A 69,996-nucleotide genomic window follows, 5' to 3' on the forward strand; every position below is an offset into this window, starting at 1 on the left:
CCCTGGGCCACTTCCCCATGGCCTCTTTGCCCTTGCCTCAGGGCCTCAGCCTGCAAATCCCTGCAGTCCGCCAGGAGCTGCCTTTAGCTTCCCCGGTCTCTGCCTGCAGCACAGGTGCTTTCTACCTTCAGCCTGCAAGGCAACCAGTCCTCTTCAGGCTCCAGGGAGTGACTAAAGCTGCCTTGTCTTCTGCAGCCCTTCTTATATGGGCCAGCCCGGCCCTGATTGGCTCTCCTCTAGGGTTACCATATTTAACAAATAAAAAAAGAGGACCCTCCACGGGGCCCTGGCCCCGCCCATTTCCCACCCCCAGCCCCACCCCAACTCCGCCCCTTCCCCGCCCTAACTCCGCCCCCTCCTCCCTCCCACTCCAAGCCACGCAAAAAGGGCTGCCCGAGCGCTACCGGCTTCACGGTTTGCCGGGCAGCCCCCAGACCCTGCGCCCCCGGCCAGCGCTTCCCCAGCGCAGCTGGAGCCCGGGAGGGGAAGCGCCCAGCCGGGGGCGCAGGGTCTGGAGGCTGCCCGGCAAACCGTGAAGCCGGTAGCGCTTGGGCTTCGGGCAGCCCCCATGCCTCCGGACCCTGCGCCCCCGGCCGGGCACTTCCCCTCCCGGGCTCCGGCGGCGCAGGGTCCGGAGGCATGGGGGCTGCCCGAAGCCCGTAGCGCTCGGCTCTTAAACAGAGCCGAAGAGTCAGGGGAGGAGCAGAGCCGCCGCGGCCGGAGGCTCTGCTCCTCCCCTGACTCTTCGGCTCTGTTTAAGAGCCGAGCTGCCCGAGTGCTACCGGCTTCGGGCAGCCCCCATGCCTCCAGACCCTGCGCCGCCGGAGCCCGGGAGGGGAAGTGCCCGGCCGGCGGCTGGGGTCCGGAGGCAAGGGGGCTGCCTGAAGCCCATAGCGCTCGGGCGGCTCGGCTCTTAAACAGAGCAGAAGAGTCAGGGGAGGAGCAGAGCAGCCGCGGGAGGGGAAGTGCCCGGCCGGCATTTTCTCGGACATGTTCGGCTTTTTGGCAATTCCCCCCGGAAGGGGGTTTGATTGCCGAAAAGCCGGACATGTCCGGGAAAAACCGGACGTATGGTAACCCTACTCTCCTCGCAACCCTTCTCTGATTGGCCACCTCCTGCGAAGCCTCCCAAGGGCTCTATTAACCCCTTAGAGCCCAGTGTGGGCCAAGTGCCCCATCACAGAGACTCTCAGCTTCTCCTTTCAAAGAAAAGTAAGTTTCTAGCCCTCCCAGTTGTGTTGAAAGGCCCCAAAAGGCGACCCCTAAACCCGAAAGCACCTAAAACGTATCAGGCTGGATCTAAAAATCCTGTGATTTTTTTTTTAAGCCAAGCTCGCAATTTTTCTGGGGATGTGGCTCGTAGTTTTGAAGGCTTAGGGCTAACACCGTACTAATAACGGGAGCCAGGGGCTGCCTTCTCTTCTGGTGTGCACACACGGCTTGCGGCTGTGGCCTGCTCCCTGCTCGCCTCTCGCTGCACTAGCCTTGCTAGCTGCAGTATTATTCCACTACCGAACTCTCCGGTTCCCCTGAGAGGTGGAGCAGGCAGCATCTGATGGATGGATGGGGAAGCCTGTGGCAGAGAGGTTAGGTGACTCGCTCAAGGCCCAACAGGAAGTCGGTACCAATGCTGAGGTTAGGCTGTGGCCGTTCCTGTGCTCACCCCACTAACGTAACTCCCAGGCTCTATTCATTTCTAACATCTCATCAAGATGAAGGAAAGCACAAGCTGCCCAGTTTGCAGGGAAACGGTCCCCATCTGGCCTGACTTCCTGCAGTGCACTCTTAAGGGCTGTGATGCAGCCGGTGCAGCAGCCTCCTTTTCAAAGGCAGCAAGGAAGTGGGAGGGAGCAGAGTCTGTGGGGTTTCCTCCTGCTCTCTATTGGGGTGGCAGCCACAGCCAGCTCTAGGTACATTAGCAGCTGGAAGCCCTGGCAAATAGCCACTTGCAATTCCCTCCCAAGCCCTGCTACCCCAGACATCCTCCTGCTCACCTGCTTCCCCACCCTCTCTGCAGCGGGGCTCACTCCCGGTCCTGGCATTCAAGGCCCCAAGCAGCCCCACTCCTGCCTTTCTCCAGCTCCCCACTTCTCTCCACCCATCTGGCATGATTGCCCCAGGCTTGTCCCAGCTCCGCCCTCGACACTTTCCATGCAACCCCGGCACCAGCACCTCCTCCATGACCTGCTCTCAGATGCCTTCTGCCTCTCAAAGGCCCTTTTCCTGTAAGCCTTTCTCTTCTGCTGCCCCCTGCCAACAGACAGGAAATGATCCATCATCTGACTGTCTCCAAGGTAACCTTCCTTTTCCATCCTTTGGTATTTTTTCACAGCCCATCCCCCGTCTTTTCTCCATGCATTGCCTATTAAAAGTGTAAGTTCCTCGTACCAGGGTCCTTGTCTCCAGCCTGTCTGTTGAGTGCCTGGGACTCCACAGATGCTCTCTAAACAATAACCGTCCCCGAGGCCTTTGTTTATTACAGACCATCCAGCTGCTACCTAGCACAACCCTGCGCAAGGGAGCGGCTCTCATGGTTGGCCCACTCCCTTGTCCCCCCCCGCTGATTGCTGGTGGATCAGGTCTCTTCATCAGACAGGTCGGGATTAAAACCCACATTCTCACAGGTATTTATGTGCCCAACTCCTATTGCTTTTGATATAGAATTATTCTACTTAAGGGCCAGGGGGCAAATTTGTCACGTACACACGGGGTCAGCTATAGGTTGTCTTAACTCAGGAAGTTCCTTCGAGAGGAAATGTAGCCAAACTCCAAACCTATAGACAATGGAACTCCCTGTGCCTGTATCCTATAGATAACTAACTACTTAGTTTGCAAAATAACAAGGGTGGGGGGCAAGTAAATGAACAATAAGGGGTCATAAGAGGGGCAGATACATGTAGCTTGCTAATTATGTATGGTAATGATGGCAAATTTTGGCCAATCATAGAGCGATAGATTATCATAAGCAACTGCATATAATGCTTTGGTGTAAGTGTTTTCTTTGTTCTTGCTGACTTATGAGCTCGAACCCAATTGCAATTGAAATAAACGGATCGCCCCTCCCGGGGCTCCTTGCTTGGCTAGCTGTGTCCGTCTCTCCTTATTCCTCAGCTGGAACGGACAGAAATTTCTATGACAGTTTTGGCGACCCAGATGGGACTTCTCCAGCTCGGAACTGCTCTGGGGCCCCTCCCTCGAGAAGGACCAGCGCGCGCCGAGGTGAGTTTACCTTGGGTTGTATTGTCTTGGGAGTTGGCCCCCGGTGGGGACGATAAGGAGGACTCTGAGAGACGGACCACAAGCAACGAGACAGATCGCGTTGGAAGAGGCCTCATCAGGAGACGGGTAAATTGTCTCTGTTTTGTGTTATGTGTACATGGGGGTCTTAGACCCGACGGTTTCCTTGGGACAGCCTCGGTGAAATTACTGGGACATCCGTCTGGCAGTTAAACACTTTTAGAGTGCCAGCCCAGTATAAAAACAAGTTTCGGATGACAGGAGATTACCCAGGCAGGAACAGAGGCTGACTGGATAGGCTGGGTGGTCTCCCCGGGACATAAAGGAAACCGTCACTGACTTCAGGGCTTTGTTCTCGGTAACACTGCGGATGGTGGAGAACTGAAGCAGGGAATTTAGGAGTCAGTTAGACCTGACATGGGAAATTGTCAGGGGAAATTCGATGCCGGCACACTTCTGGGATGTGTTCTCAGGAATTGGGGAAGACTTCGCCTCAAAACCTTGAGAACCATCCTGGAAGATTTAAGACCAGAACGAATGAATTATTTGTATTTGTTTTATAGCCCTGCTCCAATTTGCAAAGATAAAGAGTGCACTCTCATGTTACAACAAACTAAACCTCCTCCTTACCAGCAGTGTAGAGTAGAGGAAGATGATTATAGGCCTATTCCCCCACCAGCTGCGTCCCCTCAACCCCTTCCCGTTCAGGTAAATTGGGTGGTCCCAGGGACCGCCTCTGCACCGGTGTAGAATCTGCCTCTAACCCTATCCCGACCCCGAGCCACATTGTATCCTGATCTGCCAGTGGCCTATAATACCTGAAGCCACGTTCGCAGGCGAAGTCTGCCCGACTCCTCGACCGGCTCATGGAGTTAGTCTCCCGAGTGTGTTCCTGGAGACGTCAATTTCAAGTTAATTAAACAAGAAGGACAGGACCCTCCGGTACTCCAATTGCCCTTAAGACAGTACCCTGTTCCTACCGGAGAGGGTCAGGTTGTTGACCGCTATGTCCACACTCCTTTCTCTATCAGTGACCTATTGAATTGAAAGATTACCACCCCAAGGGTCAGGGACAAACCAAAATCTGTACATAGGACATTGAAAGGAAGGAAACAAGTGCTCAGTCGTCTATAGGTGATTTACCCCCACCGCCACCAGGACGGAATGCCCTGACAGCAGGAAATGTAACTGGGGGTGATCCTAACTGAGATTACAACAATGCTGGAGAACAATATAAGTTAACCTCTTTAAAGACTGTAATTTTAAACGGAATTAAGAAGGCTGGGCAGAGGACTACTAATTGGAGTAAAGTAACTTCTGTCCATCAAGGCCCAGATGAACACCACTCAGACTATTATGAAAGACTGATAAAAGCTGCTAGGTTGTTTGGGGGTCTAGATCCTAAAGCAGAGGCAAATATGTCAGTGATAAGAGGATTGTTTAGAGACCAGGCTGCAGAAGATATCAGGTGGAGATTAAATGATGTGGAAAATTTGCAGGGATGCCTCTCTCTCTCTCAGATAGTGGCTATTGCCACCAGAGTGTTTAATGGGTGAGAAGCCCGATGAAAGGCTGAGAGGGTGAAGGAAGAAAAAAGGGATATATAAGAATGTTGGTGGCTGTATTGAAGGGAGCAGAGCCTGGTGTCGGCAGAGGCTGAGGAAGAGGACAAGGGTTCTTTGGTAGAGTGGGACCCAGTAAAGGGGGGTCCAGAGGACTTTTAATTTGTTATTACTGTCATCAAGAAGGGCACATGAAGAGAGATTGTAAACTGAGAGCCCAGGGACAACTTAAACCTCCTCAAGGTGTTAATAAGGGCCAAGGTCCAGCTTGGACACCGCCTAATCAACCCTTCCAGGGGGTAATGCAGAATGGGGGACTTTATGACTGATGGGATGAAGGGGGTTCCATGTTGTTATGTTGCCCAGTGTTTTCCTTATCCCGCAATGATCCCCTAGTTCCTTTGATGATTGGAGGAAAACAGAATGATTGCTTATTAGACACAGGAGCCACCCTTTCCACCCTTCCTGATTTGGATCTTCCTAAGAGTGGCAAAATTGAACGTGTTCTGGGAATTGAAGGAAATCCTTTTCGTTGTCAGATTTCCAAACCTTTATCCATACACATAGGGCCCCTGTCTGAGGAACACGCCTTCCTACTTACCCAAGGACCAACCAGTTTATTGGGACACGATTTGCTGTGCAAACTCCGGGCTATTATTCACTGCTCTGACCAAGGCATTCTTTTGAGCCTGCCAAATGACTCTGTCATTCCCTTGATGGCTCTAATGAATCCCGAAACTCCTTCAAATTTAGCAATGCTCCCCAGGGAGTTGGAAAATGCTGTCCCACCTTGGGTATGGGGAACAAAAAACACTGACGTGGGATTATTAAAGTCAGCTGAGCCAGTTCGGATATGTGTTAGGACAGACATAGACCCCCCTCGCATTCCCCAATACCCTCTCCCACGAGAGGCAATAGAGGGACTGACTCCTTTAATTGAGTCATTTTTAGGGGGTCATCCCAGATATCATGGGAGCATCTCCCTCAGGGGTATGTGGAATCCTCCGCTATATTTTCAGCTGTGTTGCATAAAGATTTACAAGATGTAATTCTCCCAGGACAGTCCATGTTGCTTTTGTATGTGGATGATCTTTTATTATGCTCAGAAACACAAGAGACTAATGAGCAGGACTCGATAGAGTCTTTATGTGCCTTAGCAATGAAAGGACACAAGGTGTCACCCTCAAAGATTCAGTCTTGCTCACAGGAGGTGAAATATTTAGGGCACATACTACAACGAGGAAAAAGACGCCTTGCTCAGGAAAGAATAAGTGCCATTTTAAATGTACCCCAGCCCAAGACAAAGAGACAGTTAAGAGGGTTCCTCGGCATGGCAGGATTCTGTAAGTCCTGGATTCCTGAGCATGGGGAAATGTCAAAACCACTAGTGCAGATGACCACTAAGGATGAAATTGATCCAGTGAAATGGACTAAAGATGCTACCAAATCCTTTGAGAGCATTAAGACAGCCCTTGCATCGGCACCTGCCTTGGGATTCCCGGATTATAGGAAACCTTTTACCTTATTTGTTCATGAAAGGGCGGGAGTGGCCTCTGGTGTTCTTATGCAAGCTTTAGGATCACAGCAACGGCCTGTGGCCTATTTTTTCAGCACTACTGAATCCTGTTGTAAGAGGAGCAGTAGAATGTTAAAGCCCTAGCTGCTGCAGCTTTGTTAGTTGAGAAAGCTCAAGAGTTGGTACAGAGACATCACCTAGTGGTAAAAGTTCCACATGCTGTTACTCTCCTTCTAAATTAACGAAATACCCAACCTTTCACTAATGAAAGATTGATTAGAGAATCAGTGGATGGTGTAGACCTTGCCTGGACTGAAACTTAAATTCACTCGAAAGGGAACCCCTAGATAAGGTCCCCAGCGCGGGAGCGACACTTGTTGGCCGACCGGCAAGGCCAACCCGAAGTAGATGACTACAGGACAGCCAAGGCCCTAAACGACTGATATCAGTTTTCGATGGATATAGAAGATTGAACTGTATTATTTGGATTAATGTTTATTGCTCTTTTTTCTTTTATTTGTTGGTATTTTAACCTATTGTGAAAATGTTTCCTCTGTTGATTTTGTTGTTTTTCCCTTCCCTTTCTTATGGCCATAATAATTTCATTAAATTTAGCCATGTGGTGAGGAATAGAATCCCAGAATGGAGGAATGACTCATGCTGGGTGTGCACCTTGGTGCCTCCCGATGTGGAATGAGGACTTTCTTTCCTTCCTATCTCTTTGATGGCTGCAGATATTACTCATTCATAGGTGTATGTTACTCCCCATCAGGCTACGACTCATACCTAGCAACAAGAAGGTATAAGCCCTAACTCCGGGTATTTGTTAACCTTTAAGGCGCAGGGTGAGTGGTGTCTCCTGGGAAATGGGCTAGGCCTGTTTTTAGGGAATAGTACTTGCAAATACTATGTGGGCCCAAATGGTGATGGAGAGTGGGTCACTCCCCTTGTTTATTGTTTTGACACCACTGACGACATTAACCACAAGGGTGTCTGCGCCAATAGTGTCTGCTATGAAAGCTGCACTATGGTATGGGAAAACTCCAATGGACAATGTCTGTATGCAGGCAGAAATGTAGAGACGGAGACATCTCCTCGAAGCACGGGCCTATTGGGTTTATGGGACGTTATACATCCCTGTTACAAAAAGCGTTGGGAGTGACATGGGATACTCCTCCCGGCCCTGTTCCATCAGGGTTCGGTTCTTACTGGGTATGTGGGAATAAAGCCTATCATACCCTTCCAGTACACTTCTCAGGTTCTTGTTATCTTGCCTGGTTGTTACCCCCACTCGTATTGTGAAGCAATTACATAAAGGCAAGATTAGAAATGTAAGGGACACTAGCAAACCTCAAGCTGAAGAGGATGCAGCCCTTGAACCGATGACATGAACAACATTCCCTAATAATCGCAGACTTAGGAGAGGGGTTATAAGACTCCAGGGTATTTTATAAATGATGGCTAATGAAACTGCTACAATAGTTACAAGTCAAGCCACTGAGCTTAAGCAACTTAGACAGTTAGCTTTACAAAATCATATGGCTTTAGATATTTTTTTTTTTGGCAGCTCAAGGAGGAACTTGTGCCCTCATAGACCAAGAGTGTTGTGTATTTGTGAATGACACCTATAAAGACACCTTTGACAGAGCAGCCCACTTAAGAGACATTGCCCGAGACAGGTCTGCTGAAGGTAGCTGGACAAATGATTGGTTTGATGGTTTATTTTCCTGGTTCCCTTCCTTAACAGGCTGGCTAAAGGGACTCCTGAAAGGAGGTGTTATGATTTTACTGATGATTGTGTTTATTTTTTTATGTGTGTTTAAACTGTCCATGTGCAAAATGTCTAAATGTGCTAGGGCAACTAGCAAATTGAAGGGAATATTTCTCTCTTTACAAGAAAGACAGGTTTTGGCAAAGGCGGAAACCACGCCAGATGCTGATATTCTGACCCCTACATATTTGCTGTAATACTCCTACTGCTGTGAAAAGTGTGATCATGAGCCCATTACATGGGTCATGATCAAAGGGGGGAAATTGATATAGAATTATTCTACTTAAGGGCCAGGGGGCAAATTTGTCACCTACACACGGGGTCAGCTATAGGTTGTCTTAACTCAGGAAGTTCCTTCGAGAGGAAATGTAGCCAAACTCCAAACCTATAGACAATGGAACTCCCTGTGCCTGTATCCTATAGATAACTAACTACTTAGTTTGCAAAATAACAAGGGTGGGGGGCAAGTAAATGAACAATAAGGGGTCATAAGAGGGGCAGATACATGTAGCTTGCTAATTATGTATGGTAATGATGGCAAATTTTGGCCAATCATAGAACGATAGATTATCATAAGCAACTGCATATAATGCTTTGGTGTAAGTGTTTTCTTTGTTCTTGCTGACTTATGAGCTCGAACCCAATTGCAATTGAAATAAACGGATCGCCCCTCCCGGGGCTCCTTGCTTGGCTAGCTGTGTCCGTCTCTCCTTATTCCTCAGCTGGAACGGACAGAAATTTCTATGACACTTTCAAGGGGATTTAGGTGCCTAAATACCTTTGAGAATGTGAGCCTAACGCACCGGCATTGGTCTCCACTGCGACGGGAGAGGTGGACACAAATCTTGCTTCGGGTTACTTTCTTTTATCTCTGGTGTCCCCTCCCCACGCAGCCTCACCAGCTCGGGAATCAGTTCCTCACAGCCAGTTTGCTGGGCATGTGCCCAGCGCTGTGCGAGCAGCACAGCAGATCCGTGAAAACAGACGCAGCCATCTAAAAATGGGGAAAAAACCCAACACTAATGCAACATTCTGGCTGCCCAGTGAGCATCGCAGTAAGCTAAGAAGGTTATTTCAGCCATTCCACGCACCCAGGAAAATTTATTGTTTTAGGGGACATAGAGGATTTGACAGCATGTTAACTGTGTAAGGAAAACATCTTAGTACAATGTTGGTGAAAAAAAATTTTATGTTTGAAAATTTTCAGAGTTAAAGTCCCCCAAACAACCTTAACTCTGCCCCTGCCCAGCACCAATGACCCTGTGGCTAAATTCTCCAGACCCCATTATACCCTCATCCCATATCTGTTTTTCCTGCATTTCCAACATGAGCTATGTGGCCCCACCCTGGCATCCCATGCACTACATAGAAACACGAGGCACATGTGGGTATTTAGCAATTCTTCCGTCCACTAAGTACAAAAAAAAGGGTTGGATTCATCTGCAGCTGTATCTACAACTACAGTGCTGCCTAAGGGTGTTCAGACCAGTGCATTGTAGGAAAATTCGTACAGCTATTCCCATAATGCCTCAGCAGGGAACAGGGGCCCAGATCCACAAAGGGACGTAGGCATTGCAACTGGGGTTTAGGTGCCTAAATCCTGTGGTAGCTCTGCGCCAGAGTGCCTGGAAGATATGCATTCAGAGCAGCATCGGCAGCACCTGGGACAATGCACGCTGAGATATGGTCTCTGTGCTGCACAGCGTAGGCATAGACTTCCCTCAGTTCATCCCCCACTTTATGAGCCTGCTATTTTCCGTACATAGACCAAAGCCCTGATCCTTCCCAACCCCATGTGCTTATTGCAATCAAGATTAATAGATGCCACAGAGGGAACCGTTCTGATCAGCTAGGATACGCCTATGCCACGATAAAACACCTGTGTCGCAGCCATGGCTGGCTTGGGCTCGCGCGGGTTGGGCTCCGGAGCTAAAAATTCCAGTGTAAACATACGGGCTCGGGCTGGAGCCCAGGCCCTGAAACCCCTCGAGAGGGGGAGGGTCTCAGACCCTGGGCTCCTGCCTGAGCATTAACGTCTACGCTTTTAGACTATTTTTAGTCCCACAACCTGAGCCTGGTGAGCCCAAGTCAATTAACAGGGGTTCTGTGCTGCAGGTTTTTGGTTGCAGTGTAGTCATACTGATCTGACCTCCGGTCTACCACAGGCCAGGGAACTTCCCCAGAATCGTTCATAGAGCAGAGCTTTTAGAAAATACATCCAACCTTGATTTAAAAATGGTCAGTGATGGAGAATCCACCGTGGCCCTTGTTCCAATGGTTAAGGCTCTCACTGTTAAAAATTTACGCCTTATTTCCACTCTGAACTTGTCTAGCTTCATCTTCCAGCCATTGGGTGGGGTTAGACCTTCCTCTGCTAGACGGACGAGCCCCTGGTTAAATATTTGGGCCCCAAGAAACCCCAGAGCTGATGGAAGAGATGGCCAGGGTCTTGCTCAAGTTCCCAGCACTCCTCTGCGTCTCAGAACTCCTCCCTGGACCCGTCACAGTCCTTTGTGAAGAACACGTCCAGGCTGTCAAACAAAACCACCCCCACCCCAGACAGGTGGAAGTGTCACTCAGCCAGCCAGGAAGTCAAGGTGTCTACCCACACTAGGGAACAAAGGCTCTCTACTGTGTGTGGTAGCAGCATGTCGGACAAGATTCATGGTGACGTGTGCTGTGGATATGGGGCGCTTGTCTAATGGGGCTCCTTTCCCTGCTGGTTTTGGCCAGGGGGTGGTATTCTGTTGCCTGCGGCCTCTGCACTGGAGGAAGTCCCCACAGGCTCTGGCGACACCCTGTAACGTTTATTTGATCCGATAAACAGCTCGGTACGCCTGGCGCTAGCCATGTCACCTATCCACTCCCCAGGTGCTGAGTACTGTTATTAGGCAGAGGGCCCAGCGGACACAGGATTCTCTTCGAGAGCCAGGTCCTAAAACCAGGCCTCCCTAAGAGTGTTTGTGTAACCAGGCGGGCCAGTCCTGGCTGTCCTTGGTGTGGTAGGCTATCCCAGAGTGCATTGCCCTGCGTGCTGCTGGTGCTGCTCTGAGTGCAGGGCTGCCAGGCGCTCTGTCCCCTGCTGAGGCACTATGGGATAGCTGCCTGCATTTCCCCACAGTGCATCAATCTGAACACAGCCAGGCAGCGTTTTAGGTGCAGGGGCACAGATTTAACCGACGCAGGGTTGAGCTGTGGGAAAGTGTCGGGCTCCCGTCGCTAGGCCGGCTGAGAGAGCTGTGGCCTGGTTACAGAAGCATAGCGCGACGGAATGCTTGTCTACACGGGGAAGCGGACTGGCCTAGCCATAGTGGGTGAATTATTCTGGGCGGGTCAATTTCCCTGTGTCATCAAGCCCTTGTAGTGCACAAGTGCCGTATGCACAAAGACTCAATTGTGGAGCTAATGACCCAGCAATGCTCGTTAGCTATTGTGCTCATTAAAGTGCCTTAAAGCACAGAAACATCAGCTCACCCGTAAGCTGCATCGACCCGTCTGCAGTGGGAGTAACCCCTGGTGTGGGTTCTTGCCTTAGAGTTTTCACTCCATCCACAAAAACTGTTGTTATAGGGGAGTTAAGGACGCTTAGCAGCACTTTGTTCCCTTCCAGAACAGGCAAGTTGGCAGCCAAAGTCGCTCTGAGGATCAGAAGAAATACTTGGCTGCACAAGATAATGCACCAAGCCAGGCCATTATACGCTCACTGCCTGGCCTCAGCGCTATGTGCTGTGTCTCCTGCCCTGCTCTCACTGCTGTGTGTCTGCAATAAGCACCAAGCCTGAATTTTAAAAACAGGACATTTCCGGGCAGCTGTATCTCAGGACCCCCTTGATCAAATGACCCCGGGACGGCCCCACCGAGCTGAACTAGCCTCGGATCTGGCATGCCAGCTTTCACTCTGCCTGTGAATTTCAGAGCACTTTGAAATGCTGCCTTTACAAAGAAACGCTGCTCCAGCCTGCGTCGCTAAGCCTGCTCCTGCTGGCATGCTGTAGCTATCGCAATCACGTACACCACTCGGACAACCAGCCCGAAAGGCTCCTAACTGCTGACCGATCGGGTTTTGAAGCTGCCTCTTGGTGGCCAATGCTAGCTGAGCTGAGGGGCAGCCCAGTGATAGAAGCTGCATGTGAGTACTCCCGCTAGTTTTCCCCTAGGTCTGGGCAAAAAAGCGTAGTCAGAACCAGCACATTTGAAAATGAGGTCATGGTGTGGGGACGGTATCTCAAGAACCCCTTTACCAAGTGCCCCAAATTTCCAATGCTAACTCTCATCTAGGCTCTCCACCGGCCTAGCAGTTTTCTGCCCAATGTGACTATGCGTGTGGATTTTAGTGTACTTAAAAAAATCGTCTCTCAACAGAAGGCTCCGTGCAACCTTAATGATGGTGCTGCAAGAGCACCCCATAATAACATGACTGGTTCCCCCCTTTTACCAGAGTATGTTGAACTTTAAGTACCCCGTGACCCGGCTTTGCTTCACCATAGTCTCAATCAGTAAAGCCCAAGCTAAGGTGGCTTCTTTTGGGTCTGGATTCCAGAATTAGTCCGGAAATTACTTAGACCATTCAGTGTCCAAGGTGAGAAAAAATTATTTTTATTTTAAATTCCCAAGTTAATGACTAAGGCAACAATAAACTTCCATTGTGCTAAGGCACTAGGGTGACCAGACAGCAAGTGTGAAAAATCGGGACGGGGGTGGGGGGTAATAGGGGCTTATATAAGAAAAAGCCCCAAAATATTGGGACTGTCCCTATAAAATCGGGATATCTGATGACCCTATAAGTCACCTAGATCAAGGTTACCACTGCACTGAGTGACGGCTGTCCCTTTTTCCCCTAGTATTCCACAGTGAGACTTTGGGCACCCTGCTAGACTACCAGACAAATCACTTGTGATTTATGCATGATTTACCCGTTGGAAGGGACTGAGGCACCTTACTCTTGGGTGCTGATGGAAGTTGTTTTCTTTGTTTTTAACTATTTTGGAAGCTTTAACAATGTGATATACAAATCCTTGCCGTGTAAATATCAGAAACAAAACAATCCTGACAGCAGTTAGTGTTTGGAAAGAGACATTATGTACGAATACAGTCAGCAGAGCTTTCGAGAGAAGATGTGAAAATTGTTCAAAGGTCCAAACTAAGCACTGCGCCGTTAGGAAAAGGGGATGAGAAAGACGGACAGGTGACCAGCAGGGTGTGCGCTGCAGGTTTGCATATGTGATTTTATTGCTCGGCCACCTATAATGCAATACAGTATCAGCCGTGTGTCTTGTGACTGTGGGGCTGCATGGCGTTGTGCTGTTATTGGAGACATCGCATTGGTTATGTGAGTTTATACTACAGCAGGGGTGATGAGTTCCTGCGGTCGCTCAGGTTTCACATACCCTGCCTTTTCGGTGTATTGTGAGCCTGATTTCAAAGCCTGCTGAAGTTTTTCCATTGACCTTAATGGGCTTTGGGTCAGGCCCTAAATTCCCTAGATTGCTTTTTTTGTACCTACATAAAAGGAAAAGTCCCCGGGCGAAACCCTGTCGAGTGGCTTTCACTAGGTGCTGCTGCTACCTGTGGGGAATCCGTTCTCACTGAAAGACACCAGTGGGACTAAAGATGCCGGCTGCCATCGGGAGCCATCACCAGGCCAGAAATGGGAGCGTCTAAGCTGTGAATCTGCTCCACAGGCAAACCCAAATACCCAGAGGAACTGGTCCTTATGCACCCTGAAGCTCCTGCCTTCTCTTTGGGGCCTGAGACGTACTGTCTGGGTCCTGGAGGGTGTCTACAAGGTAATCAGAGGGGTGACAGCAGCAGAGGGGTGACGGCAGACACAATCAGAGGGGTGACAGCAGCAGAGGGGTGACGGCAGACACAATCAGAGGGGTGACGGCAGCAGAGGGGTGACGGCAGACACAATCAGAGGGGTGACGGCAGCAGAGGGGTGATGGCAGACACAATCAGAGGGGTTACGGCTGCAGAGGGGTGATGGCAGACACAATCAGAGGGGTTACGGCAGCAGAGGGGTGATGGCAGACACAATCAGAGGGGTTACGGCAGCAGAGGGGTGATGGCAGACACAATCAGAGGGGTGACAGCAGCAGAGGGTGATGGCAGACACAATCAGAGTGGTGACGGCAGCAGAGGGGTGATGGCAGACACAATCAGAGGGGTGACGGCAGACACAATCAGAGGGGTTACGGCTGCAGAGGGGTGATGGCAGACACAATCAGAGGGGTTACGCAGCAGAGGGGTGATGGCAGACACAATCAGAGGGGTTACGGCTGCAGAGGGGTGATGGCAGACACAATCAGAGGGGTGACAGCTGCAGAGGGGTGATGGCAGACACAATCAGAGGGGTTACGGCTGCAGAGGGGTGATGGCAGACACAATCAGAGGGGTGACGGCAGCAGAGGGTGATGGCAGACACAGTCAGAGGGGTGACGGCAGCAGAGGGGTGATGGCAGACACAATCAGAGGGGTGACAGCAGCAGAGAGTGATGGCAGACACAATCAGAGGGGTGACGGCAGCAGAGGGGTGATGGCAGACACAATCAGAGGGGTGACGGCAGCAGAGGGGTGATGGCAGACACAATCAGAGGGGTGACGGCAGCAGAGGGGTGACGGCAGACACAATCAGAGGGGTGACGGCTGCAGAGGGTGATGGCAGACACAAACAGAGGGGTGACAGCAGACAGACCCAAGCTAGCTTTGCACTAGCTAGCTCAAATAACAATAGCAGTGAAGTCGCAGCAGCATGTGCTGTTTCAATAACCATCCTGCCTGGGACCCTGGATGTGGACTCGACTGATTAGCTGTTGGTACTCCTGCCAGCGAGAGCAAAGCTAGGTCGGGTCTGTCTGCACACTGGAAGAACTCTTGCTTGACTCCGAAAGAAGGATTGGAAGTTTTGATGGAAGGAATGGGAGCGCTGGGACTGGGAGAGCTTTCCTTGCGTGTGTGTGTATTAAATAATAATACTCACTAACTCTTTCCTTCCGCAGATCCCAAAGCATTCCAGAAAGGAAGAGCAGTATCATTATCCCCATTTTACAGATGGGTAAACTGAGGCACAGAGCAGCAATGTGATTTGCCCAGGGTCACCCAGCCCGGAGAACTCCTACTCCTAAAGCAGGCGGGATCCACAGCGGGGATAGGCTGCTCCCTCTCAGCTCCACTCCCACATGAGCCCTGGACCCTTTGTCTCACAGGCCCTGCCCTACGTGGCATTGCTGATCGTGATGCTGTTCTTCATCTACGTACGCTGTGATCGGGCTGCAGGTAAGGAGGTGGGGACAGCGCTGGGGCCCCGGCTGGCAGGGCGTGGGAGAGCCAGGATCCAGGGAGCAGGGGTCAACCCTCGGGCACTCCTGCCGCACGACAGATACAACCCCACTGTCTTTCCACCAGGGGGGTCTCAGAGTGCTCTGCAGTCACTAGTGAATCAAGCCCCAGCAGCCTCCCTGCCAGGGGGAGGCCACTGTTATTATCCCCATTCCGCTGATGGGGAAACTGAGGCACAGAGCTGTCAAACTCCCCCGGCTTCACACAGCAAGTCAGTCGCAGAGCTGGGAACACACCTTGGGCCCCTGACTCCCAGCGCTGTGCCCAGTCCACAAGGTCATCCTGCCAGGCCAGCCCTTTCCCTGTGGTGCCAGGCTATTGGCTGGAAAGGAGCAAGCGGGAGCAGTGGTGAGGCCAGGAGCGGGAGCACGTGGGGTGGAGGGTAGCGATGAATGCCATGGCAGGGCGTTCCTCTGCAGGGCAGCTGGGACCTGAGCATGTCATTCACAGATGTTTGGGAAAAATCGCCCTGGTGGATGGAACCCAAATCAACCGGAACAACAACTTCCAGACCTTCCCACAAGCCATCCTGCTGCTCTTCAGGTCTGTGTAGGCTCCACCCCTTCCTCATCCCACCTCATCCCTTCCCATTCCATCCCCTGGGGGTGCCCGGTACAGCCAGCCTGGGGGCATTTGTAATGCAGAGCCACTGCTGGGGGAAGCCAGCCTGACTTCTTCGAGGAGCGAAGACCCCAGGCTAGTCCCTCACTCCCACGGGTCATTAAAGGGCCCCTCATATGTGCCATGAGGTTGCACTGGATCACAATGCACCAGTCCATGGTGGTACAACACAAGGGCCTGGGTCTCCCTACACGGAAGCAACAATGAGGTGTAACCATCCTGGCACTGTCATCCTGGCCATCCCCCAGGAGCTGGACCCAGCACCTCCAGAGCTGAACATGGAGCTTGTGGTGCGGGGCTACGATCCAGAGCCTCAAAGATATTTCGGCATCACACGCGGCCCCTGAAATTGGTGGCATTGAAATACCTTTGAGGATCTGGGCGTAAGTCCCGCAGCTGGCACGGGCTCGTCCTAGCCGCTGGGGACCTGGCACAGAGGGGGAAGTATGGCTCGCTGACCAGCTGGTTACGGTTGCAACAGGTTCCAGGGAAAATACACTGTGGGTTCAGGTTGTGGCCTGAGTGTGCCTTGTGGCCCACACTGGGCTCCCCAGAACTCGCCCAAAGAAGACACATGAGCCCTGTTGGGGATGCCCACAGAGCCCCAGCCCATCAGTGGTGCCTGACTCACAAGTCAGAGGTCAGCTGGGCTTGGTGCTGAACGCAAGGCCAAGCTGGAGCAGAGCGGGTCGGAAAGTTTTAGTTTTTCACCACCCAAAGACGCTGTTGGGCTGAAATTGCAAAGTTTCTTGGGAACGTGTTGATTTCAACACCAGTTCTGATGGCAACGTTTCCAAATGATTTGAATCAAAACTTTAAAAATGTTTAATTCCTCGTCATCTTAGGTTAGGTTTGTTTCCACGTTGTGGAAATGAAGTGGTGTGTTCTCCATGCAGTAGTTCTACTAGACAGGCTGTGAAACGCTCTCCGGCTTGGATTGGCTGCCCATCGTGGATCGATGTAAGGACCAAATTGTCCCTAACATTCGATGTTTCAGAAATGAAATACTTTTGACTGGAGCCCTGACTTCCACTCCTCTGTTCTAACCGCTAGACGTCACTCTTCTCCCAGATCCAGGGATTGAACCCAGGAGTCCTGACTCAGTCTCCTGTTTTACCTGCTGCATCGTACTCCCCTCCGCGAGCGGGGGCTAGGACCCAGGAGTCCGGACGCCTAGTCCCCTGCCCATCCACAGCTGGGACTAGCACCCAATAATATTGATTCTCGGCCCCTGCTGTAACCACTAGCTCCTGCTCTCTTCCAGCTAATCTCATCCCATACTTCCTGGGCAGGGCAGCCCTTCCCTGCAGAGCCTAGCTGGCATTCTCCCTTTCTCCCTAGGTGTGCGACAGGCGAGGCCTGGCAGGAGATCCTGCTGGCCTGCAGCTACGGGAAAAAGTGTGACCCCGAGTCTGACTGGACCCCAGGGGAGGAGTACACCTGTGGCACAGGCTTCGCCTACTTCTACTTCATCAGCTTCTACATGCTCTGCGCCTTCCTGGTACGGCTCCTGATTCCGGATCCCCTGGTGTTTAGCTCCCGGTCCCTTCATTGTCCTTAACAGGAGAAGGGTGAAAGTGGAGGCCATAGGATTGTGCCAGCCGGGGACCAACCAGAGAGCGAATGCCAAGGCTTTCTCCCATGAGCTCTCCCGTGTCACCCCAGGTCCGGGGCAGTCCAGCAGGGTCCAAAGGGTTCAGGGTGTTCTGCAATGCGCAGCTGCCGCCCCCCTTCCTGCGAGGCTGAGGGTATAGCACGCTTCATTCACCAGTGGCAGAAGGAAGGCTGGGAAGAAAAACACCAGTGCTGCTCCAGAACTCAGTCACCAGGAGGCGCTGTCCTCCACCCTCCAGAGCCCACCCCCTGGCAAGCCACTGAGCTACCCACAGTCACGCTGGAGGGGTTGACATGAATGGGCTGCCATGCGGATTGAGGACAAATGTCAGCATCCGTCTTGCGGGGGCGAGGGGAGGATTCGCCTGTGGTTGTCACAGGTTTTACTGGCTGGGTATGAAATATTTCCAGGGAGCTAAGGTCTGTTCCCTGCCCAACGGTAGCTGCAGACTCTGCTGGCTTCAGGAAACCCTCTCTGCTTGGCCCTCACTCAGCCCCTGCATGAGGGGATCCATCCATTGACCCTTTTCACCCTCTTTTTTCAGCCTGGGATCCTGTGGGGCACATGGGTCCTGGGTTGGGTCTTGCTCTGGTGAGAGCGAGGCATGTAAAAATGACCCTCTAGTGTGTTCCTCATGCAGTAGTTCTACTAGACAGGCTGTGAAACGCTCTCCGGCTTGGATTGGCTGCCTATCGCGTATCGATGTAAGGACCAAATTCTCCCTAATCCACACAGCAGGCCTGGTCCCTGCACGATGGGTCCCCCAGGGAGAAGACAGAGAATGTCTGAACGAGGATATTGGGGCGCAGATCTAGCAGGCAGGTTGGAGAGGAGAATTTTGTACAAAGTGTGTAATTTGTCAGAGGAGACCAACCAGTAGCAGTTTAGAGCACAGGGAAGATAGCAAGGCACCAGGCCGTGCACTGTCATTTTATATACGTCCTTCACATTTGGAGACCTCATGTCCTGCCCTCTCTGGTGCATTGTGGGACAGACGCTCAGCTGACTTCAATGGGAGCTGCTTTGTGCCCGCTGAGGATCTGGCTCCGCATCTGGTCCCCTTCACGTACGCTCCTCTCTTGCCAGATTATCAACCTCTTTGTCGCTGTCATCATGGACAGCTTTGACTACCTCACGCGGGACTGGTCCATCCTGGGTCCTCACCATCTGGACGAATTCAAAAGAATCTGGGCAGAATACGACCCGGAAGCCAAGTGAGTGAGCACTGGTCTGTGGCTGGCCTGGGTCTGAGTGGCAGCCAGGGAGGCCAGCGGATTATTTCCTTAAAAGGCTGAGAGAAGTTAGCACAGCTGGAAGGTGCTGGATTGGCAGCCTGTGGGACTGAAGTCCCCTGTTTATCCACAGCTCAGCCATAGCACGGGTAGCGTCAATACCAAGGACTGTGGCAGATTCTCCAGTGCTGGCAATTTTTAAATCAAGCCTGTACGTTTTTCAAGATGTGCATTAGTTCAAAAGGAATTATTTGGGGCAAGTTCTCTGGCCGGTATTATACAGGAGCGTTGACCGGTTCTATTCCCCGCTACCCAGAACGCACAGGGTCACAGACAGGCCCTTGAGCTTGAAAAAGAATGTCATTTCTTCACTGCTTCAGTGAGTGATCAGGCCACCGAAACAGGGCCAAACAGGCGCACCCCCAGGTTCAGGTACTCGCCTCGAATACATTGTTACAAAGTTATTCATTATATACGGTATAAACACTTTCCTGCCTAGCCGAGATTAGCTGGCTAAGTCAGTTGTTTACCTGATGAGGTTGCTGACCAAGATGTTCACTTGATTGAACTGCTGACCCAGTTGTTAAGCTGATCAGGTTGCTGGCTCATCTTTTCGCCCAGCTGTTCTCCCTCCCTGCCAGACCATGTCCCAACACCAAAAATATACATGCTACATGTTACATATCCTACAAGGAGGTCAGACTGGATGAGCACAGTAGGCTCTTTTGGCTTATGGCTCTAAAGCCCTGCTGAGATGATCATCCGAGGTGCTAGTTATAACAGTGGCTTTCTGAGACCTGTTAAGAACTGGCCTGAGACACACCAACTCATTTAACGCAGGCCCCCAAACTGCCCCCAGCTGGATTCTAGACTTGGGAGCTTCCAGTCCCCAGTGACATAATATTGAAGCATCCAGTCCCCAGTGACATAATATGTCAGCACTGTAGTGTCATTCTACAATGGCCTGCAATATGAAACCCCATCAGTTCCAAAATTATCTGTCTACCTACATACTTCTCTGCCCCCCATCTCTGTAGTGCCTGGGGGCCTTGCCTACATTAATGAATTTACCCTCGCACCAGTCTGTGCAGCACAGAAGTGTCCATGTTGAAGATGGAGTGTAGCAGTGAGGGACTCACCCCTGCGGCGCCTCCTGCTGGTTGTCCTTGGGAATTAGCTCTGCCAGCCTTGGAGCGCCCTCTGCAGGCTGGTGATCCGCCTTGCCACTGGCCCCGTGTCCCTCCCAGGACCCCAGTGCCCCTTTCTCTGGGTGCTGCCCCCTGGCAGTACCCCACAGTTCTGGGTCTCCCCCTCCCAGGGGAACCCCCACCCACTATCCCCACTTCGCCTCAGTCTTGGCTACTGCCCAGTCTCCATCTAGCCCCCATTCACTGGGGCAGACTGCAGTATCAGCCACTCATCACAGGCAAAGGGGTTCGGACCTGCTGCCTCTGCCTACCCACGGGCTGCCCCCTGCAACCCAGTACCTAATAGGCCTTACCAGGCCTGCAGCCTGGGGCTTTCCTAGGCCGGAGCCTCCCTGGCTCCCTTGGCCTTTCCCCAGCTCTGCTCCACTCCAGATATCTTGTTAACCTCCCTGCAGCCAGGCCTTTCTCTCTCTGAATGCAGAAAGAGACTCCTGAGCTCCTGGCTCCCAGCCTCTTATACAGGCCAGCTGTGGCCTGATTGGGGTGTGGCTCAGCTACGGCCACTTCCCCAATCAGCCCGGCTTTTAGAGCTGCAGCCCTCTCCAGGGCTGCTTTTACCCCTGCAGCCCTCCTTCAGGGCTGATTTCAAGCCCTTCAGGGCAGGAGCGGGTGTCCACCCTGCTACATGGAGAAACTGAAGTACAGACAGACTTAAAGCCCAGATTTTTCAAGGTTTTTGGCATTGCTGCACTGAGTTTTGCAATGCCTAATTGATTTAGGAGCCTAAGGTTCATTTTCAAAAGAGATTTAGGCCGTAAAGAGCCAAAAATCCCATTGCCAGCATCTATATCCCTTTGGAAACGAGCCTTTGGCTCCTGAATCAGTTCGGTGTTGCATCACTCAGCGGAGCAACGTCTGATACCGTTAAAATCTGGGCCTAAGTGACTTCCCCAAGGTCACACAGGCAGTCAGTGGCTGAGCCACAGATCGGACCTTGAGCTCCTGCCCCCCAAGCCAATTAACTCCCCATCCCCAGCCAGGGTTTGCAATTCTACCACTGGAGCAGATGGGTAAAGCACAGCTGTCTCTTGACTCCTGCAGGGGAAGAATCAAACATCTGGATGTGGTGACCCTGCTGAGACGCATCCAGCCTCCCCTGGGCTTTGGGAAGTTCTGTCCGCACCACGTGGCTTGCAAGGTAACAACCCCTTTGCAAAGGGAAAGGTTCCATGATTGACATGCTGGACGGCTCTATCCCAGTCCCGGCCCCCTCCCTCCAGCACACCCTGCAGCCTCTGGGTTCCCCAGCTCCCACCGGAAGGGGCTGGGGAGAAATCCAGGGTTGGTTTTGTGTATCCTCATGATCTGATATCAAGTGTTTAATGGAGAAGGAGGCTTTTGGGGGGAGCGAGACAATTTAAACGGGCGGAGGCTGACACACTTCAGGTTTCCTGAATTATAATCCCCCATGGTACCGTCAGTCCAATACAAGGCAGAGGCCCCCAGCTCTGAGAAGACCCCCAAACTCTTGGTCAGACACAAATCTCAGCTAGAGATGGGTCCAAGCTGCACGGCTCAGCTCTAGTGTCCCCATGTTCAGGTCTGGGGTTGGGGACTAGGCCTTTCTTCAGCTTCGGTGGGTCCCATTGTAACTGCATGAAAGCTCTTATGGTGGGAGTCCAAACTCCTCAGCGGGGAACGTGTCCCGTTGTCCGCAGGGGGCAGCTCTCCAAAAGCCGGGGGCTGCAGAGGGAGCAGGGAGAGTGGGCGGCACTTCTTCCTGCACCCGCTCATTCTCCACAGAGCATGGGAGACATTTCTGACTCATGCCATCAAAGCGTTAACAAAGCCATCCAGTTCCTGGGTCGAAGTTCAAGGCAGTTTTGCCATTTTAAACCAGCTGTGGATTCTGGAGCACTGGGTGAAATGGCATGTTATCAAAAGGCCATGCGGTCTTATCCCAGAATCCTTTGGGTTGGACGGGCTCTCTAGTGGATCCTCTAGTGCACCCCGCTGCCTTTGTGGTTGAATGGATTTCACTGATCCCATCCCTGATAGAAGGATGTCTTGGTCCTGCTTTGAGCAGGGGGTGGGACTAGATGGCCTCCTGAGGTCCCTTCCAACCCTGATATTCTATGATTCTATGTTTTCCCAATTCCCTCACCTTCGACATCTCCACTGGTGAGGCCACACCTGCCATATGCAGCCTGCCGAATAACCCAACCCGTCTGAGTTATAACCTTTAACCTGACTGTTCCCATGCAGCCTATGCCTCCGTGGTCTGTCTTTGCTGACTGGTGAGCTGTGCTCTGGAGAGCGTCCTTTGCACAAGTGCCGTGCAATAGAGACGGATCTCCGTTGTCATGAATATAAAGGGGACTCTCTCTAAGGGGGCTGCTGGACACAGATGGACCAGGAGGGTCTCTCTGGTTCCCTAGCTCTCAGACTGTGCTGCCATTGTCACGGCGCAGCATCTCCCTTAGGCCTGGCCTGAGCGGTCCTGCCGGGGTCTGCTGCCGGCCCTGTGCATGGGAAGTGTGCTCCGGGCTGGGGGTGAACGCAGTTGTCATTTGTTGTGCAGCGCCTGGTGTGCATGAACATGCCTCTGAACAGCGATGGCACCGTCACCTTCAACGCCACTCTCTTCGCTCTGGTGCGGACAGCCCTCAAGATCAAGACGGAAGGTGAGGGACACGCTCTGTCTGCTTTGGTGCCCTGCCCTGCCAGCATAGCGCTGGCTGGTGCATCTATAGAGACTGCCTCCAGAATGCTTCCCTAGCCCCACCCATGCAGGGGTCCCTCCCCAGCCATCAGCGTGAGATGTGAGTAATATCGGCTACCCTGGTGCATTTCATCTGGGCACCGAGGGCCAGATCCTTTGCTGCTGCAAATCAGCATGACTTGACTTCAAAGGAGAGACGCCTGTTTCCACCTGCTGGGAACTTGGCCCCTTATAATTTAGCCTCACACCACCCATGTGAGGTAGGTGAGGGTTGTGTAGGGATCCTTTCACCCATCCACAGAATGCTGCCTTCTTCTTTGAGGAGTGTCCCTGGCGGTGCTCCACCCCGAGCACCTTTGATTGGAGATGTTCACTAGCAGTGCCTGTTCGTCCCATGCATGCACTCCAGACATCCCCGGGCTCCGTACTGAGGGTATATAGAGCTGCCCAGGCAAATTGCCCTCGATTCCTTCTCAACTACCCGCTGGCCTGAGACAGAGCGTCAAGCTTGCCCGCTTCCGCTTTGCTCTAACTTAGCCTCGAGTTCCTAGTTCAAGGTTTAGTTTAGTTTACTTGCCTCTCTCCTTTATTTTATAATTGTCCCTCTTCGGTTAATTTGGGGAGGTTCTGCTTAATAGCCCCTTTTTTCCTCCTCCCCCTTTCTGAGGGGTTTGCCTTGGGGATTGTCATCAACCTGGTGTGCCGGGATTCCTGGGATGCAAGCGCTGCCTTTCCCGCTGGGAATCGACCCTGGTCAGCGACGGACATTCCCAGTGTATCCACTGTCTGGGACACGCCTCCAATTCCAACCAACTCCAAGATCTGCTCAGCTTTTCAAAGCAGATCTAAAAACTCCTGGAGATTCAGCTTAGGATCCTCATGATGGAGCTCGCCGTCCAACCAGCTCAGGGTCCAGGCCCAAGAGACCCCCTGTACAGCCGCAGCCAAGTGAGCACAGTGCCCCTCAATCGCCGTACCCCGCTCGCCTCGGACTTTGCGGGTAGGAAGACAGAGCGCACTGCTAAAATTCCCAAGCGGAGTTCCGGCTCTCCTCCTGGACGGCCCACTTCAAACGAGCCTCAGTCACCGTCAAGATCGACCGTTTCAGAGACCTCCTGTCCCAGGTGTCAGGAATGAGGGCCTGCAGCTGAGCCTGGGACTAGCTAGTCTCCAGGCATAGCAAGCCCAGATGGGCTGCAGCAGGACCGCCTGACTGGCTGAAGGGAACCAGCCAGTGTGCTTGTAAGCCCAGCAGCAGCAGCAGGTCACTAGCTGCTCAATGCTTCGCCCACAGCTGCAGTCACCCCAGGCCTATCTTGCTCCAGCCTTGTTCTGCCCACTCCCAGCCCTGCCCCAGCCTGATTCCTGTTTAAACCCAGTTTACTCTGGCTCTGGACTCTGACTCCTTCTTCCTGACTCCGGTTCTGCCCCTTGGCTCCGGACTAAAGCTCTGATCCTTGGTTCTGAGCTCCAACTAGTAGGCCGGGTGCCCCAGTCCTGACACCAGGAAGGGCACCGCTGCGGGTCCATCCTTCTCCAGTATCAGGAACTCATTGAAGACCCCGAGCTCCTCAAAGACCCACAATACCAAGCATTCCTCAGTGCCAAAGTTGTCCGCCATATCGTCCAAGCATGACTGCTACAGAAACGACCCTAAACGCTCTGCCTCTAAAAAGTCTGTAGCATAAACAGACTTTTCAATACCACCTCCGGTTCCTAAACATGTGACCCTGACAGCAACATCGGTTCCTCTGAGCTCAGCATCTTCAGTATCAGCGCTATTGACTAGACAGATACCACCAGAACAATCCGCATCCTCGGTGCTGACACTGGTCGCATCAGAGCCCCATCCAGTCCAGGTTCACCCAGTACCACAGAAGTTTAGATTCTCCAAAGACTTGTTGGAGTCTGATGAGCCAGAATGGGTACCACATGGCTATCGGTAGTGAAATCTGCAGGGCCTCTGAGACCGTACTTTCCTCCGGTACCCCCGGGTTCTCCTGTACCACCTGTCCCAGGTGGAGAACCATCCTCGCCTCCAATGTCTGCTCCTCCTCTGGACTGTGCTGAGGACTCCACTTCATATTCTCAGCTATCTGTGCAGGGATCCCCTAGGTACCACCATAGCAGCATCTCTCCTGATACCTTTGTGACGGCTGGACCCCCTGGGATGTCACCTGCTGTGCTGGGATTTCACTGAGTCAGACCATTCTGCCAGCCTGGGCCCCCCTTTACCTGGTCTTGCTGGGCTCGGCTCCCCCGTCTTTTCCAGCCCAGCACACAGGCAGGGCCACACCCACCTGCACAGAGAGACAGAGATCCGCTCTGGGAAGACTCAGCTTAAGGAGCTTGCCACAGCACCCAGATGTCCACCCTCCCTTGGAGTACAAACCCGAAATTATATGAGTTTCGCCTCTTCTCTCAGTGTGGAGGAGGGTGTGCACATCTTTCCCCCCCGCCCCCCGTTAGAAATCACATCGACTGGGTTCTATTGTAAACCAGAAATAAATGTATTAAGTAGAACAGGTGTGTTTTAAGTAGTTAAGGAGGTAGCAGACAGAACAAAGCATATCTGCCCCAAGTGTTTTCTCCAAAGTCCTGGCAATAGTAGCTGTGCACAGGTGGGGAATAATCATCTTTCCTACCACGACAACTGGCTGTTCAAGGACCATTGTATGTCAAAGTCTTCTCTGCAATACAGAAGCCATCTGTAATGTCCACTTTGACTCCAGTTCAACAGATAAACTTCACAGGAGCATCTCTGAATGCCCTAACATCCAGAGCTTACCTTCCTTCCGACAGATTTCTGATACTGATGAGTCTTAGTGCCAAGATTCAAATAACCCCCTGACAACAGCAAGAAATTGCCTCCAACTGCTGGCTCATATGGCAGCTTGTACTTTCATAACACAACATGCCAGGTTACATCTTGCTGCTTCCAGGGTTGGCTCAGAATAGTCTATCACCCGAACAAACAAACAGTCAAGACAATCTGGTGTCTGGCCCTCATCACGTGCTACACTCGCTCAAGTGAAGGACCTGTCCAAAGTCCGTGCAGGAGTTCCTATCACCCAGCCGCCTCCTACCATCGCCATAACTTTGGATGCCTCACTTGTGGGATGGCGAGTGCAGCTAATGGGACACACTGTCCAAGGGAAATGGTTGTCTCAAGAGTCTCTCCTGCACATCAACCTCCTAGAATTAGGAGCAGTCAGGAATACCTGTATCCACTTCCCTCCCTTAAGCAAGGGCCAATCCATGAGGGTCATGACAGACAATGTAACCTGCATGTTCCACGTAAATCTCAGGGAGGGGCGAGATCCCCTTCTCTTTGTGCTGAAGCAATAAAGCTGTGGAATTGGTGTCAAGCCCCAGTCACATCCTCACAGCCGCTTACCTTCCGGGCATGCAGAGCACCATGGCCAATGATCTGAGCAGACATTTCTCCCACAATTACGAGTGGGAACTGGACCCTCAGATCCTCAAACAGAGATTCCTGACCTGGGGTTTACAGAAGCAGACATCTTTGCAATTACCGTCAACAGAAAGTGCAAGAAATTCTGCTTGAGAGGAGGACTGGGCCATCAGTCGTTGGGAGACACCTTTCTCATTCCTTGGGCCTACTCTATACATCTCTGACACCGTTGATTCAGAGGGTGTTGAACAAGATCAAACGAGACAAAGCCAGAGTCAGTCTAGTTGCACCAGCTGAGCTGAGGCAGGTCTGGTATCCTTCCATGACTCACTTCACTTCCTGTCCAGCATTGCAGCTTCCAGCCATGTCCTATGTGCTGTCCCAGGACTCCAGTCGGACTCTCCATCCCAACCTGGCCATCTGCTGCCTCCGAGCTTGGTTCCTCAGTGGTTTTTGGGGATAGAGGTTTCCTGTTCGACAGAGATCCAACAGGTCCTATTAGAAACATCAGAAAGATCTCTACTAGAAATACCTTCAAAAATGGACCTTGTTCCTTCTTCCCTCTCCCCTGTTTTTGGTTATCTATTGGATTTAAAGTATTCAGCTCTTTCTGTGAGTTCCGTCAGAGTTCATTCATCAGCTACGACAGCCTTACGTTCCCCTGTGCAGGGATTCATTCAGGCTTTGCTCATCCCATGACAGCAAAATTCATCAAGGAATTGGTTAACCTTTTCCCGCAGAGCCTGCTCCCATATGGGATTTGAACTGTCTCATGAAATCTCCCTTTGAGCTGCTCATTAAGTGCTCTCTGGTGCACTTACCTACGAAAGTGGCATTCTTAGAGGCAGCATTGGGGAATTAGGAGCATTGGGGAATTAGCACTGGGGAATTAGGAGCATTGATGGCTGATTTCCCGCCCCCCTTCCCTGTTTTCTTCAAGGATAACGTTTTGTTAGGCCCACATCCCAAGTTCATACCTAAAATATCCTCTGATTCGCTCATTAACCAAGTTATCCACCTTCCTGTGTTTCCCCCAGAACCACGCCAGACTAGAGAGGAAGCTGCCCTCCACAGCTTGGATGTTAGAGGGGCGGTAGCTTCTATTTGGACAGAACCAAGCCATTTAGACAGTCTCCCAGACTGTTTATCTCAGTTGTGGACAGATCCAAAGGATCCACAGTCTCCCCCCAGAGACTTTCAAAGTGGGTTCCCAGTTACATTCATGCTCGTTACCAGGCTGCTAATGGTCAGCCCCCTTCGAGAAGAATAGCCCATTCTCCAGCCTGCCTCCATGGCACTCTTAAAAATGCAGCCATTGCTGAAATTTGCAGAGTGACAACCAAGGCCTCGGTGCACACTTTTCCCGAACGCTATGCCCTGGTACACGCCTCTAGGTCAGAGGCAGCTCCACTGTTCCCTCCTCCTTCAGGGGCTACTGCAGTGGAGCACCCATTGGGACACTCCTTGTAGAAGAAGGAGCGGTTACTCACCTTGTGCAGTAGCTGGAGGTCTTCAAGATGTGTGTTGTTATGGGTGCTCCACTACCCACTCTCCTTCCCCTCTGCTTTGGAGTTCTGTCTCACGGGACTTCAGGGTCGAGAAGGAACTGAGGGCAGTTCACTTGCGCAGCCCTGTTTATCCCCGGTACAGGGTAGGAGGCTGCTGAGAGGGCATGCATGGGCCGAATGGGAATGGCTACCAAAAATCTCCAGTCAGAGGCGCATGGGGCACATGCGCACCTGAAGTGGAGCACCTATAGGGACACACCTCTCGAAGACCTCCAGTTACTGCACAAGGTGAGTAACCTCTCCTTCTCTGGGGGGGATACAGCAGCCGTCGGAGCGCAGGAAGCGACACCACCCAGCAGGTAAAGACAGGTAAAGACAGGAAGGTGAACCGCAATTCCATCTATTTCAAATGGCAGAGGGAAATTCGGGAGATGGGATTGAGATGGAAGTAGGGTTGCCAACTGTCTAATCCCACAAACCCAAACACCCTTGCCCCGCCTCTTCCTGGGGCCCCGCCTCTTCTTTGAGGTGCCCCCCTCTCACTCCATCCCCCCTTCCTCCGTTGCTCGCTCTCTTCCACCCTCACTCACTTTCACTGGGCTGGGGCAGGGGGTTGGGGTGTGGGAGGTGGTGCAGACTTTGGGCTGGGGCTGAGGGGTTCAGAGTGTGGAAGGGGGTGCGGGCTGAGCCTGGGGCAGGAGGTTGGGGTGCAGAAGGGGGTGCGGGCTCTGGAAGGGAGTTTGCATTTGGGAGGGGGCCCAGGGCTGGGGCAGGGGGTTGGGATGCAGGCTCCAGCCGGGCGGCACTTACCTCGGGCCACTCCCGAAAGTACCCGGCATGTCCGGCTCCTAGACTGCTCCGCGTGCTGCCCCTGCCTGCAGGCACCTCCCCCGCAGCTCCCATTGGCTGCAATTCCCAGCCAATGGGAGCTGCAGAGTCAGCACTCAGGGTGGGGGGAAGCGTGTAGAGACCCTCCCTGGCTGCCTCTCTGCCTAGAAGCTAGAGGGACTTGCCAGCTGCCTTTGGGAGCGGTGCAGAGCCAGGGCAGGTAGGGAGCCTACCTTAGCCCCGCTGCGCTGCCAGACTTTTAGTAGCCTAAAATCTCCCGGATTGGCGTCAGTAGCCTCTGGGAGATCGAGCCCGATTCCAGGAGACTCCCGGCCAATCCGGGAGGGTTGGCAACCCTAGATGGAAGCTGGGAAGGCCGTCAGGGTCAGCACTTGTAAAAAGGTGCCCTTGCATTTTGAATGGCCATAAATGGCCAAGGCAACAGTTTCGTATCTCAAAAACCAATAGCCTCGTCCACATGGTGACCCCTAACAGCCCTCTCTTAGGGCACTGACTACTTCCCATGTTACCAAAGCTGTTTCCTGTAGCATCCAGGTGTGCCGGCAAAGTCTCCCATCCACAGCCAGGCCAGACTGTTCCCTGTTTAGAAAGCCCAAGCTCACAGCCCAAGATAGCCATCACAGCATGCTGAGTGAGCCCCCTCCCTAGGTTCACCCCTCCCATTTTTCTAGGCTTGTCCCAGTTTCAACAAGGCCAGGGCGTGTCATCCCATCCTGCCGCCTCCCACTCTTCAGGCACCATGCCAGGACAGAGCCACAAAGTCAGGATGACAAGAGACAGTGGTTTTTTTCCCAAATGAACCTAACGCAAGTGGTGGGAACACAGACGCAGCTGCGAGGGGAACCCCGAGTGCTCTAGAAAACACGGATGGGCCTTCACGCGGGTGACCGCTGACAGGATGGATTTCACCCACTGCATCTTGGCTTTCCCTTTAGCCATTGGCTGTGTGCGGTGTTCCCTCGGGGCGGAACGAATGGATCGGTGGTTTGTTTCCCCACAGGTAACTTTGAGCAGGCCAACGAGGAGCTGAGGGCCATTATCAAGAAGATCTGGAAGAGAACTAGCATGAAACTCCTGGACCAGGTCATTCCACCAATTGGAGGTGCGTCTTTGCCATGCTCCCTGGCTTATTTCTCCCCGGCACCCTCTGCCTGCCCCCTCCGCTGCCCCACACCACTCGGACGGGGGCTGGGTATAGCCACTGGGCAGTGTTAATGGCCTCACTTGGCTTTCTCCCCTCCAGAGGATGAGGTGACCGTGGACAAGTTCTACGCGACCTTCCTCATCCAGGAGCACTTTAGGAAGTTCATGAAGTGCCAGGAGGAGTATTATGGGTATCGGCCCAAAAAGAACGCCATTGCTATCCAGGTCAGTGCAAACAGGTCTGGGGATCCCAGCCGCTCCTCTTGCCTGGATGAAGCAGCCAGCTTGTCCCTCCTGCACAAGGGCAGGGCAGGGCTCAGGGGGCAGAATTGCCTAGTGGATAGAGACCCGGGCTCGGCCACCAGCACCGCTGGGCAAGTCATTTCCCCTCTCTGTGCCTCAGTTCCCCCAGCTGTAAAATTGGGATAGGGACACTGACCTCTGTGGTAAAGCACATTGGGATCTCCTCGTGAAAAGTGCTTCACAAGAGCTAGGTGGTGGTGTTGTTATATGCTGGGCAAGGTGGGAAGCAGGCCTAAGTATTTGAAGGTGTCGGTACGAGGCTGGCCGAGGAATTCTCGAGGATGGCTGGAGAGGAAGCACTGGGACGGAGCTGAACAAAGGGAAATGGAGACAGGGGAACAGTCTGTGGGTGGAAGCTCTGTCCCTTAGAACACTGGAAATGGGGCTGCACAAAGGGTACGTTGCATGGGAGAACCCGTGGATGACCCCAAACAGGTCTCAGTGTGTAAGTGAGGGGACCTCATGTTAAGAGGAACAGTCCTGAAACGGAGGAGGCTGGCCCGGCCTAAGGGAGCGCTTGGAGGCTGCCTCCTCGGGGCCTGGCAGTTGGTCTCTGCTGCACACAGCTTGGACTGGGGCCTTGACTGAGCTCTGGGCTTTCAAGGGCTTCCCATGATGGAATCTCAGAGCTGGTGCCCTCACACCACCCTTCCTGCAGCCCTGCTCCTTCCACGAGAGCCCAGGCTCAGTCTCTACTGAGGCAGCGCGCTCTAGAGGAGTAAGCACAGTGGTGAGCAGCAGGACTCCTGGGTTCTTTCCCCGCTCTGCCACTGACTCGTGTAGCCATGGGCAAGTCACTTCCCTCCTGTCTGCCTTGGTTTCTCCACCCATGAAATGGGGACAAAGAGGCAGGGACAAGGGGAAGGTCTGAGGCTCGTGTCACTCCCTGCCCCCCCTTCTGGCTGATGGAACGAACAGCCCCACGCAAGAGTTTCAAACTGGAGTCCAGTCTCCCTGCATCAGAGGTCCTGGGGGGGCATGTCCCGAGCACAGAGGACTCCTCCCCTGGGGAGATGGGGGCATTTCTTTTGTCCAACCTGGAATGCAGCCATGTCTCGGGGTTCCCATGGCCTCCCTGCGGGGTGTAGAATCATCTGTCCCTGGGTATTAAATCCAATTCCAACATGTGCAAGGTGAGATGTGCCAGCCCCCATGGCCCTGCGAGAGGGGCAGAGATGCGGCTGCCCTAGAGAGACACCCCCCACCCCACGGCTCAGCCCGTTTACCCTCCTCCAGCCCCATTGTGTGAAGTCCCCCTTTTCTCCACACCCAGTGCACAGAGCTAGCGCCGTGGGAGAGGCTGCTGAACCAGCAGGCACCAGAGCGCCCCCTTTGGGAAGTAGGCAGGGCAGCCTGGGCTCGGTGAAGGCAGTTGCGGGGCCAGGGCTGAGGGTTCGGGGAAGGAAGCTGGAGCTGCCAGGCCACCGGGCTTTGCTGAGCCTCCTTCTCCCCTTGCCCGGTGAGGAAAAGCTCGCCCTGCCACCAGCAGCCCCGTGAGCGACCTCCCCATCTCTGTCCATCCAACCAGGCCGGTCTGAGAAGCATCGAAGAGGAAGCTGTGCCCGAGATACACCGAGCGATCTCTGGGGACCTGACCGCCGAGGAGGAGCTGGAGAGGGCCATGATGGAGGCAGCGATTGAGGAAGGGATATACAGGGTGAGCACAGTGGGAGGTACCACCCTCTAACCCCACACATACCAGCCCCACCGTCTGTGTCCCATGCAGAGCCTAGCACACTGAGAGGTGACTGCTGCAGACAGGGTAGGGGCCAGCCAGCAGGTGCCAGGGGTGAGTGATGATGCCCGAGATCATAGTCATATTGTCATGGCCGCTTGGTGCCAAATGCTTGGGCAGGACCCAGCTCTGTGTGAGCACGTGAGTTGGCTGGGGGGCACAAAGCCACTAGCACGGGAGATGCCACAGTCCGTGGAGATGGGCCTGATCACAGAGGAGAGTGTCAGTCACAGGAAACCACGTCACCGACTGGCTAAGTGGGTCCTGGGTCACCGTCTCCTCTGTTCCCAGGCGTTAGGGTGGGCAAAGTTTTTGGCCCGAGGGCCACATCTGGGTATAGAATTGTATGGCAGGCCCTGAATGCTCACGAAATTGGGGTTGGGGTGCGGGACGAGGTGAGGGCTCTGGCTGGGGGTGCGGGCTCTGGGGTGGGGCCAGAAATGAGGAGTTCAGGATGTGGGAGGGGGCTCCGGGCTGGGTCGGGGGGGTAGGGTGCAGGGGGTGTTGAGAGCTCCGGCTGGGGGTGCCGGCTCTGGGGTGGGGCTGGGAATGAGGGGCTGGGAATGGGGTGTAGGAGGGTGCTCTGGGCTGGGACCGAGGGGTTCGGAGCGTGGAAGGGGTATCAGGGCTGGGGCAGGGGGTTGGGGCATGGAGGGGGGGCTTAGGGGTGCAGGCTCCAGGCGGCACTTACCTCAAGCGGCTCCCAGAAGCAGCGGCATGTCCCCCCTCTGGCTCCTATGTGGAGGCACGACCAGCCCCATCTGCAGGCGCCGCCCCTGCAGCTCCCATTGGCCGTGGTTCCCGACCAATGGGAGCTGCGGGGGCAGTGCTTGGGGCAGAAGCAGTGTGCAGAGCGGAGTCCCCTGGCTGCCCCTACGCATAGGAGCGGGGACATGCTGCTGCTTCCAGGAGCCGCGTGGAGCGGCCCCTGACCCTGCTCCCCAGCAGGAACTTGAGGGCCGGATTAAAGCGGCTGGTGGGCCAGATCCGGCCTGCAGGCCATAGTCTGCCCACCCCTGTGTTAGGTGGAGCTGTGGGCTGGTGACCTGAGCTCAGGGATCTCTGGGTTCTAATCCCAGCACTGGTGTTATCTCCCTGGCTGTCCCTTCCCCTCCCCTGTACAATGGGGATAATGGTACTGACCCCCCCGGACTGCAGAGCGGGATATTAACCAGTTAACGTGATGGAAGAGTGCTCGTTCCTGGGATGGACTGGCTAGTGTGTATTGGCACCTCTGCCAGGTGCACAACTATGTGCACAGACCGAACACTGCTGACAGAGATTCCCTCTGCACTCACTATGCTGGGAGCTTCCAATTGGCTGTGGTGTAATGATAACCATGGCAACCCAGGTTGCCAGCAGTCTGTGACAGTGTCCTGCCCAGTCTCACTCCTCAGGGAATCCCTCACATTCAGAGCTGCCTGTGAGTATGGGAGGGTTTATCTGGTAGGAGAGGCCTAGTGGATGGGCTGGGACTGGGCTGCAACTCAGGAGACCTGGGTTCTATTCCCAGCTCTGCCATGGACCTACTGGGTAACCTAAGGCAAGTCACTTCCCTGCTCTGTGCCTCAGTTTCCCCCACTGTGAAGTGAGGAGCTGACCCCCCTATTTATAAAGTGCTTTGAGAACAGCTCTGTAAGAACTGGGACTGTTACTACCGCTGCCCTGCTGTGCATGATCTTAAATTCAGCCACCATGACTGGCCTTTGCTGGCTCACCATGGGTCCAAACCCATCCGGACCGTCGGGCAGCATGTGCCTCGGGCAGCATGTGCCACAGGCAGGGAAGCCTCGAGAAGCACCACTGTCAAGGCCCGCTCTGACCTCTCCCCTCTTGGTTCCAGAGGACGGGTGGCTTGTTCGGTCATGTTGACTCCTTCATGGAGAGGAACAGCCCCCTGCAGCCCCACGTGACCAGCCAGAGACCCCTGCAGTTCACCGAAGTGGGGAGTGAATATTTGGACTCCCCTGTCTTCCTCGATGACTTCCCCCCGGACAGGAACACCAACACCAACAACAGCAACACAGCCACACGGTAATGCTCGGCGGTCGGGCGCGTGGTGGCGGGGGCCACAAGGCAATGTGCTGTCTGTATAAACGGCGCAGTCTCCATAAGAGAGGAACCCGACTGCGCGGCTGCTGTGACTTGGGGAGCAGGGGGAAGCTCGGCGCTCGGGGACTGTGAGCCTGGGTGCAGCCGTGGGTGCTTGTGCGTGCGTGCACATGTGAGTGTGCACCCATGCATATGTTTACTCTTGTGTGGGTCGGGCCAGACACTGGCCACCTTACTCCCCTTTAACCATGGGAGGGTGCAGTTTCTGCCTTCAGGTCTCAGGCAAAAACAGATGCCTGCATTGCCCAGGTCTCATTTACAGAGCATGGCACATGCCTCCCCATGGCCAGGCAGCTTCACCCCTTCACCAGTGGTTCTCAACCTATTTATCATTGTGGCCCACAAAGTGTTACCTGGGCCACAGGCTAAGAACCACAGGGCCCCCCATCTAACCCCCCCACAAACCCCTATGCTCAGTGCCCTCCGCCCACAGACCCCTCCACAGAGTGGGGGCAGAAGCGGAGAATTGGATGTGGGGTGTGGGGCAGGGACCCCAACCTGGACGCTGCTGTGCGGGGACCCCTAACCCCGACCCCCACTGTGTGGGGCTGGGGGGCAGCCAGGACCCTGACTCCAGACCCTGCCAGGACCCCACTGTACAGGGCCCAGCAGCAGCCGTCTGCCTGGACCCTGCCACGCGGTAGCTAGTTGCCTGGTCCCAGGGCCCGCCTTGCGGCCTCTATCACACAGCTGAGCGGGCCGCAGCTGTGTACTAATTGGGCTGCATGCGGCCCGCCTAGGGTGACCAGACAGCAAATGTGAAAAATCGGGACGGAGGGTGGGGGGTAATAGGAGCCTATATAAGAAAGAGACCCAAAAATCGGGACTGTCCCTATAAAATCGGGACATCTGGTCACCCTACGCAGGCCACGGGTTGAGAACCGCTGTTCTACACTGTGCTTCCCATAGGGCACACGCGGGGTTAAGGAGAATACAGCGCCTCTTAAAAAAAGTGGGAGCACAGTCAGGGCCGGCTCCAGGGTTTTGGCCGCCCCAAGCAGCCAAACAAACAAACAAACAAACAAAAAAGCCGCAATCGCGATCGCAATCTGCGGTGGCAATTCGGCGGGAGGTCCTTCGCTCCGAGCAGGAGTGAGGGACCGTCCGCTGAATTGCCGCCGAACAGCTGGACGTGCCGCCCCTCTCCGAAGTGGCCGCCCCAAGCACCTGCTTGGTAAGCTGGTGCCTGGAGCCGGCCCTGAGCACAGTGCTTTTGAAAGCGACTATCCCAGTACAGCCGGCGCAGATCCTGTTTACACCAGCAGATGTCAGACTAATCCCAGCAACAGGCACGGTGCAGCTGCCAGGCTGTTTTACCCCAGAGGAAGATGTGGCCCCAGATTATTGGTGGGGCACTTTAGAGTCTCGAACAGAGCAGAGAGCAATTTAGAGCAGCAGCGAGCAGAGCCGCTCTGACACCAGGGGCGGCTCAGCCCCACTGCGAATCCGGCCGCGTGATTTCAGGCGCCCAGGCTAAAGCTCTGGTCACAGACTAGTTCTGTGCGCAGATGTACAGTTTTTGTGAAGCCCCGGACAGCTGTAGGTGCAATGAATGGCGCCTGCTGGCAGACTGCCCCTCCAAGGCTGCCCCTGTGACTGTTATCCATATGGACGCTGCAAGGACCTTGGGCTGGCCCCAGGGCTGGCATAAGCAGCGTGACTCCTTTGGCCTGAGCCCAGTTGTGCCCATCTGCATGTGGCTTTCGGTTTCCCAAACACTTCTTCACTCCCTCTGGCCCTGGCGGTGATGTTCTGTAGTTAGACAGCTCCAGAGAGTGCAGAAAAGACACAGCCACCGCCCAGAGCGCTTGTAATTGAAGCATGACATGCCCCTGGCAGGGTCATCAGCAGGGGTTGGTTGAGGAGGCGAACCTCGGATCTGAACGCATCAGCTGCTACTGCTTTAAGGCCTGTAGCTCAGCAGTAGCAGACCCAGGGATATCTTTGCATGGTCCAGCCAGCAGGGGGCGATAGACTGCAGCGTTGTGCTAGCCCGGGGCCCGGACACCTGGACAAAACAACACAGGAGGGACAGAAACAGGAGGGCGGCGAAATGGGGGGACAAGGGTTACCCCACAAACATAACTAAGTTGCCCTCATGAGTCCTTCCGCTATCCGTCCTGGTGGGTGCTCCACCGTAGGATGTGTGCGCCCTGGACTGGAGCCTGCGACGTCGTGCTGGTGGGCCTGCGCCGGCTCCGAGCGACGGGATACAGGGAGGCGAGAGCCCACCGCCACTCAGTTCCTTCTCAGCCGCCTGTGGCTCGAGACCGAGTTTTCGGCGGGTAGCTGTGTTCTGCTTCCCGCCTTTCTCTCACCTCGGGAAAGACTTTTCTCGCGTATTTTCGTTTCTCATTTGTTTTCCTGCCCTATATTTTATTTTCATTTGTATTTCATCTGGCACGTTTCTGTGCTCTGGGACAGGGGGTTCCCCATCTACTCCTGCACCTTTCTTTGTGCCGATCAATCTGTCGTGCCTAACACCCCAGGGGCTAAGCCCTTCCAGACTTGCCACAGGTCTTTTCCCCACAGTGACGGACATTGGAGTTACCTACGGTGTTTGGGGAACTCCCCCATCCCCTCAAAGTGTGTGATCTGTCTGGGGTTTGGGGGCAGGCCCCAAAATGACAGGGAGACGAGACTAGCAGTCCTGTTAATGGGACATGCTCTAGCTCTGGAGAGGTCCGCTTCCCCCCAGGCATTAGCACTGGCTCCTTCAGGCATCAGCCCAGCCTCAGCTGGGACCACGGAGACAAAGCCTTTGAAGAGGAGAAAGCACTCCTTCCCATCCAGAGACAGGGAGAAAAGGGGTAGGTCACCTCATAAGACCCACTCTCAGGAGCCCTCGTGTCCATTAAGGGTTACCGTAGAGGCTCCGACTGAGTCCGGTATCGAGGTGTCGGTACCATGTACCTGATCCTCCGTGGCACCATGATCCGCATGGGGCTACCGCACATCCCTTGGCATCGGCTTCTGACCCCAGCTCTGAAGTGATACAGGACCCTGCATCCACCTCAGTACTGCAGCAGTCTCCATCTCAAGGTCCACATTTTCACCTCTGGCTGTCAGCGGCTGTCAGTGCCCTCCAGCTCCTTCCAGGTTTCAGTTATCTGAAGATCTCATCATTTCGGATGAGCCTGACGCCATTGCTATGGGATCCGTCAGAGCCTCCTCACCGGTACAGCCCAGGCACCTGCAGGCCAAAACCCACCCAAGCCTCCAGCAGTCAGCATCCGCCACATTACCTGAGCCATCAAGTAGCCTCTCAGGTCTCGGTACAGGAATCCTTCCTGGTGCCATACCATCCGGCTGCCAAGGGTCCCTGTACCAAGGAGGACCCTAGAGAACCCGCCAGGTCTCACAGACCCAGAGACGATAACTGTCATTGGGGACACTCTCCCTGTTCCTCCCCCCCATCAATGGGAGTCCTGGGGGCCATTTTGGTGACCAGTTCCACAGGATGCCAAGAAGAGATTACAGGCACCCACTGGTCCCATGCCATCCATGGCAAGCAGCTGTCTCTCTCCCAGTACCATGCACGTCTTCGGTACCGGACAATACACAGCAGGAGTCAGAGCCTCCACCTGAGGAGGTCTCACCTCCTTCAGCTGAGTCCTCTTCATCTGTGGCCGAGGCGGTAACGCCACCCCAGCCCTCCTCTGCTGATGAGTTCGAAACATTCCAGGAACTCATGAAGAGGCTGGCAGACTCTCTCCAAATCCCGCTAGAGGACGTCCAGGAGTCATAACATTCTTTGGTGAATATCAATCCCCAAGGAAAGATTGCTCCGCCCGTTAATGAGGCATTGCTATCCCCAGCACAATTCCACCCACCTGAGAGAGATCTGATAAGAAGTACTACATCCCACCAAAGGGGAGGGAGCACTTCTTTTCCCACCCTCGCACTAATTCCTTAGCAGCCAATGAAAGGAGCCGTCAGACTCGATCTAGACCCTCTCCAATAGACAATGAATCCAAGAGACTGGACGTATGGGGCAGAAAGCAACTCACCAGCTGCTCTTCAATTCCGTAGTGGCAATTTCGGGCCTGGGTGGTGAAATGGGACTTTACCACATACTCAGAACGTACACACTTCATTGAACATCTGCCACAAGACCAAAGAGACCGGTTTCAGTCCAGTGTTGTGGAGGTCCCATCCTTCCTCCTCCTGGGGCCAATCAAGCTGGTTCCAACAGCATCCATCAGGAAAGGATTCTATTCCAACTACTTCCTAGTTCCCGCGAGAGACGGAGGCGGGAGGCCGATTCTTGACCTCAGAAACTTCAGCAACTAAGTTCTAGCACAACAGTTCAGCATGGTGACACTCGCTCCCATTCTCCCATTGTTGGATCCAGGACATGGGCTCGTCGCCCACGACCTACAGGACGCCCATCACCACAAGTGTTTGCTTTGCTTTGTAATTGGACCACGATCAACATCAAGTTCTCCCCTCCGGACTCTCCACGGTGCCGAGGGTGTTTACGAAGTTCCTCTTGGCAGTAGTAGCTGGTCTCTGTCAATGGGGGATCTTGGTATTCCCATATTTGGACACCTGGTTGATCAGGGGTTGATCACTCCAAGAGGTCCAACCAGCCATGGCCAAGGCGTTAACTAGGACTTCGCATCAATCACAAAAAATTGATACTAACTCCAGTGTAAAGGATAAACTGCATAGGAGCCACTCGAGCCCACAACAGCAAGAGCCTATCTATTCTGGGAGACATCTTCCACCCTACCTGGCCTAATCTCGGTGCTAGAGTTCAGCCCATAAACAATCATGAGGGCTCGTCTTCCACTCTTGGGACATACATCCTCCTGCACGTTCATGACTTCCTATGTGAGACTCCATCTCAGATGTCTCCAGGATGTGGTTTAGAACAGTAAATATCCCAGACAGACACCACCTGTCCAAAGGGGTCACGGTGCCTCAGAAGGTGTTGGATTCCCTTACATGACAGAAAGACCCACATAGGGTCGGTGTGGGAACCCCATTCTTGCATCGCACACCATCAAAGATCCTCATGACAGATACGTCCTCTCTGAACCCCAGGGCCTGGCTCCCGAATGGTTCTCTCGACCATGGAGTTAACTCATTTGGCTGCAGTTCAGTCAGTTCGTTTGGCAGATGGCCCAGTACCGGCAAGACTTATCTCCGGAATGGAAACACTTTCACTCTTGATGCTCTCTTTCTTCGTCCCAAGCCCTAGAAGTTTCCCTTTCCAAACTACTTGACCGCCAGCTGGAATTAAAGATACAGGGTCTCTCCGTGAGCTTTGTTAGAGTGCAGGTGGCTGCTCTCACAGTTTTCCAGTCACCCATCCAGGGCTTCTCGGTTTTTGCCCACCCTGTCACAGCCAGATTCCTCCAGGCTCTATACAATTGGTTTCCTCCTGTTTGGGACCCAGTGGGACCTCAACCTGCTTCTTAATGCTCCAAGGAAAGTCTCCTTTGAACCAACGACCACCTGCTCTCTCCTCCATATCGCCTTCAAAATTTCATTCCTGGGCGCCATTACTTCAGCAAGACGAATTGGAGAGCGGGGGGCACTCCTGGCTGACACACCATATCCCACCCTTTCATAGGGACAAGGTTCTACTGTGTCCCCAGCCCTATTTTCTTCCTACGGTCTCCTTGGAAGATCACATTAACCAGGAGATTCGCCTGCCAGTGTTCTACCCACATCCTCAGGCCTCCAGAGAGGTCTCAAGCCTTCATTCGCTGGATGTTCGATGGGCCCTTGCCTTCTCTGTGGACAGGACTAGGTCCTTGAGGGCCTCTCCCAGGCTACTTGTGTTGCTAACAGAATGAATGAAGGGCCAACCTGTTCCTAGTCCATACAGGGGTTGTCTGTGTGTTGCAGGTTGTATTTTAACCTGTTATGACAGAATGGGGGTGCGTCCCCCCCGCCCCCCACGGTGACAGCACATTCCACTGGAACTCAGTCCACATCCAGTACGTTCCCATAGCAGAAATCTGCAGGACTGCGACTGGTCTTCTGCCAGCCCTGTGCCAAGCATGTGCCATGTCCCCTGCTTCCAGAGAGGACGCTGCCTTTGGTGATATCGTTCTCCGAACAGTCCTTGACTCACCTCTGTGGCATGCCCCTCCTCTCTGAGTTACTGCTCTGGAGTGCCCTGCAGTGGGGCGCCACAGGGACATACGCTCGACGAAGAAGGGACGGTGACTTACCTTACATAACTTGAGTTCTTCGAGATGCTTTGTTCCTATGGGTGCTCCACCTTCCCGGCCTCCTTCCCCTCCGCTGCAGATACGTCGCCCCGTTTCCCTCCTTCAGAGTACAAGGTGTGACTCTGTGCAGGCCTGCCAGCACGACTGCCGTCTCCGCATGCACATCCTGTGGTGGAGCACCCATCGGGCCAGAACATCTCAAAGAACCCAGGTTTCAGAGGGGTAGCCATGTTAGTCTGTGTTCACCCCTGTTGATATTCACCCCTTCTTGTCCTCTGTTGGGAATGGGCCACATTCACCCTAATTGAATTGGCCTCGTTAGCACTGACCCCCCACTTGGTAAGGCAACTCCCATCTTTTCATGTGCTGTATATTTATACCTGCCTACTTTTTTTCACTTCATGCATCTGATGAAGTGGGTTCTAGCCCACGAAAGCTTATGCCCAAATAAATTTGTTAGTCTCTAAGGTGGCAAAAGAACCCAGGGTAAGTCACCTCTCCTTCTTCACACTTAGTGATGCTGTCCTGTCTGTCCCCATTCACCTCATCTATCTATCTATCTATCCCGAGACAGACCCTTCCATCATGTATCCGTCCATATTACACATCCATCCATCCATCCAGTACCTAGAGTGTCTGTCTGTCCAGTCATTGGTTCTCTCTCTAATACAAGTGGTGTTTGTGCTGTTTTTATTAATATGATTGGGTGGGGGGTGATTATGGCGGGGAGGAGATGAGCCCAGAGGTGCTGAAGAAGAGGATGGAGGGTAGAGGAGGGAGGGGAGGAGCCCAGAGGTGCTGAAGAAGAGGAGGGAGGGTAGAGGAGGGAGGGGAGGAGACCAGAGGTGCTGAAGAAGGGGATGGAGGGTAGAGGAGGGAGGGGATGAGGCCAGAGGTGCTGAAGAAGAGGAGGGAGGGTAGAGGAGGGAGGGGAGGAGACCAGAGGTGCTGAAGAAGAGGATGGGGGGGTAGAGGAGGGAGGGGATGAGACCAGAGGTGCTGAAGAAGAGGATGGAGGGTAGAGGAGGGAGGGGAGGAGACCAGAGGTGCTGAAGAAGAGGATGGAGGGTAGAGGAGGGAGGGGAGGAGACCAGAGGTGCTGAAGAAGAGGAGGGAGGGTAGAGGAGGGAGGGGAGGAGACCAGAGGTGCTGAAGAATCAGAGGGAGGATAGAGGAGGGAGGGGAGGAGACCAGAGGTGCTGAAGAAGGGGATGGAGGGTAGAGGAGGGAGGGGAGGAGACCAGAGGTGCTGAAGAAGAGGCTGGAGGGTAGAGGAGGCAGGGGATGAGGCCAGAGGTGCTGAAGAAGAGGAGGGAGGGGAGAGGAGGGAGGGGAGGAGACCAGAGGTGCTGAAGAAGAGGATGCGGGGTAGAGGAGGGAGCTGTGGTGGACAGAGGGCAGGAGGAAGTTAGGTCTCGCATGGTGACTGACGCTTGTGAATGGAAGCCCTTGGAGGGGTGGCTGGGTGGTGGTCCCTGCGCCAGCCTGACGCTCTTTCCTGTCCCTGACAGGATGCAGTACGAGGACGAGCTGCGGAGGGAGAGGATGCTGCCGGCATCCTGCCAGCCACAGCCACAGCCACACTCTGCCCTGGGTCAGTACCTGCAGCATCGTCACACCGGGCACTTCCTGGCCTTACTGGGAGGGGTGTCCTGGGGGGGCAGTGTCATGGCCTGGGGAAACTCCCAGCTTGCCAGATGGGCATAGGGTGGGACCCCATGTTTCACCAAGTGGCCTGGAGGATGGACCCTCTTTTGTCAGAGGGTTGGGAGGGAGGCCCCTCTTTTATTGGGGGGACCCCATAAGGCATGGAAGGGAGGGGCCCCATTTTATGTGGGGGTGGGACTCCATTTTTCACCAAGGCAGCCGGTGAGCCCCCTTTTATCGGGGAGCAGGGGCTGTCTCTTCATGGCCCTAAGGATGAACTAAGCAATAGAAAGAGAAGCCAACACTGGAATTCCCTGCAGCAACGAATGCAGATAACCTCCTTCCCTAGGGATGCCAGTTCTGGGGGGGGGTCCTTTTCCCAGGGCGCCATGGCCCTCAAGGGGAGGTGAAGCAGGAGGCTGAATTTCCTGGGGTGCTGCAGGCTGAGTTCCCCCTCAGCCGGCAGAGACAGGAGGTCGTGGTTCCCAGGAGGGGTCATCCAGGTCTCCGTTTTCCCATCCCCATGTGCAGGCCTCGCCGGGGGCAGGGGCGGGCTGGGTGTAAGGCCGAGGGAAGGCCCGTGCTCAGCTCTTTCCCTGTGAGCAAGGGGCGCATCCAGTTCCCTCTGCCTCTCTCGGGGGGTTGCCGGGGAGGGGGCTGGCCCAGGGCTGGCTGGGGCATGTGCACAGGACCTCCAAGTGCACCAGCTCTGCTTCCCCAGCCCCCGCACTAGTCAGCCCCTTCCCAGCTGGCACCCCCTATGCCTCAGGGCCACAGCAGTGCCCTTCCCGTGGGCTCCCCACGTGACGCCCCCGTTCCCTTCCCCTCAGGCCACAACCGCTCCTTCCGCCTGGAGAAGCGGCAGCGGTGGCTGGACAGGAGGCGTGCAGCCAGTGTCGGCGGATGCCCGGGATTGGAGCTGCAGGTAAATGGTGCTGGGATATCATTTGGCTCATCTGCGGCGGGGGGAGGCTAGTCTCCCTCCCACTTTGGGCTGGCCAAGACAACTGTGCACTAGAGGCACCGGGTCCCCCGGGGCCAGCTAGCAGGAGATCCCAGCTTGGCATCTGCCTCGTGCGCTGCGTCCGCCCCAGCCTGGTTGGCCCCTGGGAAGCAGAACGGAGCCTGCACTCCTGGCCTATCCGCAGCAGAGACGCGGCCATGGGGCTGGAGGAAGCTGGGGGTGTCCCGGTGTCCAGCCACAAGCCCCCCGAATGGCTCAGGCGCAAAGACCCTCGTCTCCGGCACCCCTGCCCTCTTCCCAATGGCAACTGGAACGGCCCACAGGGCTGGAGCCTCTGCCGGGGCCACCGGTGGCCAGGAGTGGGGATGGGCGTACCAGGGAATGGAGCACTGGGGGGCGGGGGTTGTGCCTTGTTATATCCAGGTAATCACGGCTCCGCTATGTAAGGAGATGAGGCTCTGTAGCCTTGCCCCTTCTCTGCCCATTCCCCTGTCCTCTTCCGCCCTGCGCTCCAGAGGAAAGAAGGCCCCTGGGGCTATGGACGGGGCTGTTGCTAGCCTGGGGGAGTTGGCCATTGACTCTACAGGAGCCAAGTTCAAGTGACTGGGCAGTATCCTGGAGCTCAGAGCTTGGTCCCTGCTCTAGTGCCCAGCCAGGCAGGACTGGCCCTCGGGTTCTGTACCATCGCCAATGATCGCCACCTCTCCTTAAACTAACCGGGGTGCCCGGCTGTTCCCGGAGCCCGGCGTGGAGCAGGGCAGGTGCAGGTAGCGCTGTCCAAGTGCCGAGTCATTGCCCCGGAAGAGGCTGCGCTCTTCCTCCAAAGGGGTGCCACCGGGCGGCTAGCGGACGCCACGGCGGGCGAGAGGAATCTGAGCTGCTCTGCAAGCCTGGGGGGTGGCCCCTGGGCGATTCCACGGACCAGCCCCCACCTCGCCCACCTGTCGAGGCTGTTGCAGCACGTTCAGTATTGCTCACCCCCCAGGATGTGACTCTTGGCTCCTTCTCTGCCCAGCTGCCCAGAGAGGAGGCTGCTGCCCAGGAGCGGGGAGCGGACCTGACCTCCGAGTGCCAGCTGGATGGCGGCAGTGACATGAACGGGGAGGGAGACGCTGCTGCCTCCACCCCAGCCACCACCTTACTCATCCAGGAGATAGCAGTGGGGCAGCACCCAGCAGGGGGACTGGCTGGGGTGGGACTGGAGAGACTGTTCCTGGGGGAGCGGTGAAAGGAGGAGAGAGGCCACAGCTCCTGGAGTGGGATGGGGTGAGGCCAGGGGGCGGGGGCAGAGGCAGGATAGGACGGGGGGAGTTGCCAGCCCTGAGCCTACGGATGGGATGGGAGCAGAGTTCATCCCCAGTTAGAGGGGTCGAAGGTCATCTATGGGGTGGTAAAGTAGGGGCAATGGGGGGACTTGGAGGGATCGGAATGGGGTGAAAGCAGAGATCAGTAATGGTGCTGGCACAGCGGTAAGGCAGGCAGAAAGCCAGCTGTGGGATAGACACAGGAAGGGGGCTGTGGGTTGGGAGTGAGGAGCACCAGCGGAGCTGTGTGTGTGAGGAGCCCAAGGCTGGGATAGCAGGGGCTGTGGGTCGGGATTGAGGGGCACCGGTGGAGCTGGAGGGAGCCCAGGGCTGGGATAGCAGGGGCTGTGGGTCGGGATTGCGGGGCACTGGTGGAGCCGGGGGGAGGTGGGGGGGGAGTCCAGAGTCCCAGGGCTGGGATAGCAGGGGGTTGCAGGTCGGGATTGCGAGGCACCGGTGGAGCTGGGGGGAGCCCAGGGCTGGGATAGCAGGGGCTGTGGGTCGGGATTGAGGGGCTCCGGTGGAGCTGTGGCAAGCCCAGGGCTGGGATAGCAGGGGCTGTGGGTCGGGATTGAGGGGCTCCGGTGGAGCTGGGGGGAGCCCAGGGGTGGGATAGCAGGGGCTGTGGGTCGGGATTGAGGGGCTCCGGTGGAGCTGGGGGGAGCCCAGGGCTGGGATAGCAGGGGCTGTGGGTCAGGATTGAGGGGCACCGGTGGAGCTGGGGGAAGCCCAGGGCTGGGATAGCAGGGGCTGTGGGTCGGGATTGAGGCGCACCAGCGGAGCTGCATATGGGGAATTTGCCGAGCATCTGCTCACACTTTGCTCTAGGCCCGGTTCACTCCCGAGTGTGAACATTCCCAGCTCCACAGGTTTGTGCTAAGCTGGGAAGCGCAGGCATCAGCTGCACAGAGCCCAGAGGTCGTTTCTCCACAGTCCGAGCAGCCAGGCTATGCTGATCCCTTTCTTCTGCTGCAGGCTCTGCTCTCCAGGGGCCTGGGCGCTCTGGCCCGCGACCCATCCTTTGTGACGGCCATGAGAGCCGAGGTGGCTGCCACCTGCCAGCTGGAGATGGTGCTGATGGAAGAGGCCGTGGCCGAGCTGCTGAGGGGAAGGGAAAGCCCGGAGGGAGCAGAGGCCGGTTCCACCCACTGACACGCCTTGGCCACGTCCCTGCATAGCTCCCCTGGGCCCGGCACGCCTGGCTCCCAGAGGCCATCTCCAGCCCCTGCCTGTGAGACGCTGCCGAGGATCCCCCTCGCCAACGGTGCCAGCCGGGAGGTGCTGCCCGTTTGTGGGCTTTGAGAGGGTTACCATGGAAACACAGTGCCATCTCCTCCCACGCACAGCCTTGACTGGTTGCTCTCTGCCCCGGGCCAGGCAGATGGGAGCCAGAGGAGGACTCGCCGGGCTGTTTGGGGAGGAGCGGTGAGGGCCTGAACTCCGGGGGCATTTCCTACAGGGGTGTCTGGTGCTGTGTGGGCAAGGTGCGCCCCCTGCCCTCTCAAGAGCTGTAACGTGTGCGCCGGACGGGTCATTAAATCCCTGACACTGCGATCGCGCTGCTCCGCTCTGTCCTTCAGTGCTCTGGTCTTCGATCAGAGGGGGGGCCAGCGGAGACCCTTGGGGGCCTGCTTTCCAGCAGTGCTGAGCACCCGCAGCTCCAGCCAACGCCAGCGGGAGGCGTGGGTGCCCGTCCCTCTGAACATCAGCCCCCCAGGTGTCAGGCCTGCCGAATGAGCGGCCACTTTCCAACTGTGGGGCTGAACATACATAGCCAGAGCCGGCCCTTGCCATCTAGACAAGGCACCTGCTACAGATGGGGGACGAGGCCCAGCGAGGGGAAGGGGGAGATTCTCACTATTTATCTCGCTCCCTGTGACGTGCCGGGAGGCCTCGCCTCTCATTGTCACGTGAGCCTTTGCAAACCAACGCCGGGGTGACTGGCCGAAGGTCACAGGGGGAGTCTGTGGCCAACGTGGGAACTGACCCCACATCTGAGTCCCGGCCAGAGCCTTAACCACGAGCCCACCCTTCCTCTGACACGGCCTCCCTTCCTCTGTCCCAGGAGCCACGGCCTGAGCCTGCCCTTGGCTTGGACCCTGAGCTGGGAGGGGCAGCTTGCCCCGTGGTGATTTATTATTGCTATTACCCTAGTGCCTAGGAGCCCCCGGCGTGATGCTCGGGGCTGTGCCAGCACAGGACAGAAAGAAGGTCCGTGCCCTAAGGGGCCGGCTCACCACGTAAGCCCTGGGTCAATCTCCCGTGTCGCATTGTCTTCGCCCAGGACAGGTGGCATTTCCGGCCGCTGAGTAAAATCACACGTGTGTTTTGTTCTAATCAGCCCAATAAAGAGGAGATTTGGTGCCTTTTGTGGTAAATTTCCCTGGCTGGGTTCAAAAGTGGGGCTGCCTCGCTCTGTTTCAAAGCAGGAATAAGTGCTCTGGGTGAAATCTAGCTCAGATACAGCGCCCGTTCTTAGTGTGTGGGGGTGGAAATTAACAATCAGAACAACTGCTGCATCTGGATGGCTCCTTCCAAAAACCACAAGGCAGGGGCTTGAGGCAGGAACAACGGGTTGAAATTCTCCAGCCTGGGTTAAACAGAAGGTCAGACGAGGGGAGCGCAGGGGTCCCTGCTGGGGTAAATCAGCATCGTGCCATTGCTGTCAATGGAGCTGGGCCAGCTGAGGATGTGGCTTCTCTGTGATTAGCTCAGGGGTCGGCACCTTTCAGAAGGGCTGGGCCGAGTCTTCAGTTATTCACTTTAATGTAAGGTTTCGTGGGCCGGTAATACATGTTAACGTTTTTGAGAAGGTCTCTCTCTATAAGTCTATATTATATAACTAAACTGTTGTTGTATGTAAAGTAAACAAGGTTTTTGAAATGTTTAAGAAGCTTCCTTTAAAATTAAATTAAAATGCTGATCTTACGCTGCCAGCCTGCTCAGCCCGCTTCCAGCCTGGGGTTCTGTTCACCTAGGCCTGCAGCGGGCTGAGCGGGGCGACTCGAGGTCAGGGCAGAAGGCTGGGTGTGGGGGGAGTGCAGGGCAGAAGGCTGGTGTGTGTGTGGAGGTGCAGGGCAGAGGGATGGGGGGGTGCAGGGCAGAGGGGTGTGGAGGTACAGGGGAGAGGGCTGGGGGTGTGAGGAGGTGCAGGGCAGAAGGCTGGGTGTGAGTGGGGAGGATCAGGGCAGAGGGCTGGGGTGTGTGTGGAGGTGCAGGGCACAAGGCTGGGTGTGTGTGGGGAGAATCAGGGCAGAGGGCTGGGGTGTGTGTGGGGAGGTGCAGGGCAGAGGGCTGGGGGGGTGCAGGGCAGAGGGCTGGGGTGTGTGTGGAGGTGCAGGGCAGAGAGCAGAGGGGTGGGGGAGAGGTGCAGGGCAGAGGGCAGGGGTGTGTGTGGAGGTGCAGGGCAGAAGGCTGGGTGTTGGGGGGAGGTCAGGGCACAGGGCTGGGGGGGGGGGGAGGTCAGGGCACAGGGCTGGGGTGTGTGTGGAGATGCAGGGCAGAAGGCTGGGGTGTGTGTGGAGATGCAGGGCAGAAGGCTGGGTGTTGGGGGGAGGTCAGAGCAGAGGGCTGGGTGTTGGGGAGAGGTGCAGGGCAGAGGGCTGGGGGTGCAGGGCAGAGGGGGGTGTGGGGGTGCAGGGCAGAGGGCTGGGGTGTGTGGAGGTGCAGGGCAGAGGGCTGGGGTGTGTGTGTGGGGGGGGGTTCAGGGCAGAGGGCTGGGGTGTGTGTGTGGGGGGGGGTTCAGGGCAGAGGGCTGGGGTGTGTGTGTGGGGGGGGGTGCAGGGCAGAGGGCTGGGGTGTGTGTGGGGGGGGTGCAGGGCAGAGGGCTGGGGTGTGTGGGGGGGTGCAGGGCAGAGGGCTGGGGTGTGTGTGGAGGTGCAGGGCAGAGGGCTGGGGTGTGTGTGGAGGTGCAGGGCAGAGGGCTGGGGTGCAGGGCAGAGGGCTGGGGTGCAGGGCAGAGGGCTGGGGTGCAGGGCAGAGGGCTGGGGGGTGTGGAGGTGCAGGGCAGAGGGCTGGGGGGTGTGGAGGTGCAGGGCAGAGGGCTGGGGTGTGTGTGTGGGGGGGGGTTCAGGGCAGAGGGGGAGGTGCAGGGCAGAGGGCTGGGGTGTGTGTGGAGGTGCAGGGCAGAGGGCTGGGGTGCAGGGCAGAGGGCTGGGGGGTGTAGAGGTGCAGGGCAGAGGGCTGGGTGTTGGGGGGAGGTCAGGGCAGAGGGCTGGAGGGTGTGTGGGGGGGGGTTCAGGGCAGAGGGCTGGGGGGGGAGGTGCAGGGCAGAGGGCTGGGGTGTGTGTGGAGGTGCAGGGCAGAGGGCTGGGGGTGCAGGGCGGAGGGGGGTGTGGAGGTGCAGGGCAGAGGGCTGGGTGTTGGGGGGAGGTGCAGGGCAGAGGGCTGGGTGTTGGGGGGAGGTGCAGGGCAGAGGGCTGGAGGATGTGTGTGGGGGGGTTCAGGGCAGAGGGTTGGGGGGGAGGTGCAGGGCAGAGGACTGGGGGTGCAGGGCGGAGGGGGGTGTGGAGGTGCAGGGCAGAGGGCTGGGGGGGGTGGAGGTGCAGGGCAGAGGACTGGGGGTGCAGGGCGGAGGGGGGTGTGGAGGTGCAGGGCAGAGGGCTGGGTGTTGGGGGGAGGTCAGGGCAGAGGGCTGGAGGGTGTGTGTGGGGGGGTTCAGGGCAGAGGGTTGGGGGGGAGGTGCAGGGCAGAGGGCTGGAGGGTGTGTGTGGGGGGGTTCAGGGCAGAGGGCTGGGGTGCTCGGCTCGTGGGAGTGCTCCCAGGCCCCCGCCCTGAGCGGCTCATGGCAGGGGGCTGGGAGGGATATGCCCTGTTCCACCCCCTTCCCCAAGGCCCGTCCCTACCTCTCTCTGCCTCCTCTACGGAGCAGGGAACACGCTGTTGCTCGGCTGGGCTCCGCTCCCCCTCGTAAGGGCCGTCCCGGCAGGGGGGGGGGGGAGGAGGAGGAGCCGGAATGCACCACGTTGTGGGGAGAAACGGGGGAGTGGGGGAGCTTGGCTGCCGCAGGACCAAGCTTCTGCCTCCTGCCCCCGCAGGGGAGAGCAGTGGGCGGGGGGGGGCTGAGGGGGGCGGGGGGCCGGGACCCCCCCCGCTCTCCCCTGCAGGGGCAGGAGGCAGAAGCTTGGTCCTGCGGCAGCCAAGCTCCCCCCCTCCCCCTTCTTCCCCCAGCGTGGCGCTTTCCGGCCGCTCCGCCCCTCCTCCTCCTCCTCTCACCGGACAGGCAGCGTGCCACTCAGAATCGGCTCGCGTGCCGTGTTTGGCTCTTGTGCTGTGGGTTGCCGACCCCTGGATTAGCTGATAAACCAGCCCCGTTCCTTCTACGGCGACAAACCGGAGCCAAATTCATTCGTACCAGGAAAGGAACCCGATAGGGCTTGAAAGTCGTGGAGGGAGCAGATGTGCTGGGGTCGGGATTTGTAGCGAACGGCTGATCTGCTGAATTCGTCCTCTCCCTCGCTGTGCAAACTTGCCCAAGGAGCCCGATGCTGGGGACTGGGCTCTTGGGAGAATCTGGCCTGCCGTGGCTTCCAGGGGTCCGTGCTGTCCTGCCAGCGTGGCGTGATCTGGGACAAGGCCAGAGACACCCCAGCCAAGACAGCATTGCCCAGCCAGTGCTGCCAGGACGGCACTTCTGTCATGGTGTGCGGTGGGGGTGGCTGCACGGCACCCCCTGCTGGACAGTGCTTCTCCTCCCCTCTGGCCCCCCGGGCTGCATGCTCTGGTTTGAAGCAGTGCGAGCCCATTGCTAGCCCAGTCCCTGGCTCCTCCCCGGCTAATCTAGATTAAAATGCAGAGAAATTATGGGTCCCGTGGGACGTGCTGAATCATAGAATCATAGAATCTCAGGGTTGGAAGGGACCTCAGGAGGTCATCTAGTCCAACCCCCTGCTCATGGCAGGACCAACACCAACTAAATCAGAGTTAGGCTTCTCTATAATCAAGGGACCACAGATGTCCCAACACCACTTCAGCCCCACTGCACGTTGGGCCAAAGGCTATGCGGCCTCTGCCTAAAGAGATAGGTGAGGCGGGCACAAGAGGGAAAAGAGAAAGGAGCCAGAATGAGGCTGTAGAGAATAGGAAAGAAAGGAGGACAATGGGGGTACATAGGAAGGAATCAATAGAGGCCATCTGCTCTCAGCCATGTTGTTTATTTGTTAACTTAATAAACGGGAAGTGGCTGTCGCAGGGACCATCTGCGGCCAAGCCCTGGCGAGTGACAGCAGGGGGTCCCCCTGGGGGGGGGCGGGGGAGGGGAAAGGAGCCAGGCAGTCAGCGGCTCTCTGGGCAGGGCCGGCTCCAGGCACCAGCCTACCAGGCATGTGCTTGGGGCGGCACCTGGAGGGGGGCGGCGCTCAGGCCCGAGAGCGGGGCCGCGACTGGTCTCGCCGCCCTACCCGCGGTGCTCCGGCCGGCCGGGGAGAGCGGGGCCGCGGCCGGGCTCTCCGCCCTCTGGCCGGTCGGGGAGAGCGGGGCCCGCGGCGGGCTCGCCGCCCTCCCCCCGGCGCTCCGGCCGGTCGGGGAGAGCGGGGCCCCGGCCGGGCTCTCCGCCCTCTTGCGGCACTCCTGCCGCCGGGGAGAGCGGCGCCGCGGCGGGCTCGCCGCCCTCCCCCAGGTGCTCCTGCCGCCGGGGAGAGCGGAGCCACGGCGGGCTCGCCGCCCTCCTCCCGGCACTCCGGCCGGTCCAGGAGAGCGGGGCCCGCGGCGGGCTCGCCGCCCTCCCCCCTCCACGGCGCTCCTGCCGCCGGGGAGAGCGGAGCCGCGGCGGGCTCGCCGCCCTCCCCCAGGCGCTCCTGCCACCAGGGAGAGCGGGCCCGCGGCCGGGCTCGCCGCCCTCCTCCCGGTGCTCCGGCCGGTCGGGGGAGAGCGGGGCCGTGCCCGGGCTCGGCGCCCTCCCCTGCCGCGCTCCCCGCCGGGGGGCAGGGAGGGGCGGCGGGAGGCTTTTTTGCCTGGGGCGGCAAAAAAGCCAGAGCCGGCCCTGTCTCTGGGGGTGGAGAGCCGGGGAGTTGGCAGGGAAATTAAGCCTGTGCTCAGACGGAACTCAGGGCTCTTCCCCCAGAAGTCAGTGGGCATCCCTGGGGGTTTAAGAAGTGGCTGGCCCCCCCGCGAAGTGTTTAATCAGACACACGCTGTAGGAACTGAGCATTGTCTAGAGGTTGGAACAGGGGACCGTGGGCCAGGCCTCCTGGAGTCTGTTCCCAGCTCTGGCACACTGTGTGCCCATGGGCAAATCACTCGCCCTGCTCCGTGCCTCAGTTTCCCTCCCTGTAATGTGGGGATAATGGTACCCATCTGCCTCACGGGGGAGTTGTGAAACTTCATTAATCATGATCCAGCCAGAGATCTTAAGGGTGTGTGGCTGAGGTGGGGGGGAAACTGAGGCACAGCAAAAGGAAGTGACTTGCCCCGGGTCACACAAGGGAGTCAGTGTCAGAGCTGGGGACAGAATCCATTCCTCCTGGTCCTCAGTTCTGTGCCTGAGCCACACTGCTACTGTCAATAAGGAATGAGATCTATAATAATCCAGTGTATCATTATGCTTATCCTTCCTTTCTCCTCTCTGTAGCTCTGAAGTCCTGGGCAGTGGCGGATTAGCTACTGGGCCAATGGGTCCCATGCCCATGGGCCTTGGCAATTGGGGGGCCCTGGAAAAATGGGCACCCCCGTGACCTGCTCTGCCCACCCAGCATTCCTGCCTGGGGGTGGGGAAAGCCCCCACGCCCTGACCCCATTTCCCTGGCAGGAGCACCAGGAGTGCAGGGGGGATGGGACTAGAGGCAGAAGAGGTGCTCTGACAAAGCACCACAAAACCTTAATCTGCCTCTGGTCCTGGCTGCAGGCTACTGAGAACAGCTTGCATGGGGATGAGGCTCCAGCGGCTTTTTCACTCCTTAGTTTTGGGATGAGCCATTTGGATCAAGGCCACTTGGCCGGATAATTATGATCTCCTGGAGAGAGGCCTTCAGGCCTAGGAATGATTAGCTGGGGGTGCTGGCTCCTGTCTTCATACAAGACGGCCTGGGGACACAGAACAGGGAAGCTAGAGCCCAGTAGGGCAGAGTCCCCCACCGGCAAACACTCCTTGGGGGCTCAGCTGCTCTTTAAATCAGTGAGCGCTTGTCCCAGCTGACACTGTGAGCCTCTTTCTTAGAGAGAGGGGAGGGGTGGGAATATCTTTAGTTGGCCCAACTCCTGCGGGTGAGAGAGAGGAGCGTTTGAGCTACACAGAGCTCTTCTACAGGTCCTGGTATCTCTCACCAACAGAAGTTGGTCCAATCAAAGATATTCCCTCCCGCACCTTGTCTGTCTCATCGCCCGGGACCAACACAGCTAGGACAACACTGCAGATTCTTTCCCAGGTGTCCGGCTGCTGGGTCTTGCCCACATGTTCAGGGTCTAACTGGTCACTATATTTGGAGGTCAGGAAGGAATTTCCCCCCAGGTCAGATTGGCAGAGACCCTGGGGGGGTTTCGCCTCCTTCTGCAGCATGGGGCATGGGTCACTTGCAGGTTTAAACTAGTGTCAGTGGTGGATTCTCTGTAACGTGGAGTCGTTAAACCCTGATTTGAGCACGTCCGTAACTCAGCCAGAGGTGGTCAGACTAGCTGAATGATGATGGTCCCTTCTGGCCTTAAAGTCCGTGAGTCTGTGTGCTGACCCGCGCCAAGGCAAGGGGACCTAGGGAGGCTGGGGCCATTGGAGCGGGGTAGAAAGAGTAACATGAAGGTGGAACAGAGCGAATGGGATTCCTGGGGACCTGAGCAAAATAGGCTTCATCAAACAATGGGGGCCCCTTAATCCGCTTGCGCTGTATGTTTAATGGGGGGTGGGGGTGGGGGCGCTGGGTTGCCAGCAAACGCGGGAGCTCTGTGCAGCAAGAGCCGGCCAGGACTATGACGCTCCCGGCTGGCCAAACTGGGGCCCTCTCCCTGCCGTAAAGAGCCCAAACGCTGCAGCTCATCTGGGGCTGGAGCATCGCCTGGTGCCAAGGAAACAAGTGGTTAACCTCAGCCCCGCTTCCCCTCCCCTTGAGCTGGGGCTGGGCTGGGGGGAGGCTGGGATCTGTGGTCGCAGGGCTGGGGAATGGGGGGTACCTTTGGGGTGTCCTAGCTTAGCTTGCTTTAAACACGCCCTCTGTGGCAAAGGTCTTGCTTTCTGCCCTTGTGCGTTCCCTGTGGCCGGGACGTCCCAGCAGCACAAGGGATAAGGACTCGGGGTACACCTGTTGCAAGTGCTGGGACGGGCAGGTCGACCACCCTCTGCCAAGGGGAAGCACCAATACACTCAGGCCACAGCTGAATTCGGGAAACAACAAAGGCAAAACCCAGCTCCGGGAGCCTGGCTGAAAGGTTGAAGCTCAGGGCTGCGGGTGGGGTGCCCGAGCAGAGAACCCCAGGCAGCACCCACTGCCTGCAGAGAGTCGGTGGACGCTGCGTGGAGGTGTGACACAACGAGGGATCGGAAACAGTCGCAGAGCAGCCTCCGCCCAGCGTCCTCCTCCTGCTGTGACGGCCGGTTGTCCTGCCCAGCGCCCGCAGGAGGTTGACCAGGAGGTCCCGCGATTTCCTGGGGCTCCGAATGGGCATGCGAGACTGAGCTAGTGAGGGGCAAAGTGCAGTGAGAGGCCCTGGAGGATCTGGCCGAGAGGCTGCAGCCTGGTGCACTCTACGGTGGTCTCAAGTTGCAGTGGGGGAGGTCTAGGCTGGATATTAGGAAACACTATTTCACTAGGGGGGTGGTGAAGCACTGGAATGGGTTACCTACAGGGCCGGCTCCAGGTTTTCTGCCGCCCCAAGCGGCAAAAAAAAAAAAAAAAAAAGCCATGGCAGCGCGATCGCGCCGCTCCACTCTTCGGCGGCAATTTGGCGGCAGGTCCTTCGCTCCGAGAGGGACTGAGGGACCTGCCGCCGAATTGCCGCCGAAGACCCGGACACGCTGCCCCAATAGCGGACGGAGTGCCGCCCCTTGGTATTGGCCGCCCCAAGCACCTGCTTCTTTAGCTGGTGCCTGGAGCCGGCCCTGGTTACCTAGGGAGGTGGAGGAATCTCCATCCTTAGAGGTTTTTAAGGTCTGGCTTGACAAAGCCCTGGCTGGGATGATTTAGTTGGTGTTGGTCCTGCTTTGAGCAGGGGGTGGGACTAGATGATCTCCTGAGGTCTCTTCCAACCCTAATCTTCTATGATTCTCTGAGTCTATGATACACAGGTGGTGCCAGATCTCCCTCGTGCCGCAGAAGCGGGAGTTGGGGTCTATTGGACTGAGCCAGGACGCCTGGGTTCCACTTCTGCCTCATTGCGTGACCTCAGGCCAGCCACTCTCGGCTGACTGCCAGAGCCTTCGTTCTGGGGAGCCCCAGTTGGAGACACTTGAGGCCTGATAGGAAGTGCCAAATGCCCTCTGCTCAAGCTGCAATCAATGGGCATTGCAGGGGCTCAGCACCCCTGGAACGTCCCGCCTGAGGTGCCTCAGGCTGGGCTCCCAAACCGAGGGTGGACTCGTCGAGGCGGGCTGTTAGCTCGTCCAGGCAGGACCTGTGCGACCAGCCCGGCAGGGCCCCGCTCTCGGCTGGGGTCTCCAGGGGTATGTCAGCACCGCAATGAAAACCACGCGCCACAAATCTCAGAGCCCGTGTCAACTGGCTCAGGCTGGGGCTAATAGCAGGGCAGACGTTCCCGCTTGGGCGGGAGCCCGGGATCTGAGACCCGGCGAGAGGGGAGGGCTCCAGCCCAAGTGGGAACGTCCACACTGCTGTTGTTAACCCCAGAGCATGACCCCACAAGCCTGAGCCCATTGTCCCAGGCTCTGAGACTTACTGTCATGGGGGGAGGGGGGTTCAGTGTGGATGTACCCCTAGGTGAAATACAAATACTAATGGCCTCAATCGCTTTGTGCCTCGGTTTCCCCACCTGACCTACCCATGGGGAGTGAGGTAAACTAGCCCATGTTTGTGGATGGGGCATCTGGGATGTAATTCAGACGTATCCTCATTAAAGGGGGCCGGTTGTCCAACTCCAAGTCTTACCCCTCCCTTTTGCTCAGGAGTTAACTCAGAAATTGGGGAGAGGCAGGTCCCACGGGGCAGGAAACCAGTTCCAAGAGCTTCAGGCCAGAAGGGACCGCAGTGACCAGCCTGCCTGGCCTCCTGCATCGCCCCGGATGGAGACTGTCCCCCAGTGATTCCTGCATCCAGCCCATGACTCCTGGCAGAGTTGGCGCCTGCTTCTGAGCCCGTCCCAGCTGATCCCCGTGCAAGATTCCAAGTGATGGTGAACGCACCCCGCCCTGGTGCGTTGTTCCACTGGCTAAGGGCCTTTTATCGGTGAAAAAGGGCCTCTTATGTTTAGCCTGAACGTCTCCAGCTTCAGCTTCCAGCCACCGAGTCTCCCCTTGGCTCGCCCCGTAGCACGAGCTTTGCAGGACACCCGCGACCTGCTGATCTCATTCCAGCTGACTCCCAGGAACAGCTCTCTCTGTGCAGCCAGATCCCCTCCTCCCCCCGCCGGACAGGCTGTTCCCACTTCCTGCCCCACAATGGGGCTTTGTCAGGGCCTCCCAGCGCCTCACTGGGCTCATGTGACCAAGGGGATCAGCCTCCACCCAGGGACATCAAAGCGCTGGCTCTGCGCCTAGGTGTCCCGTGCCCTGGGGACTGGCTGTGGTTCAGTGGGGGAGGTGGACGATGGGTGGCTCAGGGGGTCGCTGGCCTCCAGCCCGGTCTAGTGCGTTCCCCACTGAGCTGGTCAGCAGGGAGGAAAAAGCTTCCCACTCTCTACGTGCCTGGGATCAGCTCTTGGTTCAGGCCCGGCTCAAGTCTAAGCCGACACTCACCTATCAGTGCCAACCGCCCAAGCACTGCTGTGTCCCTCGGGGCAGGGGAGAGACCGGCCTGGCCTGTCATGGATACACAGGAGACCCTCCACTGAGGCTGCTGGACACAGCCAGACCCAGTGGTTCTCTCTGGTGTCTCCCTGCGTCCTGGCCTGGATGCAGCAGCGACGGCAGGCTGCTGCTGGCTAAACGACTCCAGCCCTGTCAGGGAGGCAAAGGGGGAGAGCTCTGAGGGGGTCTCAGGAGATTGGGTCATTGTGAGGGGCCTGGGTTGGAAATGGGCCCAGAAATCAAACCCACCCCAAGCCCAGCAGGAGGCGACGGCTGGGGCCGTGTGAAACGCGCTACACAAGCGCAGGTTGGACTCCCCTCCCAGAAACGTGATGGAGAAACTGACTCCCAGCTAACGTTTTCCAGGCAAGGGATCCTGCAAATGAGGCCAAACCATGTCTGCACTGCAGGGGCATTAAAAGCTCTGCTGCGTGGGCCCTTGTGCTTTGTAGCATGGCCCGAGCCGGCGTGGCAGGAGCTCTCTTGTGCTAACAGAGACACCGCAGACGCTCTGCCCTTGGTTGGCGAGCCTCGATCATCGGGACATCCGCAGCAGCCCGCCAGTGAGGACACCGGCCCGTCGCCGCTGGACAGCGAGGACCACACCTAATACAGGTGAGAACCTGCTCTGCTTTCCCCTTCCCCGTGTGTTCCTTTCTACCCCCCACCGTCTTCCTCCTGTCCTCTCTCTCTCTCTCTCTCTCTCTCCGCTTTTCACCTGATGTGAGACCATCAGCACGGCCCAACACCAGCATGACAGGAGGAGACAGTCCCCCCCGGCTCTGCCCTGCCAGCGAAGGAGAGGGACCAGACCAGCCAGATGACACCCCAGCCTGGGGAAGTGAGCTGGGGGGAGGCCGACCTGCCAGCCCAGGTATCAGCCAGTGACTTGTATCCTGAGAAGGTGGTGGAAAGCCGTACTGCCCCACCTTTACTACCCTGTCTCTTCTCCTTCTGCATCGGTCTCTTGGGTCAAAAGCCAGGAAAGTGATCCCCATTCACAGCAATCCAGCTACAGAACGAACCCTTTCCTGTCTGCTAAGAGGGACAGAATAAGCGACTCTAGCCAATGCCCTGTGATACATTGGATCGTTTCTCCTGCAGAACCACTCCGCGTCAATCGCAGAAGGCTTTCGGGTTTGGGTTTGAACCTGTTTCTCTTGTGTCCCCTGATCAATAATTCCCAGTCTTTGGCGTGAACTTTCGAGCTCATTTGCCATGGGACTAAGCAGGCCGAGGTCTCTGGACCTCAGACCTGGGGTGGTGACAGGCTCATGTTCACACCTCTGACTGTCTGGGGCCATTCATCCTTTGAAATTAACAGCTCCCTGGAAACCCCCACAAACCCGCTCCTTGTCCTGCAAATCCCTCCTTTGCTGTGATGCTGATAACACACTTGACAATGATTCCGGCTCTGAGCTCAGCCAGGGTGACCAGATGTCCTGATTTTACAGTGAGTCCTGATCGTTGGGGCTTTGTCTTATAGAGGCGCCTATTAACCCCCGCCCCCCATCCCCATTTTTCACACTTGCTCTTTGGTCCCTAGGTGCAGCACACCAGCTGCCATGGCGCTGATCAGGATTGTCTCATTGCTTCCTGGCTCTCTCTGTACCCGCCTGTTGGCGCTTGGGCCCACAGACCAGCTCTTTGGTGTGTGTTTGTACAGCCCCCCGCACAATGGAGGCACTCCGGTAACACAGACGAGAATAATGCACCTCTCTCAAGTGTAAGAGAGTTGGCTCTGTGTCATCAGGCAACATTTCCCCTCCTATAGGGGCAGCATGCTGTTTCACCTGCCTGTCATGTTGCACCCCAGAGCTGGCTGCATTTCAGAGGTGGGAGAAATTATTCAGGAATTTGAGGGGGTGAGTCTGGGCTGTAATTAACCCTGGTATGACGAGAGATACCCCGGAATATGCCCATCTGCAAAGCTAACGCTGAGGAGAGGAAGGGGGAGCTGCTTAACCAGAGCAAATACATGGGGTGATGGGAGGCAGGGATGTCTAGTGGTCACAGCATTGGACGGGGACACAGGAGAGTCACAGGGGACTCTGCCACTGGCCTGCTGGGTGACCTTGGGCATGTCACTTCCCTGCTCTGTGCCTCAGTTTCCTCTCCCACCCTTTGTCTGTTTAGCCTGTGAGCTCTTTGGGGCAGGGCCTGTCTCGCGCTGTGTGGCTGTGCAGTGCTTGGCACAGGGAGGCCCCACTCTTGGTTGGGCTCTCCAGCTGCTGTAATATTGAACAATGAGGCATGCTTGCTTTGCCTGGTGTCTGGGCTTCACCCAGCACCTCTCATTACAAAGGGCTGTCTGGGAGCGTATGTCACCGCACAGACCTGGGGTTCGGTGACTTGAAACACCAGGTGCTTGGTTCTCAGAGGGGCTGAGCACCCAGAATTCCCACTGACGTCTGGGTGATGCAGGCGTGCAGCCCTCGAGTCTGAGTCTGGCCCTAGGTCTGCTCCCCACCTTTACCTCGCAAGGCAGCACGTGTGCTGAGGACCCAGGAGTTCTGGCTGCTACCGCAGGCGCCCTTCCTACGTTAGCACAGCAGTGCAGAGGGGCTGCCACTCTACAGGGCGTCCGACTCTGGACAGGACTGGAATCAGTTGAGATATGTAAGAATAGGAAGGGGCTCCGGGGCCGGTTTTCAAGTCCTCGGCACAGCTGGGGCTGGCTCGTCTGCATCCGGGTTACCCAGCCAGCAGTGGCAATTTTTCAGTCGAGACTGGCTGGTTTCCCGAAAGATCTGCTCTACTGAGGCAGGAATTAATTCAGCTCGGTCCCCTGGCCCGTGCTACGCAGGAGCTCAGGCTAGCGATCACAATGGGCCTTCCCGCTGTACGATCTAAGCCTCTGTGCAAGCTACGTCTGTGTGTGTAAAGGGTTAATAGAGGACGGGGCTGGATAAGGAGCAGCACTGTAGCTGGGCTGACAAAATCCCCTGGTTCTTGTGCCCTGCAAATGGCTTCCCTTGCCAGGCTAGGGGAATGGCCAGCAACGGCCCTGGGCACTTAAGACAGAGCACAAGGAAGGCTGATGTTCGAAGCCAGCTCGCCTTGAAGCCAATGGGAGTTGAGAGCGTGCAAGTAGCCCGGGATCGGGCCCTCTCCAGCTGGCTCATGACAGGGGGTGCCGGGTGCCACAGTCTCTGAGTCCTGCTTTAATAAACGCTCTGGGACAGCAGGTTCCAATTCCAGTGGGGCTGCTTCAGTTCTCCCCCTCCCCCCCAGCACCCCGCCCCGTGTGTTGCCGAGTTCCTTGCCGCGCCTTAGTGACGAGACCGATTCAGCAGTGATGGCATGCAGCTCCCAGGGGACTTCCCTAAGCCAGGGGCTTGCCCCACTGTCCTAACCAAAAATCCCCCTCCTCTGCTGTCCTCTGGGCTGCTCTCAGGGGTGCTGGCTCTACACACAGCAGCTCTTTGGGTGCTCTATAAAAGCAGGCTCACACAACGCTTTCCAACTACCCTGTGTACAGCCGGCACCTGTGAAATGCAGCCACCTCTGGGGTGTGTGAGCACCACGCACACGCCACAGGGGGCTACTCCCCTGCAGACACCCCTTATCCTCATTCACTCGGCTTCTCTCTCTCGTGCACTGGAGCGAGAGAACGGGTCAGGAGCAGGGCAGTGCCTCTGCAGTGGAGTCGGGCAGGGTGCTTTGATCTCTCCAGCTGTCGCTCTTTCTCCTGTTTTCGCCTCCAGATTCTCCGTAACATCTGATTTATTGGTTTATTTTTTGTTCCGAGCCTGGCGGTCTCTCATGGTCGAGTTTCACCAGCTGGCCGGGACCATCGTGCTGCCGTGTGAACGGGATCGCCCAGGCGGCGACGGAGCTGTGCATGTGGAAGGAGCTTTGAAACCACACAGGCATGGCTGGGGCTGGACAGGAGGTGGGGAGCAGCTCCCATTCATGAGAAGCCTGTAGACATGCCTGCCACTGGGACAGTGCATGAGCCACTGTTAGGAACGTAGACGCTGCCAGATTGGGCCAGGCCCAGAGTCTACAGAGCCTACACAGCCCTCTCCCTACGAGTTAGAATGGCTTAAACCATGAAGCAGGAGGCTTTACATCCTGTGAGAAACAAGCTGTGGGCTCTGGATCCCCCCCACCAACAAAGTCCCCTCTGGGATTGTCTCCTGTCTGACAGCACACGTCGTCCTTGGGCTGCCCGTGGAACTGGGGGAGGAGATCGTGGCCTGGATTCCTTTGCTTGCCCTGGGGTGGGGTCTGCAGAGCCACCCCCTGGGAGAACGGTCGGCAGCAGGTGGCTTTCTGTGCCCAGCTGGGGCTGAGAGGCTACAGCGAAGGGTGCCCCACAAACAGCAATAGACGGACAGACAAGTGCCTGTCCCCTGGCCGGGTTAAGGCAGAGAGGCCCAGGACGAGGTGCTGCCTCTCCCCACCCCTGTCCATGTGGCGATGCCAGTATCTCAGCTTTCATTGTCGTTTCTAGTCTTCCTGCTAGCCGTGCTGCTGAGGGTAACCGTGATATCTGCCTGAGTCTGCAGCCAGCCTGCAGTGGAGGGGGAGCAGCAACCGCTCGCGCCAAGGAGGAAGCCAGGTGGCCGGAGACCCAGCCTCAGAAAAGCCTAGGCCCCCACTCTGCTTTGGGAGGGGGTGGGTCTCCTTCTGCTGGGGTGGTTGCTGTGGGGGATGTTTCTCCGTATGGCTTTGATCCAGACCTGCCTGTGCCCAGCTGAAATGGTCTCTGGGTAAGAGTCCATTGTGGATAATTGTATTCTTCCTATCTAGAGTCCCCTGCTAGTTCAACTAGCCAGGGTGTTCTTCGCTGCCTTTTAGCTTCTGTGTTGGTGTTACTGTCCATTGTTAAACAGCTGCTGAGTTCCACCCATAGCGGGCTGCATTTCAGGAGTGCAGGGAATTAGTTTTGCACGTGTAAGTGTGTAATGTTCAGGACAAAAAGCGTCCTATAAACGTGAACTACCATCAGTGGTGTGGCAACCGCTAAAGGCTATTTTTACAGGAGACTATTCTTCACTGGATACCACGTCAGTAAGAGCCAATGTTCATCTATTAGACTATTGGCTAGAAGAGTCTGAAGCGATTTAAACTCCTGTACTTAGATTGGAAACTCTCGGCGTCTGCGCGATGGGGCCTGGTCCATCTCTGGCGCTCCTGGGTGTCACTACAATACAGATAATAAATGATAAGAACATGGTCTTCACTCCCTTCCACTGTCATTTCTTCTTTTAATTTTTCTGTGGCAGCTTCAGTATTAAAAGGGCAGAGCTTTGGATTTCACACCTGGTTAACCCCCTGGAGCTAGCCAAAGGCATTCTGATTAATGGGTTTTATCCCCCCCGCAATCTATTTCACCTGAGCAGCCGTTGTTCCCCTTCACAGTCGCTAGATGCAGTCAGTCTCCTGGGAGATGTCCCAATTACTTGGCATGCACGCTGCAGTCATTACATGCACTGGCCGCATAAGCAGCTGGGAAACCCTGACCAGCCACTATTGCTTCCTGTGCAGGTTTGGAGAGATGTGCAGCAGATCAACCTGCCCAAGCAAATGAGTGTGTGATAACAGAGCAGGGGAATTCAGTAAGAGGGTTTTGTGAGGGGAGCTTATTGGAATTTTAATTCTTAGTTCCTTCCCTCACCCAGATCTCTTAAATATCTTTATTTTTCTGACCAACTGCATTCGAGTTTTTAATCTGTTATAACAAAATGCTGGTCCCTTAAGACTTTAGGGTTCTGTCTGTCTAGGTACTAGCAGATAACGCCCGCTGAGCACCTTTGCTGCAGTATCTGAGCTCCGGATGGTTGTCATTACGCTGTACTAGGTGTGGTCACTTAGCATTGACAAGGACAGCAAGAATAAATCCTGATCCTCTTGCTCCAAAAGCACAGGCCCCACCACTTGAGCAAAAGTTAGCTAGTGGGTTTGCAGGACCTACGGTTTACAACTCAGCAGTTCTGGTTTATTCCAGGAGAGGGCAGTGATAACACATGGATATTAGCCTATCCCTTCTAATATTTGTTAAATCAGCGTCAATGCAGTATTCCTCTGTTTTTTCCCCCAAAAAACCTTTTAAAACTGAGCATAGAAAATACTGTTTTCAAACAATAAATAGTACACTGTATCCCTTTGATTTATATTTAAACACAAAGGTAGTTTTTCTTGCATACAAATGCAGTGAAAAGCAGTGTACACAACTGGACTGTACCTTTCAAAACAGCTAACTTCTGGAATTCCAGGCTTATGAAACAGATTCTTATCTGTATTCTTATTTCCCCCCCATGAAGGTGCATTTTTGCACAGATGGAAGGGGAGCGCACACAGACAATTGTACCCAGGTGGGGAATTAGATATTCTGTCTATGGGCAGCACCTACAGAGGTGCTTGTTGGAGCCTAGATAAAGGAGTGGGGGGGATGGGGGGTACCAGGATAGGTGTTAAGTCTTCTTTGTCCGTTAAGGGACGGGAGAATAGGGGGTGTGACGGGTTCAGTCACAGAGACCACCTTGAGGCTGTCACCTGACGTGCTGGAATTACCTCTGAGCCCGTTTTCCCTGCCAGCTTGGGACTCCAGAACCCTGCCTTGTTGAGCCAGACATGCTAGTCTGCTGCAACACAGACCCAGGTCTGGTCCATGTCCCCAAAGCTGCTCATCAAGTGCTTCTGTCTCCAGCACCCAGACACTTAGCTCCCAATGGGATCCAAATCCCAAATAAATCCATTTTACTCTGTATAAAGCTTATACAGGGTAAACTCATAAATTCTCCGCCCTCTATAACACAGATAGAGAGATATGCACAGCTGTTTGCTCCCCCAAGTATTAATCACTTAGTCTGGGTTAATTAATAAACTAAAGGGATTTTATTAAGTATAAAAATCAGGATTTAAGTGGTTTCAAGTAATAACAGCCAGAACAAAGTAAGTTACCAAGCAAAAGAAAAGAAAACACGCATGTCTAAGCCTGATACATTTAAGAAACTGAATACAGGTAAATCTCACCCTCAGAGATGTTCCAATAAGCATCTTTCACAGACTAGACTCCTTCCTAGTCTGGGCCCAATCCTTTCCCTTGGTATAGTTCTTGTTAGTTCCAGCTTTGGTAGTAACTAGGGCTTTTCTCATGACTGCAGCCCCCTTTATTCTGTTCCACCCCCTTTTATAGCTTTGGCACAAGGCAGGAATCCTTTGTCTCTCTCTGGGTTCCCACCTTTCCTTCTAAATGGAAAAGCACCAGGTTTAAGATGGATTCCAGTATCATGTGATATGTTCACATGTCCTGTGAGCCTTCATTACCCACTGGCTGGCACACAGGGAGGCTTACAAGTAAACAGAGCCATTTACAACCAATTGTCCTAGTTAATGGAAGCCATCAAGATTCCAAGCCACCATTAATAGCCCACATTTTGCATAGTTACAATAGGACTTCAGAATAATACTTCATATTTCTAGCTTCAGATACAAGAATGACAGGATGAACACATTCAGTAGATTATAAGCTTTGTAATGATACCTTACAAGAGACCTTTTGCATAAAGCATATTCCAGTTACATTATATTTACACTCATAAGCATATTTCCATAAATATATGGAGGGCAACGTCACAGGGGGTGCCCTGGCCCACCCCATATGGCCAATCCCCCTGGCCAGCACCACAGCCTTGTCCTCCCCCAGAGTCCTGGCTGGCAGTGATGGTGTGAGAGAGCTTGGCAGAGGCAGCAGGTGCTATGCATGGGGGGGAGGGGCAGGGGCTCTTTCTGGCCATAGAGCTGGCAGGGGTTGAGGAACCACAGTGTGAGGAAGAGGAAGGAGAAGAAATCCCAGGCACCTGGAGGCTGAAGCTCCGGTGATATTGATCCCTATAAAAGATCTTTCATCCACAGAGTTCAAAAGCAGGTCTGGATCATTATCTCCAACTAACTAGCAGGGAAACAAAGGAGGCCAGGGACTCCCCCAGGTCACACAACACCAGAGCTAGGAACAGAACCTCAGCTCCCTGCTCCTGAGCTTCAACCACTAGACCTCATGGCTGCACAACTTCCCTGCAGCTAGGCAGCAGACAGGCATGACAATAACCCCACACAAGCCAGAAGCAGCAGAGAGGAGACAAGGGGAAGCTGCAGAAAGGGACAGAGACAAACCCTCCCAAGGCTCAGTCCAGGGGCACTCTCCAAGCTGCTCCCCAAGACACCCGTCCTAGTTAGGAATGGAGGAAGAGTGTGAGGCTGAAGGAGCTCCTTGTAGTCCCTTCTTCCCTGCATGCGGGCTGAGCTCCGGCGCCCTACCTCTCCCCGGGAAACGCTTTTAGCTCCTGCATCCTTTCCCCTCCACCCAACTCCCAGTCAAGTCAGGAGAGGCTCCACCGCAAGGAGTTAATTGAAAGCACCAGGAAGGAGCGTGTCTCCAAAGTCCTAGTGCAGCAGGTTCGTTGACGCCGATGTGAGCCTCTAAGAGCCTACGGCTGGTGCAACTGGCACGGCCCAGCCCCTGCACAGCTCTGGAGCAGGGCATTGGAATGCTCTTCCCTGCCATGCCGCCAGTCCAGAGAGCTGAGATCCAGACCCCATCCAGCCCAGGACATCTTCCCTGGGCCCGGCCACTGGAGCACAATCCCTCACCCCGTCTACATCTGGGAGCTCAACAGGTCGTGGCGGCACCGCCAGGGCCCGGACGGGGCTAGCTCGGGCCCCCAGGTGAGGGCAGCTCTTGTGGGGAGGGAGACGAGTGCTGCGTAGGCAGAGGGAGCAGCCGTTCTGTGCTGGGCTGGGGCCTGCTCCCTCCTGGCTGGAAGCTGTGTTATTGAGGCAGGGATGGATTTGGCCTGGGACTATTGGCCTCGGCGCCAAGGCTCTTAGGAGGGACCCCAGAGCCAGAATCCCGGTGGAGGGGGAACAGAAGGGTGGCCCCCAGCATAGACAGGGTGAAGGGCCACAGGCAGGACTGGCACCGGGGGCAGCTGCCCTGGCACAAACCCCGAGCAGCTTAGTCCGTCTGCGCTAGGGCTTTGCACTACAGCAGCTGCTGGGGCAGGTCCCCGGGGTAGATGATCAGGCCCAAGGATGGGTGAAAGCAGGACCCAGCGCTGCAGCCCTTGGGGTGACTGGCTGGTGCACTGAGCCCCGCTGACACTGCTCCTAAGCCCAGATGTCTGCCCCTAACCTGAGGCCAGGATCGCGGCCCATGGTGCCCAGGGACATGGTATCCCCAGGGTGTTCTGTGTTCAGGGCCCAAGGTCACCACTGTGACGAGCTGCACCCTTTGGGGAGTCACCTGATGTGCCTGGAAATCACTGAGTTCCCCCACTTTCTGCCAGCCTAGGCTCCCTATTACCTGATCTTCCTGGGTCAGGCTCACTAGCCTCTCCCAGCCAAGCACATAGGCAGGGCCACGCCCAGCTGCACAGACAGAGACCAGCTTTAGGGCTTATTACAGCACCCAGGGACTCCCCCTTTAAGGGGTGCAGACCCAAAGGGTTTATGAAAGTTGCCCCCTCCCTCAGTGTGGAGAGAGATGTGCACAGCTCCCTGCCCCTGCCCAGATATTAACTGCACAAACTGGCTTATAGCATAAACAAGAAAAGTGTATTAACTAAAAGAAGGTACATTTTAAGTGGTTATAAGTGGTAACAAGCAGAATCACTTCAGTAAATAAACAAAACAGGCTTGCTATCCTTAGTACACTACAGAAATTGGCTACAACTAATATTTCTCACCCTAAATATTGTTCCAGGCAGATTCTTTCACAGGCCAGAAAGATCTTTCCAGCCTGGATCAGCAGCTGTTTCCTCCCTCAGTCCAGTCTTTTGTTCTCAGGTGTTTTCCAGTGTCTCTTTGTGCTGGAGTCAGGGGAGGAAGAACTGAAGACCCTGATTGCTTTTCTTCCCCGCCTTAAATAGAGTTGACATAAAGTGGGAACTCTTTGTTTGGTTCCCCCCACCTCACAGTGGAAAAGTTTGGTATTCCAAGATGGAGTCCAGTATCAGGTGACCAGACCACCTGACCCTATAGCATCACAGAGTCCCTGAGCCCAGGCAAGTCCACAGGAAGGCTAGACCTTTTCACCAGCTATTGTCCTTGTTGATGGGCCATCAGCACTGGCTGGCTTCTCCATTGTTATACCTGAAGTGTTAGCAGGGAGTGTCACCCAAGGTAGCAAAGTTTGAAATACAGATAAATAATTAATATTCTTAACTTCAGGTGTGAGGCTATTATATGCATACAAATAGGATAACCATATTCAGTAAAACATAATCTTTCCAATGAAACCTTTGTGACAAAGTGGGACTGTTCTTAATGGTTCCTCTGAATACTGTGTGGGTGCCTCAGTTTCCCCTATGCATTTCTTAAGTCTCCAGTGTGCATAAATGGCCGACACTCTGTATCCTGGCAACAAATGGCCAGGGCCCTTCCCCCCTGCAAGGGAATAGCTAAAGGTGAACAAAGAGATCAGGTGACCTCCTGGCCCGGGAAAGAGACAAAGGCCAGAAAGGAGGGGCTGGAGGGGGTTTCAGTTTGGGTCTGGCTGGGGACGAGTAGTGAGTGCAGATGGGTTTGTCTGGCTCGCTGGGCCCCAGAATGGACCTGGCTGAGGAGTCCCGTTCTCTGTACCTACAAGCTCTGTTTTAGACCGTGTTCCTGTCATCGAATAAACCTCTGTTTTACTGGCTGGCTAAGAGTCACGTCTGACTGCAAAGTGGGGGTGCAGGACCCTCTGGCTTCCCCAGGACCCCACCTGGGGGGACTCGCTGTGGGAAGCACACGGAGGGGCATATGCTGAATGCTCCAAGGTCAGACACAGGATGGTGAAGCCGTGTGAGCTTCTTGCCCTGAAGACAGTCTGCTCCAAGGGAGAGGAGGCTCCCCAAAGTCCTGACTGGCTTTGTGGGGAGCAGTTCCAGAGCATCGCCCGGGGACTCCGTGACAACCTTACATGAGTTATCTTGCTGCAGTCCATTGGGGGGAGTGGCTCCTCCCCCTCTGGGTCTGTGGGCGACCAATCCGCCCCACTACGTCTCCGGGGGCCGCCTGACATGGGGAATAAGCGGGGTGACGGGAGACGTGAGCTCGGGCCTGTGATCAGGGCTGAACAACAAACAGTTACGGAGCCCCAGCCCCTGGTCGGGGTGGGGCAGCAAAGAGTCTCTGGCTCAGGCCTGCACTCAGGCTAGGCAGCAAACAGTCGGGCCTCCTAGCTCTGGTGGGGGGCCGACAAGCTCAGGCGTCTTGCCTAAGGGAGGGGGAGGCTGCCACCCATGGCTTGGGGTGGCGGGGGGACGCAGGCGCACCCACTCCACTGTGTCCCGGCCCAGGGCCCTAGCAGTGGCAGAGCAGTCTGCCTTTGGGTCAGCAGGGATCCTGACCGCAACGTGCTGACTCACTCGCTGGCAGCGTTGCAGCCAGACAAGGGTTGGCTACCCCGGGCCACTTCCCAGGTCCCCCTCAGGGTGTACCTGGCTCTGGAGAGGGTCGTCCTTGTCGTTGGGGAAGAAGGCCTCTGTCAGCGCTTGCAGCTCCTCCCTGCTTGGGTCTGTAAATGGCTCTGGCCAGTCCTCGGCTCCCTCGGGGTCTGCAGCAGCCTCCAAGCTCGGAGCTCACAGGAGGCGTCTGGCTCCTCCGGCGCCTGCCTCCCAGCTGAGTTCTCCAGCCCGCCTTTTGTACTTCCGCTCTCCTGTATGTGCCAGCTACAGGGGCTTGCTGCCCACCAAAGGCCTGGCAAGGAGGGGACGCTCTGGATGGGGTAGTCCAGAGCACTCAGCGGCAGCCTAACTCTGCTCCCATGGCGGGCGGGAGGGAAGGCACCGTTCTGTTGACCTGAGTGGGAGCAGAAGGAGGCCAGTGCTGAGCACATCTGCATAGGCCACCCAGTGTCTGAGAAATGCCACGAGCCCCCCAGGACTCGTGGCCTGTATCCGTAGTGCTGGGCTGCTCGCCAGCCCTGGAGACTGGAATTCCAGGTACCCGGTCCAGACCACACCCCCCACCGACATGCCTTATGCGAAGGTGCAAATCCTGGAACAGCCCCAGCTGAAAGCACAATGCTGCTTAATCATGGGAATAAGGGGCAGCCTTGTAATGTACAATCAAAGGGGAAGCACATTCCCCTAAACTATATATGCTGCACCCCTTCTGCGGGGCAGTAACTCGTAGCACACCCTCTGGCGTACCCCTGCTATTGTTTGTAGCTGGGGGCGTTAGCCTCTTAGAAGAAATGTGGAGTCATATTGGTTTCTTGTCTTCAAAATCTGCCTCCTAGTGATTGCATGTGATTGTGCTTTCAGGGGACAACACAGGCGAAAGGACAGCACAAATCAAGAGGTTCTTTTGGGTGAGGTTACCATATAAGTTGGGAAGACAGGGAAAAAATGCCTCCATGCAGGGGCAGTGAGTGACAGTAACTGTGACACTGGGAGAGTTTAACTGTGCCTGTCTATGGTGGGAAGCAGGTAACAGGGCAGGACAGCGAGGGCACAGGAGACCAATTCACTCCCAAGAGTCTCCTCAGCATTGGCACCAGTGCTGGGGGGAGGCTGTAGCTTAGTAACTCGGGGAGAAATGCAGAGAGGAGCCCAAGGTGGATGTAACCTCTCCCCGACCTCCTCTCTCTCCATCCCCCTTTCTGGCCCTGAAACCATCCAAGACTTGACAGGCCATTGGCTGCCTTCACCTACCCACTGCACAAGAAGGGGGTTGAATTCAGGGAGCGGCTCCAGGCCCTGGCCTTCATTGGGAGGGACAGTTCAGTGCAGGTAGCCTTCAGGGCTTTTGCAGCAATGGCGCCTCCTGCAGAACGATGGTGAAACTAACCAGTGGGGAGATGATGATGTAAGTTACAAGTCTGAGCTGCCTCCCTGGAATGGCTGTGGGCACTGCATGTACCCCTAGCGTGGCACTCAGGGGCCCTGTTCCTTTACCTGCTGTCTGTGCAGCCCCTGCTCATGCAGAGCTCTCCTGTGTGGCTGGGCGCAGGGAAATACGCCCTAACGGACACTGGAGACAATTGAGCTCAGTTGCTGCAGCCCTGTTTCTGCGGAATTCGCGCTACTTTGTCTCTGCCAGGCTCTTTTCTCCCCCACGACCACCCTTGTCCTTTCCCAGCCGTACGGGCCGTGCAGCTCCGTTCGCAGCACTGGCTGTGGTATCCTCCTGGAGTTGGGACTCACTCTGCCCCATCTGCTACCATGTGCGCTGCAGGGGCAGGGCTGACTAAGTCTAGCACCCCACGGCTCACCCCTTTCAGACCCCCGATTAGCTGTTAGCACCGTAGAGCCAGAGTGCTAGCCCCGTTCCCACTAATCACTGGTGACAGGGCACAGTGTCCAGTTCAGAAGCCGACTCCTTTAGCCCCCAAAGCCTTGGGGGAAGCCTGTGGTTCCGAGCGGTCCCATCCCTCATGCTCCTCAGGACAGAGTAGTAACCCCCCTTCTGAGGGCCCTGTTCTGCAGCCCTTATGTTGGGCAGGCCGTGCGCCTGCAGCAGGAGACTTTGCTTGGCAGTGCGCCCCAGCATAAGGGTTACAGACCTGGGGCCGCACTACTTGGAAGGTGGAGTCTTATGAGCAATGGGGTGTCCCAGCACTGACTTTCTCCCAGGACCCTGTTTCCTTCCTGGTCCTTTACACTCAGCCCTTCCACCTCCCGGTGACCCCCATTTCAGGTACGATCCCCCAAAGAGCACAAGGGTCAGATTTTTCTCTGAGCTGACAGCGTCTCCCATCCCACCACCCCCTTCAGCCCTAACAACAAAGTCACTTGCTTTAAGATTCCAAGGCAAAGTTTCTCTCCGGGGAGAGCTGGGTTGTGGGACCCAGGGGAGTAGGACAAATAGCCTTCATCGGTGGCCTCTTCAAAGGCAGTGGGCCAATGGCACTGGGACTGACCCAGAGCGGGGCTCATTCCACCCCTCCCTGCCATACCCCAAAGTTCCACCCGGCGATTCTTCTGGTGCCCAGCCCTGCAACTCTTAGCTGAATTGTCCCATGCTTCACCCTGTTCGTCCAGGGGCTCCTCCACCTTCCACTACAGCCCTGCTTTACTCTGGGACAATGCCCAGCCTGGGGTGTAGTCTGTCTGCATGATCCCCACCAGGCACTGGCAGGAGCACTGCTTTACATTAAGGTTCTTTTGGTGATGGGCTAACCTTAGCCCGTCCTGCATTTCCAGTGTGAACAGCTGTAGATGGAAACCCAGACAGTAGAGTGTCACGG

General features: G+C 55.8%; 1 protein-coding gene across 1 annotated transcript; it reads left to right on the top strand.

The window, feature by feature from the left end:
- Positions 1-15,264: 15,264 nt before the first annotated feature.
- Positions 15,265-45,082, top strand: LOC135877894 (voltage-dependent L-type calcium channel subunit alpha-1S-like). Its single transcript, XM_065403419.1, has 15 exons — positions 15,265-15,339; positions 15,861-15,967; positions 17,387-17,546; positions 18,747-18,874; positions 21,142-21,238; positions 22,622-22,724; positions 29,535-29,636; positions 29,778-29,902; positions 31,509-31,637; positions 33,559-33,749; positions 35,969-36,112; positions 41,527-41,609; positions 42,493-42,587; positions 43,642-43,785; positions 44,906-45,082. Exons 1-15 carry the CDS (start codon positions 15,265-15,267, stop codon positions 45,080-45,082), a joined length of 1,860 nt encoding a protein of 619 aa, XP_065259491.1.
- Positions 45,083-69,996: the final 24,914 nt, after the last annotated feature.

Source organism: Emys orbicularis, chromosome 4 (genome assembly GCF_028017835.1).
Source record: "Emys orbicularis isolate rEmyOrb1 chromosome 4, rEmyOrb1.hap1, whole genome shotgun sequence".
NCBI lineage: Eukaryota > Metazoa > Chordata > Testudines > Emydidae > Emys > Emys orbicularis.

Coding starts and splice junctions, on each gene's coding strand:
- LOC135877894 (XM_065403419.1), top strand. CDS start 15,265: ATGAGCCCTGGACCCTTTGTCTCACAGGCCCTGCCCTACGTGGCATTG. Junction 17,547..18,746: donor ACATGCTCTGCGCCTTCCTG/GTACGGCTCCTG, acceptor CTCTCTTGCCAG/ATTATCAACCTCTTTGTCGC. Junction 43,786..44,905: donor TACTCATCCAGGAGATAGCA/GTGGGGCAGCAC, acceptor CTTCTGCTGCAG/GCTCTGCTCTCCAGGGGCCT.